The sequence below is a fragment of the Lissotriton vulgaris genome, chromosome 3_1, assembly GCF_964263255.1.
Source record: "Lissotriton vulgaris chromosome 3_1, aLisVul1.2, whole genome shotgun sequence".
Lineage (NCBI taxonomy): Eukaryota > Metazoa > Chordata > Amphibia > Caudata > Salamandridae > Lissotriton > Lissotriton vulgaris.
The window spans coordinates 1,100,387,120-1,100,459,208 of NC_141689.1; positions in this window are offsets into that span (position 1 = coordinate 1,100,387,120).

The window sequence follows — 72,089 nt, forward strand, 5'->3', positions numbered from 1 at the left end:
CAGTGTGCATGTGATATCAGTTTATGGGTCAATATATTAGGATTGTAATTTATCGACTACAAGTAACAAAATCATCTCTATGACAAAGGCAGTAACCCACTGATCCATCGACATAAAATACAGCTCTGTAATCTGCATGGTACATGTGTTTGCAGTAGGCACTTTAACCCTCTGTGCTACTCAATGATGAGTCAAAACTGCCACTAGACAAAACTCTGATATCTCTCCAGCAAGAACATTAATCACCACCATTATCTTGACATTTGTATTCTTACATGAAAACTGCCCAAGACATAATATTTATATTACTTGTAAACACAGTGACCCCCCCAGGTCAGCACCAATTAAGGCTGCACCGGCCCACCGCCCTTAAGCCGGCCCTACAAATTATCATATCTTCTTGAGAATATTCCACCTTTTTTTAAGGAATTTGGATTTTTAAGTATAAATTGAATAGCAGGCTGAGTTGTCTAAAGCTCCCCATGAGCTTCTGCTGGACTTCCCCCCGGCCAATGATGTTTGCTCAAACAGCCCGCAAGTTGCCACTGCAAAGGTTGTTGCTACTGTTTATGAAGTACAAAAAAGTGTTCTGAGTAATAAATGATTGCCAGATGCAATTCAAGGTTCAGTTCATGGAGCCATCCATCAATACAATCATTAAAAAAATGATGATTTGCAACTTCTATGTGTGCTGCACAATGCATCACATAGGAGTTACAAATCATCATTCTAGACACCTTCCTGCACATAAACAATCAACCCCCAACGCAGGCACCCTTGCACTATGGTGTAAGGGTGCCTGAGATGGTGCTAGGCAGCTTAATTTAGCGCCATCGCTAGGGGAAACTCATGGGTGCACCGTATCATTGTAAATACAGAGCATACCTGTGTTGTTTCACTGACAGAGCGCTGTTAGCTATTTTGGAGCTAAAACACGCTCCTCCAGTTCATTGTACCTATGCCCCCCTACGTTGGCTTTATGTTCCACTTTCACAAGTTCAATCTGTGGGCACATTTTCAGGAATCCTATGATTTGTGCCTTTCTTGTATATGATTTATTTCAAGACTCCCTTTCTATCTGTTTCCTAAGTCAACCGGAAATGCTTGTGCTGTTATTTACTGGGATACGTTAACTGTGTTTTGTTGCATTAGTGTTTAAGCACTTGTCCGAAAACTAAAGATGTGAATGCGATTCAAAGCCAGGTCTCATGTCTGCTTTTAGGTCTGAGGGTGCAGTGACCCAGAAAACATTTTGTTACATGCCAAATTGTTAGAAATGGGATCCCTGGCTGGCCAGGGCTTGCGCCAAAGTCAGTCAGACACCACCACTCCCAAGTCTGGGCAAGGGAGTTACACGCCAAGATAACCCCTGTTCACCCTCTAGGTAACATGGCGCGAGCAGCAAGGCTAAACTTGGAGGCGATATGAGTTAAGTATTTGCGCACGCACCCCAGCAACAACACCCAAGGCCCACTACAAAGGAAACTCCACACAAGGTTATATATAAAAATAGCCTTTGCATTACACCAAAACGTATTAGATAAAACACACACTTTACAATGTGTCAACAGGCACGGGCAGAATTTACAGGGGATATGTACAAGACAGGGCCACCTGGACCACTGTCAGGAATCAGCACTTTTTAGAATTTAGCACTAGGTAGAATTAGCACTTGTACATAGAATAATATTCACTTTAGCATTAAATAGAACATAAAGCACACAACCAGTAGTACCACCTACGCAATCCTAACCACCTTAGGAACAGGTCACGCAGGGAACTAGGACCTCACTAGCACCACCTGTACTAGCAAGAACACCACCTAAGTATCTCAATACCTGTAGGGGTATAAGCACATAACACATGATGCATAACATACATTCAGAGGTGTAGGAGAAAACACATGACGCCTAAACACATTCAGAGGTGTAGCAATCACAATTGCGCAGCAATCACATTGGCACATAAATCATAAATGCGCCAGACTCACATAAGTCACCACCTGTGACTTTCCATAGGCAGGAACACCTGAACTGTCCCAATGTCAGGGGCCTAAACGTGGCAGCTGCCCACGAAGTACTGAGCAGCTGTGACAATACTGGTGGGGGCAACGTTGGAGCCTCACAGGCTCTGGCGAAATGAGTGTCCCCTGAGCCCCTCTGGGCTCTACAAACCAGTGATGCCCCATAGAACCCTCTCAGGGCTCTACACAAGAACGGCCATCGTTGGACCCACGCCGGACTCGTAACAAAATGGGCCACGTTAAGCCTCTCAGGGTTCGAACATCAAGCAATGCCCCTGAAGCCCTTGTGGGCTTCACACCAACAATGCGCCCAAGAATCAGGAGGGGCGCGTGGTAGGAGGGGGCGGGCACCGGCAATGTGCCCCGACGCCCCCTCTAACAGTATTGGCCCCTTCGCTGGGATCCCCCATCTGGAGACTCACCAAACCACAACTGCTCCCCTCTCCCGAAGCAGCCCAGCACTCACCGGTCTGCTTCCTGAAGGCAGCTCTCTTCTCCGGCTGCGGGGCTCTCCCTTCGCTCTAGGAGCCTCGCGGTCAGACTTCTCCGGTGCAAAGCGGGCCACGCGCTGAGTCAGGTGGAGGCGAGGTGGGCTCTCGTCCTCCCCCTTGATGGCGATCCACCCTCGGCGGGGCTCTCCCAGGGCACGGGAGCCCCGCGAGACAAAAGCACTTCCGGGTCGTCCTGTTGTCCCTCTTCCTCCCTCACTGGAGCACGGGGTCAGCTCCCGCTGCTTCCGGCTTCTCCTGGGCAGTATGTGCGGCCGGCGCACCAGCCGCAATTAGGCTGCCATTTGCCCGACGTCCTCGAGGACGCTCCTTCCGTTGCCGGGCAACCCTCCGACCAGGCTAACTCTCGGTAGGCTGGCGGGACAGCCAATGGCAGCGCGGCCCTGCAGATGAGCCCCCAGGCTCCGGGTCACGCTGCTGAGGCCGGCTGGAACTTCTTCTTGCCGCAATCCGGGGTAGCCTCCCAATGATTTAAATAAATCAAACAAATATGCAGCGTGGGCAGCCGCTAGAGCAGCAAAATGCAGGGTGGGCACCTGCCTTACACAAGCGCTCCCAAGCACTCTAAAACGATGAACAGCGCTCCCAGGCGCTGCTGGACAATAGAGCGCTCCCAAGCGCTATAGGCACAGAATAAAGCGCTCTCAAGCGCTAGGGGTCAAAAAGCAGAGCTTCCAGGCGATGGAAGCCAGCAAAGTCCAGACAAAGTCCTTCAGCAAGGCAGGGGGGCAAGGCTGGGCCCAGAGCCAGCTCACTGGGTCTCCAGGCAGGGAGACAGTCCAAGTGGCGGTCCTCTGGCCCAGCAACAGCAGCAGCCCCCTCAGGCAAGATCCTGGAAGAGAACAACTTCTGTGGGGACACAGCTCCATTTTTATACACATAATTCCTTTGTCTGTAGGTGCAGGGTGGGGGGAAAACCAGTCGCAGCTGGTTTTGGAGTACCCATGATAGCTCAACCACCCATTTCATTCACTGGCAGGGCTAGGGTCATCAGTCGCACCACAGGGGGCGGAGCCAGCATTGTGTGGGGAAAGTCCAGGCCCATCAGGGACCAGGTGCAGCCCTCCCCAGCCATCAACATGCTAATCACACACTCACCACCGGGCAGACCCATCCAGCCTTCCTGGAGCCAGGCTCACCAGCCAGCTCCAGCCAATCACACGCCAGGCATATTTTACATTAATATGCCAAGTCCTAGAAGTGGCATTTGTACACAAGACATACTCATGCCACATACATCATTGCGAAGCATTCACTCTCACGAGTTCGCACATACCAAATTCGAACCTGTACACCCCACGCATCAGGAACTACCAGGGACACATACATTCCCTATGCATTCCTATGGGAGGGCAGGCCTATCTCATCACATGCACTCAGAGTGCGCACCCACTTTCCACTGGGACACAGTGAAAGTGTGCAGAACCCAAAAATCACCATCACCAGGTCACCATTACAAGCAAAAAGTCTAGGGGTGAACCTGCCAGAAGGGCCAAGTCCAACACAACCCCCTTCCAGCCAAAACGCAGGGGAGAACAATCACCACCGTGATGGACTTCCCTGCTTGGGACGATAGAACACAGACACGGGCCCGCAACTGCAGGGACACCCTCCTGTTCTACGCCACGGTGAACCCCTGGGGTTCCTTCTAAAACTACTGTAGGGACTAACTGGGCTACCCCACTGGTACTCTCCAACTGCCCTCTGCCAGGACCAGGCCCTAGGCCCTCTAGGCGCCACTGGTTCCTGCCTACTCACAGAGTGGGGGGTAGTAACCCCTGGCACATAGTTGCCACTCTCCACTCTTGCTGTCTGCAAGACAGGACTAGACTGCCACTGGTTCTCCAGCCTAGGGTCTACAACCTCAGGCGGACCAGGAGTCTCAGGGAAGGCTCTGCTCCCCCTACCTCTTCTCCTAGGGTTCCTCCTCCTCCGGCGAGGGGTACACCTAGCACGCCATTCCAACCCAGGGTTTAACCCCTCAGGCTGCACCGGGGTCAGAGGTGGGCTTTCCCACCCTATGCACCCCCTTCCAGAGGTCTGCCCTCTCCCAACTGGAGAGGTTCCTCTGGAAGAAGAACCGGTCAGGACACTGGTTACAGACGTCCTACCCTTCAGGTCAGGCTGAACCTGCACCTGGCCTCCCAACCTCCGGTCTAAAACCTTTGGTGGAATAATTGCCTGGCACTCCAGGACTTTTGGGGACTCACACTACATCCCCCTGAGGCTGACACATGACCCATGTGTCGTGTGACTGTCGGTCTGGCGCAGATATCCCAGAACAGAAGTGGCGCCACCCGGGTCCCCCCAAGAAGATCTAGCCCAACAGGCTAGTCCCTGGTCCACTGTTGCATCCACTGGGAAACTCATCCCCCAATCACTCCTCACTTCGGACTTCTGTGCCCTCCCTCCTGGAGTTGCACTGCCGGACAATGGAACCCCTGGAGCTCTAGTTACGGATGCTCCAGGTTCCCTAGACACTAGGAGATCCTCCTCAAGTGTACTAACAGGACAGCCTAGGTCCCCAACCTGGTGTTCCCTCAAGAAACCACCCAGGCTCTGAGATAGGGCTTCGGGCATATGAGGACTCTCAGCCTCCCACTGACTCCTGCTCCACTGAGCCAGGTAGTCAGCCTCTCCACCCTTCTCACTATACTGGGACGTAGCTGGGCTACTCTCACCCTCCTCCACCATGCTGGGCTGGAGGACACCTGACCCACTATTGTTGGAATCACTCACTAGTGACTCCAGAGAACCTCTTGCACTGTCCCAGCGCTCTGCTTCTTCTGCAAGGTCCCAAGGACTAAAACATTCTAACCTCAACAGGTGCTGGCGCAACTCTGGACAAACAACACTGAGCAACTGCTCTATGAGGAACATATTCACCACTCCGTCCACCTCATTGTCTGAGTTAGCCGTCAGCCAATCCCACATCGCATCAGAACAGTCATCCACAAAATACCCCCACTCCTGGTGAGGTGGTTTCCTGAGGTTCCTGAATTTCAACCGACACTCCTCTTCTCGGGGAACAGGTACCATACTCGGGGAACTGGGAGTGGAACTTCCTATACTGGAATCTAAATAGCTGGCACCACTGGACTCAACCCTCCCTGGGGGATCCAGAAAATTATGACTGCGGTCAGGGGATAACCTACCCTCTAGGGCTATCTTCTCCCTGGCCAAGGCCCTTTCAGCCTCTGCAATCCGCTCATGCACACCCAGCTGCGCCATCTCTCTGGCATGCTCTAACCTGAGCTTCTCCATAGCCAGCTGGTGCCCCCTCTCTTCTCTCCTATCCAACCACTCCTCTGGGGACAGGGAAAGGGATGGGGTGCGGCATCGGATACTGGACCCAGCAAGGGACTCCCTATCTATGGGGTCCTCGCTCTCTGCTGGCGCCGAGTCACTGTCAACCTCATCCTCCTCTTCAGACTCTCCACGGCTCCCCTCAGACCCACCACCCACATGGTGTGCGGCCCGGGCCCTCTCTTTCTCACTGTGCTCACGTTCCCAGTCATCCTTCTGCCATAGGATCAGGGTATCCCTAAGCTTGGACTGGGTGTCTGACTCATTCACTGCGATGTCTCTCTCCTCACAAAACTGCACCAACTCATGCATACTGTACCTAAACAGGCCACAGAGTTTAAAAGAAGATTCCATCTTGGCAGGATGCTCACAGACATGTGCAACACAGGGGACCTAACAGTCAGAGCTGAAGCAAGAGTACACAATTCAAAGTCTTCAGCAGCTCCCTATCAAAGAGAACTCACATTTATTTGTCCAGGGCAACACACCATTCATCCACACACAACACTCCCCATGGACTGGTAAGGCAGTTTCTACCACCCCTGATTTTCTCAACCTGACCACAAGTGACACAGGTACCAAACTCTGGGTGCAGGGTGGGGAATTAACGTACTGGACACCCTTTGAAAATGATACTCTTATGAAAAGAAATAACAGAACTTTGAAAACAATAATCCCCAAAATGTGGTCATCTAAAATGTAGAGTTTTGTAGTGCGGCCAGTTGCCTCTGTGGTACAACGCAAACACAAATCCTTATCCTCACTGCTTGCCGCCAATGTTAGAAATGGGATCCCTGGCTGGCCAGGGCTTGTGCCAAAGTCAGTCAGAGACCACCACTCCTAAGTCAGGGCAAGGGAGTTACACGCCAAGATAACCCCTGCTCACCCTCTAGGTAACGTGGCGCGAGCAGCAAAATGCAGGGTGGGCACCTGCCTTACACAAGCGCTCCCAAGCGCTCTAAAACGATGAACAGCGCTCCCAGGTGCTGCTGGACAATAAAGCGCTCCCAAGCGCTATAGGCACAGAATAAAGCGCTCTCAAGCACTAGGGGTCAAGAAGCAGCGCTTCCAGGCGATGGAAGCCAGGAAAGTCCAGGCAAAGTCCTTCAGCAAGGCAGGGGGGCAAGGCTGGGCCCAGAGCCAGCTCACTGGGTCTCCAGGCAGGGAGACAGTCCAAGTGGCGGTCCTCTGGCCCAGAAACAGCAGCAGCCCCCTCTGGGAAGATCCTGGAAGAGAACAACTTCTGTGGGGACACAGCCCCATTTTTATACACATAATTCCTTTGTCTGTAGGTGCAGGGTGGGGGGAAAACCAGTCACAGCTGGTTTTGGAGTACCCATGATAGCTCAACCACCCATTTCATTCACTGGCAGGGCTAGGGTCATCAGTCGCACCACAGGGGGCAGAGCCAGCATTATGTGGGGAAAGTCCAGGCCCATCAGGGACCAGGTGTAGCCCTCCCCAGCCATCAACATGCTAATCTCACACTCACTACCGGGCAGACCCATCCAGCCTTCCTGGAGCCAGGCTCACCAGCCAGCTCCAGCCAATCACACGCCGGGCATATTTTACATTAATATACCAAGTCCTAGAAGTGGCATTTGTACACAAGACATACTCATGCCACATACATCATTGCGAAGCATTCACTCTCACGAGTTCGCACATACCAAATTCGAACCTGTACACCTCACGCATCAGGAACTACCAGGGACACATACATTCCCCATGCATTCCTATGGGAGGGAAGGCCTATCTCATCACATGCACTCAGAGTGCGCACGCACTTTCCACTGGGACACAGTGAAAGTGCGCAGAACCCAAAAATCACCATCACCAGGTCACCATTACAAGCAAAAAGTCTAGGGGTGAACCTGCCAGAAGGGCCAAGTCCAACACAAATGTTGTATGCCCACTGCAAGGACATTGTTGCCTAGTTGAGAAGTAGTTGGGATCTATGATATGCCTGAACAGAACCTGGTGTGCCAAAAAATGCCCACAAGGCCTGCTTGGTTTTCTATCTTTAGGGGAGTGGTTGTAGCAAGCTTCTGGGGCAAATGTTCTGGATGAAGCCATTCACTTACGGAAAGCATGAGCCATGGAGAGTAGCAAAGATGTAGCACAGGGCAGTCTCTGTGGGGCACACCTCAGACCTGCCTCATAAGCAGTTGTGGCATAGTGCTCTTGTGGGGAATTTTAGATTCCAAATGAATTTTCCCGATTCATGCCCTTATATAGGTACAATTCACATTGCCCTTATATAAGCGTAGAAATCAAACCCTTATTTAGGCATAGCCCATGCTACCCAAATACAGGCATGGCTACTTCCATCCGTTCATCAACGTCACAACGATTTCTTGGAAAACCAGACTCTTAAGCAGAAGGGAATTCCGCTAGCCTGGATATTGATTTCTACAAGAAACTCATTATTATGCATGAACAACTATTCCTTAGGGGTTCATCCATGACGTTCATATGCCTGACTTTACGTCAAAGCTGGCATTCCTAAACACCTTCAAGGTATAAATATACCTGCACTTGCTATAGCAAAGCATGGTGTGGTTTGGTGCAGTTTGACTACCTACTTGCCCGATGCAGCTCGATAGTGCCGAAGGAAGCCGAGCCTCCAGCTAATGCACTGATCAGAAGGTGCCCTCCTCTGCCGAGAAATCCAGCTCCAGTGTTTCTGACTCCCCTTGTGGGGTGTTGGGAAATCGAGTCCGAGACAGCGATACCAACCTCCTTCATTCTAAGGTATAGAGCTGATTTGAACCTAGAGAAACCTTTGGCATTTCTTGGCAGAACTAAAACTTATGCTAAACAGCATTTACTTCTTCCCTGTTACCAGACCTAGGTTAGATACATTGGGGTAGGCGTATTATAGAAGCACCAGTTGAGTATTTTAGCCTGTGTTATTTATGTATGTAGTTTTACATGTCATAGCAACAGACAATGCTATTACAGTATTATTTAATATTACTATTCTCGCCGTACGCATTATACTTTGTATTCTGTCTAACGATTGTAGCAGTTCACCTCTCTTGCATGAGAAAGAAGACTGTTCAATAAATCCCTTTTATTGAAAACGCCTGTCTCACTATTTCTCTGCAACTCTGTGGAAACGAAGCAGGCACGATTGACTAAGTAAAATAGTTATCTATTGTTTCTATGACACTGAAGATATTTGTTCCAGTCCTAGGGAAACAAAGTTGTCATGTTTATGCAGTTGTCAGAAACTAATCCCTTCTTGTGTATTCGAGAAAGTTTCTAGTGACCTCTGAGCTAGCTGACACTCACAATTAAGTTTAGTATACTCGATAGAGACATACTAACCTCAGTCCTATGTCACATCTATAGGATATATTATTCCAATGCGCAGAGCCTATTGGGAATATGGGAACTACACTAAAGTGCAATGCTGTCACGTGGGGTGTGGGCGGCCTGGATGAGCCATCACTTGAGATGGGATGGGGTCTATAGAGATCCCTGGGTTGAACATGCCAGTATTGGGCTAAAATAAGTCACCATCAGGCAGATATTCTTAGGTATTCTTGTTCCCCAATTCTTTTTGACTGCAGTCAGAGTAAGACAGAAAGATGAGCTTTATGTACCTTATTTTATTAATTTATTAGTTTGGTGGACATCACAAAAGTGACAGAATTAGCAGAGTAAAATAAATAATGCTGTATAAAAAGCCTCAAAAATAGACCACTAAGATAGAAATTGCAGTAGAGAAAAGGAACTACTTTTGTTTTTATAAATAAGAAGGTTTTTCGATCTATCTCTAAAGCTAACAGAATTAAGCATGGGCGGAAAATCTGTTACGCTCGCGGATTTTGTGGATTTTCGGTAAATTCGCAATCCGCGAGATCCGCGAATTTCCCGCAAAATCCGCAAATTCGCACGCAGCGGATTTTTTGCTGCGTGCGGTGTAAGTTCGCAATTGCGAACTTACACAAAACCCTCGCGAACTGGCAGAAATCCTTGCGAACTGGCAGAAATCCTTGCGAACACAAAAAAAGCATTCAGCAGGTTCAAAAGTTCAAACTCATCATTAGTAACCATTCCCTGTAGTGCTTCCTGACAAGGGCCCCTCCAGAGTTCAGTTGCTAGTTGCAACAATTATATGACCCTGCTCTGACCCTCACAGCAGGCTCATAGAATAGCTACAAGTAGGCCACAAAGGTCCTGGAAAAAAAATTGCACTGCAACAGAAAGCAAATTACAGATAAGGAAGCAGGTGCCAGACTGGAATTTTAAAACAGTGACACATTAATAAATCAACCCCAAATTAATTCATGTCAGTTGAAGCAGGCAGGTGTGCTTGCTTTCCCCCCCATAATCTACAGTGATGATGAACCAGAGGGTGGCATTGATGCACCAGAGGATGGCATGGGTAAAACAGAGGGTGGCAGGGGTGAAACAGAGGGTTATGGGGACCTGTGATGATGAACCAGATGTAGAAACAACATAATCGTGACCGTTGCGAGCCGACATGTAAGTTCGCAATTGCGAACTGGTACAAAACCCTTGCGAACTGGCAGAAATCCTTGCGAACTGGCCGAAATCCTTGCGAACACAAAAAAAGCATTCAGCAGGTTCAAAAGTTCAAACTCATCATTAGTAACCATTCCCTGTAGTGCTTCCTGACAAGGGCCCCTCCAGAGTTCAGTTGCTAGTTGCAACAATTATATGACCCTGCTCTGACCCTCACAGCAGGCTCATAGAATAGCTACAAGTAGGCCACAAAGGTCCTGGAAAAAAAATTGCACTGCAACAGAAAGCAAATTACAGATAAGGAAGCAGGTGCCAGACTGGAATTTTAAAACAGTGACACATTAATAAATCAACCCCAAATTAATTCATGTCAGTTGAAGCAGGCAGGTGTGCTTGCTTTTCCCCCCCATAATCTACAGTGATGATGAACCAGAGGGTGGCATTGATGCACCAGAGGATGGCATGGGTAAAACAGAGGGTGGCAGGGGTGAAACAGAGGGTTCTGGGAACCTGTGATGATGAACCAGACGTAGAAACAACATAATCGTGACCGTTGCGAGCCGACATGTAAGTTCGCAATTGCGAACCGGTACAAAACCCTTGCGAACTGGCAGAAATCCTTGCGAACTGGCAGAAATCCTTGCGAACACAAAAAAAGCATTCAGCAGGTTCAAAAGTTCAAACTCATCATTAGTAACCATTCCCTGTAGTGCTTCCTGACAAGGGCCCCTCCAGAGTTCAGTTGCTAGTTGCAACAATTATATGACCCTGCTCTGACCCTCACAGCAGGCTCATAGAATAGCTACAAGTAGGCCACAAAGGTCCTCGAAAAAAAAATTGCACTGCAACAGAAAGCAAATTACAGATAAGGAAGCAGGTGCCAGACTGGAATTTTAAAACAGTGACACATTAATAAATCAACCCCAAATTAATTCATGTCAGTTGAAGCAGGCAGGTGTGCTTGCTTTTCCCCCCCATAATCTACAGTGATGATGAACCAGAGGGTGGCATTGATGCACCAGAGGATGGCATGGGTAAAACAGAGGGTGGCAGGGGTGAAACAGAGGGTTCTGGGAACCTGTGATGAGGAACCAGACGTAGAAACAACATAATCGTGACCGTTGCGAGCCGACATGTAAGTTTGCAATTGCGAACTGGTACAAAACCCTTGCGAACTGGCAGAAATCCTTGCGAACTGGCAGAAATCCTTGCGAACACAAAAAAAGCATTCAGCAGGTTCAAAAGTTCAAACTCATCATTAGTAACCATTCCCTGTAGAGCTTCCTGACAAGGGCCCCTCCAGAGTTCAGTTGCTAGTTGCAACAATTATATGACCCTGCTCTGACCCTCACAGCAGGCTCATAGAATAGCTACAAGTAGGCCACAAAGGTCCTGGAAAAAAAAATTGCACTGCAACAGAAAGCAAATTACAGATAAGGAAGCAGGTGCCAGACTGGAATTTTAAAACAGTGACACATTAATAAATCAACCCCAAATTAATTCATGTCAGTTGAAGCAGGCAGGTGTGTTTGCTTTCCCCCCCCATAATCTACAGTGATGATGAACCAGAGGGTGGCATTGATGCACCAGAGGATGGCATGGGTAAAACAGAGGGTGGCAGGGGTGAAACAGAGGGTTCTGGGAACCTGTGATGATGAACCAGACGTAGAAACAACATAATCGTGACCGTTGCGAGCCGACATGTAAGTTCGCAATTGCGAACTGGTACAAAACCCTTGCGAACTGGCAGAAATCCTTGCGAACTGGCAGAAATCCTTGCGAACACAAAAAAAAAATTCCGCAAATTCGCGAGAATTCGCAGATTTTGCGGATTGCGAGTTCGCAAATTCGCAAAATTCGCGAACGCCAGATTCGCAAAATTCGCCCATGCTTAAACAGAATATTCTTATCTTTGATTCCCGGCGGCAATGAGTTTGTGATCCTTCACCATTAAATTGTGAATCCCACTTCCATTGATGTTTGGTTCTTGGAACCTGTAACTGTATTTTTCAGCATTAGGCTTTTACAGGGCGCAAGAGAGGAAAAAACACAAAGCCACAAAGAGACAAGATGGAGGAAGGAAAAGGCGGAAAAAACATCACAAAGGGAGAAAGCAGGATCTTGAAAGAGCAAAATGAAAGGACATGGAGAGTCTGCTCGTGAATTAAAGAGGCATGAGCTACATTCAAGACTACGCAGCCTTGGTCTTCAGTGTGCAGCATTTAATAGCACTAGCCACAAGCTTGGCACAAGCAGTCAAGGCTTATCGAAGGAAATGTGTAAAGTATTTGTACCAACACTCACAGTAACACAGTGAAAACACCACAAACTGACTCCACAACAGTTTAGACAAATAAAGGTATTTTAATCTAAACTACACAACACCAAAACAGCAAATATCCAACATACATAGTTCAAGCATGTGGTTTCAAAAGAGTTCTTAAGGTTGCGTTATAATAATCCACAGTTGCGTCACGTTTTAGCCAACAGTACCTTTAGATGCGTCAAAAGTTCCAAGTGAAAGCTGAAGCATTGAAAAGCAAGCGATGCGTCACTCCTGAGACCCTGGGGAGGCGATGCGACAACCCAGCTGAACGTAGCGGGCGTGTTTCAATGACTCCAGTCTGTATGGGGAGGGATGCGATACCTTGCATGGATTCCGGTGCACAGGTTTCGGTGGAAGCGGCTCGCAAAAGGTACGATGCGACGATCTCCAGGGTGGCGACTATCTCAGGTGCGACGACGATGCACGGCTCAGCGGTGATTTTCCTCTCGCAGCTCCTCGATGCGATGGCTCTGCAATGACACTCGCAGCGACGTGATGCGGTTCGCAAACAAGCAGTGTGACGATCTCACCCGGTGACGACAGGCTCTGCGACAATAATCCCCGCGATGATAATCATCCCGCAAACGAAGGATGAGACGACTCTGGCAGCGGCAACAGCACTGCGATGATCTCGGCCTTCGTAGCGGCGGGAATTTCCTCGCACTGACGGGGATGCGCTCCGCAAGTGGGCGATACGACAAAACTTGCAGAAAGTCTTTAAAAGCTTGGATTCGAGCTTCCCAACACAGGTACAACTTCCAGAGGCACCACAACTGGCCCAATCACTCTAGGAAGGACAGAACTCTCTCAGCAGAGTTCAGGGAAGCTGGGGGTGAAGTCCTTTTGTTCCTGGGACTTCTTAAAAGGGAGCCAGCTCTTCTCAGGCCCTTGGAGATTCCTTCAAGCAAGAGGACACAGCACAAAGCAAAGTCTTTCCCCTCTCCTTGGCAGCAAAGCAACAGCAGGTCAGTCCAGCAGAGCAACAGCAGGACAGTGTTCCTTGTTCAGTTTCAGCTTTTTCCTTTGCAGAGGTTCCTTCTTGATTCGAGGAATATCTAATCTTCTGTAGTCAGGGGTCCTGTACTTATACCCCTAAAGGTCTTTGTTCCCTTTGTGCAGGAGGGCTCTGAGCCCGGTTTGAACCAGTTCTGGGTGTTACTTGAGCACTTTGTTTTCCTGGCATCTCCTTTCCTTTCAGGGAGAGGTGAAGGGTCGTCAGCCGCCCAGTAGGAGGTGGAGCCAGCATTGTTGAAGGCAGGCACAGCCCTATTCAGGCTCAGGTAATATCCCCTCCCACCACTCAAGATGCAGATGCAGTCATTCAGCCTTGGGCTGACCCAGCCAGCCTCCTGGGGCTCCCCAGCCCCTGTCACTCTCAAACCAAACAGTCAATTCACAAACAGGTCAAGGAACACAGAAAGGTCAGACAAGAGAACAGCAACTTTCTAAAAGTGGTGTTCTCAAACACAGGATTTAAAAACCACCTTTCCTAAAAGATGTGTTATTAATGGATACCAGACTTTTATGTCCTACCTTGCTCCTATGGGAAGATATGCTGGTAGCCACTGTAGCTAGCATTCCCCTTGATAGCCTATGGGCAAGGTAGCCTTACAATAGTGAAAAATGAAAATGGCTGTCATTCACTATCAGAGCATGTCACCTGCACAAGTACATGCTCTACCTTTCACATACACTGCACCCTGCCCAAGGTGGTACCTTGGGCCTTCCATAGTGGTGACCAATGTGTACAGAAAGGGAAGGGTTAGGCCTGGTCGGAGGGGACACTGGCCAGGAGGACATGGCAGTTCACAGACTGCACACAGGCACTGAGGTGGCAGCCCTGAGACACCATTTTAGGGCTAATCATGTGCGTGGCACAATCAGTGCTGCAGGCCCACTTGTAGCATTTGTTATCACCAGCCCTGGCACACTCAGTGCACTTTACTAGGGACTTCTTGGTGACACAAATATGCCAATCATGGACAACCAATCACAATACCAATGTACACAGGGAGCACTTGGACTTTGACACTGAACAGCAGTGGCAAAGTGCCCAAAGCATCTAAACCAGCAAAAATGAAATCCAGCACAGCATCAAAAATACAGGAGGTAGAGGTAAAAAGATAGGGGGAAACCACACCAAAGATGCCAGGTCTAACAGCCCGGATTTCCCATCACAGTTCAATGAAGATTTTATGGTGCCTTCTCTAAGGCGAAACAATAAACTGCTCTCCCAATCACTCGTATTACCAGTCAAATAATTTTGTGGTGTGCCAACTTGTCCCTAATTCCTAGTAAGGTAGTCCAATACTCTTGCTTTTGCTGTCTCCCTTTTTATTCTCTCTTCCTGCACATATTCCTACCAGCGTGCCTGCAGCTGTTTCTTAGTAACAAAGTGAGGGCCATCAGAATTTTCATATAGTTGGTTAAGGCCATTTTTGGGCAAACAAGATTCGATATATTTTAACCACAGGATTTCCCTACCCTTGTCACATGCTAGGCAATCTTTAATGATATCTTTTGTAAGTGCTCCCTCAGTGTTTTGTCAAATAGCCTGCCAAAAAAGCAAAGGGCGGGCACTGATGTAATCCTCAACAAAGGGGAGGCCTAGCTCGTTGTGACAAATAAAACTGGAGCTAGAGATCGGTGCTCTAAACACTTTTCTGCAGAATCTGTTTTCCGCTAACTGTTCTGAGGGACTACTCTCTAGCCCCCAGACCTCTGCCCCATAGGTCGCCGCCGGCAAACATTATAATCTATAAATCTGCAGAAGGGGGGTTAAAACATTCACCTTCCCAGGGCATGGCAGGCTAAGTAGCGAACCTGTGGCTCTGTACAGTTTATTTCAGCTGTTAGCTATATGTGTTTTCCAAGAGCCACAGTCATTAAAAATCAAGCCTAAGTAAGTGAAAGTGCTTACTAGTCTTTGTTTACCTGCCTTCAATGAGTGTGCTTTACATTTCTTCGGCAAAAACCACAGTTGATGGAAAAATATTTCTTCGGGCCACAAGACATAATAAAAGATTTGGCAAAAGTTGTCTGCAAATCAAATGATGCCATGAATTTATTGAAACCGTTCACCAAGAGAGAGAGGGCTGTTGCTGTGCGTGCCATCAACACAGCATCATCTGCATACAGCAGCATGGGTAGCGAAAGAGTTCTAATCAAGGGCACATCGATTGTAATAGTAGATAAATAATTGTGGCAGTCATTAATATATAAATGAATAAAAGGGGAGCTAAAACACAGCCTTGTCCCACGCCTCTCATTATACAAACATCTTTTGAAATCTCTCCATTGATATTAATCCTAACTCTGGCTTTCATCCCTCTGTGCAAATATGCTACAAAGTGAACTAGTGCTTCGTCTAATCCAAGAGAGATTAGGATGAACCATAGCTTGGAACGATTAACACTGTCAAAAGCTGTTGGAAAGTCCATATACGCTAGGTACATAGGGGAGAGAGCTCTTTGCCACTGTGTATTTGCCTATAATTAATTAGAGACAACGAGATGCCATGGCAGATGTGCACGACTCCCACACCACGCATTGTGCAAGGGCACTATCCGACTCATCCACACCCCACACATAGAAGCCCCTGCCTGAGGTACCCGCACATGGGATGGCTTTGACTGTCACGGAAAACGCAACCCATTCTGCCCAACTTTGAACACACATTCGAATCATTGCTCAGAGCTGTGGTATATCCTCCACACAACTGCCGCAGTCCAGAAGAGTGCCGGTTCCACGAGACGCCCCAAGGCAATGGCAGGCCATACTGGGCACATGCACAACCCCATCACGAGGAACACATATGCTAGATTTACTGGGCGCAGTGCCACTGGCAGCGCTGCTGATCAGTTACCGGCTCAGCTTCTGCATTGCCTACGTCACCTGCGTCCAGCCCTGGTTCCACTGCCGAACATGCACATTCGAGTGTCCCATGGATGTCTGCCTATTCAACACAACGGTAGCTGAACTGGATTAAGACTTGTGTGTGCGTCCCCTATTGGCTCACGAACAGGAGTGTAACCATGGCAGCCGTGCATGGGATGCCTTGACATATTGAGTATGTATTGGCATTTGTGTGGGAGATTGCACAATTCGTCATGTGCAGTGACCACCTCATTTGCCTAGAGTTGCTACCCTATTGGTCTGTCTTGCGGATTGGTGAAACGTTGTGGGCTGAGCACACCTGCCCGGACCAGTTAATGGATTGGCTCACCCTGGTGTTCCTTGAACACGACAACAACGTACTATTGGAACACATTGCATATGAAGCTGTGCAGGCATTCATGGACGAGTAACTACATTCCTACAGCCACATCCGATTGGTACCCACAACACAGGTCCAAACAACATTTTGCATTGTGGGGATGGCTCCCAATTCAACAGAGGACACGTCTGCCATTGTCCAGACTCTGGATGCATGTGTATGAAACAACACGTGTGTACACACACCCATGCAAGGTGAGGCAGGTCCATGGTCGCAGCAACACAGCATCTTTCTTCTTTTTTCCTTCTTTCATCTCGTTCTTTCATCCTTTTTCTCTTTCTTTATTTTCTTCTTTCTTGCTTCTATCTTTTCTTTTTTCCTGCTGTGTTTCCCCTTGCTTTCTTTCACTCATCTTTCTTTCACTCTTCTTTTTTTCTTTCTTAGCTTCTTTGTTTCATTCCTTCTTTGTCTGTTTATTCCTTTCCTCTTTCTTTCATTCATTCCTTTTTTCATTTTTTCCTTTTTCTTTTATGTGTGCCTTCTCTCTTTCTTTCTTTCTTTCTTTCTTTCTTTCTTTCTTTCTTTCTTTCTTTCTTTCTTTCTTTCTTTCTTCTTTATTTCTCACCTACCTTTTCCTTTTGCTTTCAATTTTTCTTCCTTTCCTTCTTCTTTCATTCTCTTCCTTTTTTCTTTCTTGCCTTCTTCATTCTTACTTTGTTTCTTTGCTTCCTTCTTTCCTGCAAGCCAGAGTTTGGCTGCCAATGCAAACCTATTGGCTTCTTAATGTCTGTCTTACCCCAGACCTTTTGATTTTACTAAAATGATGTATGTAACATAGTTCCTTATAGTGGTTTTCAGCCGGACCTCCTCCGTTAGTCTGTGGTTCTGTCAGTCACATTTTTCTTCCCTCATTTTCAGCATGCATCAAGGGACAATGGGGCATATTTACAGGCACCTATCACCACGGAAATGTCACTTTTTCTGATGTTCCTGTGCCTTATTTACAAGGCAGCATTAAGCCACTAAATGTGGCTTAACACTGCCTAGTAAATAAGGCCCACTTTCATGCTATACTTAGCGGGAAAGTGGGCCACAACACAGATTAATTGTGACGACGCTGCTCCCTATTTACACGGAGGCGTAAATAGGAGGTAGCACCAGAATTAAAACCAGGGAAAGACTGGTCTTACCCTAACTCAATGAGGAGAAATGTTTCATTTCTCCCCATTTTCGCTCTTTTCATGTATGCTACGTTGTGCAGCACACAAGAAAACAGCAACAGGCCAATGATTATTTATGTACATAAAGGTTCCCCAATCGTGCACATAAACAATAATTTTTTTAAATGCCGTTTTGCAACTTCTATGTGTGCTGTATTAAGCAGCACACATAGAAGTTACAAAACTGAATTTCAAGATTGTTTATGTGCAGGAAGGGGGACCTTCCTGTATAGACAAAAATCTTCCCCTGCACGCAGACACCCTTGCACTATGGTGAAGGCTGCCTGCATTGGCGCTAGGCTGCTAAGTGTAGCACCAGCGCAGAGGGAAAGGCAGGGCTGCACCATATTCTTGTATATATGGTACAGCCCTGCGTTTCTGAAGTGGCGGAGTGGGGAGTTAAGCCAGGAAGGCTAACGCCTAACTCAGCCATTTCCCTTGTAAATATGCCCCAATGTGTCAGCCAACTTCAGCTATTGGCTGACTTCACTATGAGTTATAGCTTGCTGCCCTTTCACAAGCAGAACATCAACACACAAAGAGGTTCCCCGGCACTGCCAGAGAGTACTATGCAATGGGTGCTTTTATTGAGACCAAAATAAAAATGTTGCCATTACGCAATTTTTTTATTTAGTTTGATGATGGCATCCCAGCTTCCCGAGCAATAACGTTTTGCTCCAATCATGGCAAAAGAGGAATTGTCAAAAGGCTGGCAGACTGCACTTTTTAAAAATGTTTGTGCCTTTAGCAGACACGCTGTATGTGCTGGCGTAACCATTTTGCTACCAGGGAGGTGGCAGCATTGTCATTTTTAGTGTGCAAACACCTTCCCTGAATGTCACTGATCAGTGGCAGATCGTCTAGGGTTACACCCTCTCAGTTAGGTAGAACTACATGCAGAAAGTACGCCAGGGCATGAGTAAACTTATGGGGATTGCATCCCCCTAGTACCAGATGGTGCACCATACGATGGACCTCCTTGCTTGCAAGCAGGACCTATGGTATCACAGCGGGCTGGAACTGGGGGTGCAGCTAAAAGTTCCAAGTGTATTGGCTTCACAAGTAATACACTTCTAGCACACCTTACTCGAAAGGGAATATTTGTGAATTTGAAAAGGCGAAAACGTGTTTGTTGAACAGCATCAAAGGACATAAGATAATAATAAAGGAGGGAGTTGTGGTAAGAATAGGATTAATAACCCAGCAGCATTACGATTTATATAACATCTTCCTACTACTCTCGGTAAGACAAATAAGCGGCATTTCTGTGCCTCCATAGGCTCATCCCAGTCTCCAGCCCTGGAGAGGAAGGAAGTGGAAGTCCCAGCTACTGGCCCAGGAGTCACAAACCAGCAGCTTCGCTGGGAGCCTCACGGTGATGGGGCTTGGGGTACATTTCACGGTGGATGCAGAAGCGGAGGTTGGAGCAGATTGTGCAGGAAAACTGCCTGGAGAGGAAGAAAGCGGTGAAAAACACCAGCTGACAGTCCGCGCAGATTACCTCTGCCATCCATTCTGCTACAGCAGCCTTACCGATAAATTATAGCCCCACCCAAAGGGACATTTCAAGGTTATGTATTTCTACTACATGTCTATCATGCAGGACCTAAAAAATTCCCCCCAAAATTGTGGTTGAAATAAGAGCACAAGGCTCACTGTTATTGAGAAAGGAATGGACTTGGTTGGCTTCTACTTCTAGGATTAGGGAGTGGAGATTTTGTGTGTAGTAGTAATGATTATGGTTGCCCTTAGGATGTAAGTGTGTGTTGATATTAGGATGGGGGTGTTTGTGTACTGCAGGGTTAAATGTTTGTCAGGGTAAGAGACGTGTGGATTTGTGGTGTGGGAGGGATCTGTTGTATTAGGGAGAGAGAGGGCGGAGATGTGACATTTAGGTTAGAGTTATGACAGGGAAATACTGTTAATTTTGTGAATAGAATTATTTAAAAAAAAGAACTATTACCCTTTTATTCTTAAAGTGATATGAGCTTAATAATCGTTACTTTTTGAAATCGTATACTAGTTACAACAATATGAGCAGTCAGGTACATCCTAAAAAAGTGATAAGTGAAATAGTAAACCAGTGTGCTAGTCAGGCAGAATGTCGACATTTCTCAATACATAAAGTTGGACGAAGTGAGCTACTTCTACCAGATACCTCTGACAGCTCCCTGTACAAAGCCAACATACCACGGGTAAGCCACCTGTTACACATGGAAATATCTCATGTAATATCCCACTTGCCCACTGTTACCAATTGGTTTAATGAAGTGCTACTACTTCACGCACAGCCAAATCGCTCTAGTTTGGTAGATCAGGCGAGTCACCACATTAGGATCAAGATTTACTAATATTTGATGCGAGCAGTGCAGCAACCAAACATGATGCGTTACCTTTGGTCACAGTGAGGGGAAAAAATGCACCATATCTATGACGATATGATGCATTTTACACTCCCCCAGTGCTGGTGCGCTTTTGGCTGCCATGCGCCAAAGCACACACCCTTGAAACATAGTGGCATATTATCAAGCCTGGGCGATAAAATTATATATATCCATGTTCTGATGTTAACATGGTCTTCTATGGTAATTAACAAGGGCGTATTATCAAGCCCATTATCGCCGCAGTTTCCTGACGATAAAACAGCGATAATTTTAACACCGGTCCTTGATAATATGCCCCGATATATTTTAATGGTTTCTCACTTTATATCTGTGTTGTACAATGCAGCACACATTCAAAATTGGTAAAATAAGGGGAAATGAAAATATTTCTTCTCATTATGCCTGCTTCAGGAAGTTTAAGGATTTTGGCACCCATCCTTGTCTATAAAGGTTTGTCGACAGGGCTTTGTGTAAATACCCAAGGGTGGTTACATAGCAACATTCATGTACCACCCAAGGAATACCCCATTAATGCAAAGCAGCCCAAATTAGCATGTAGTGTGTTATTCTGTGATACTTTCCAACACAAATCCTGGTTTGCTTTGGATTGTAAATGCAACCCAAACGCTCTGGTCAAACATGATCCAAACCCAGCGCAAAGCATTACTAAATCTTGGACAATCTTTTTTGGCACTGGAGGCACTTCATCTTTCAATGTAAAATAAGCTTAAAAGTTGACTGTCGCTGCCAATCGCACAGCTTTGTGTTCTGTAGCACCGGTGAAAGTCATGCAAGTGTCAGCACAAAATAGTAATTCTGGTCCTTGGTATATAGATGTGCAGACGCATCGCAGAAGATATACTGGTGCAGTTGTGCTTTCAAATACTCATGTTGAAAAAGAGTTAGTAAAATAAAAAAAATATTCACAACCCGAGAGGATTTGTAGACAATTCTTATATCAAAACTTGTCCAAAAACTGTTTTTTTCTCTTCACCATTCGTCCTCATCCATTATGCTGGTTTAGCCAGTGAGATAACTGACTTTTAGAATATTGTACATTTTTACTGGCAGGACTTTTCTGTCTTGTTCTACAAAATAATAATCTATCTGTACCATCATCACGATTGCAAAATCATCACTACACTGCAATAGGTAGTAACAGCAGCTTACTTTACCCTTTCTCCAAAAATTGTGAAACAGGCCCAGACTGATAGTATGGAGGATGTTGCCTCCTTAAAAGGACATTACGTCCTGCTGAACATCATGTGAGTGTGTGCAGCTTACCTCAGACCAGCTGCCAGAGCTCGGGTGTCATGAATGGAATTTGCTCTCTTTTAATCTTTTTATTGCTGTTCATTTTTTTTTACGTCAAAGCCTACCAGACAGCGCAGCTGTCTCGTTGCTGAAAATTTCTTGGGGACATTCTGAAAGTTGACCTAAGAATGTATTCTGCCCATTGCTTGCCACTGGCTTTGTGGTTTGTAACTCAAATTTGCTTTGTTTCTATTTGCCGACTTTATTTGTTTTAGGCTTTTCAGCATGCCTTTGTCCCTCCTGTGGAACATACCCTTTTTACTTTAGTCTTCCACAGCATTGTCTTTCTGTAAACAGGGCTTTACATTTTGGTCTTATCTTGTCACATTTGTTGTGCATTCAAAGACAGAGGTCCAATGTCAGGCGTGTTTCATTACACATTTACTCCACGAAGACAGAAGTAATCAATAAAAAGCACAAAAAAGTGGGAATGGTAGTATTATTTTATTGATTTCATCCTTGTTACTACCTCCCTTTTCTATCTAATATATGGTTTCTCAATTAAAGCAAGTATTTACAACATTCAGATGCTGCTGTGTCTTAAAGCCAGCTGGCCCTTACTAGGCCTGAAGAAGGGGAGGAGGCTCTTTGCAGTCTACAGATGGGGGCAGAAAGCTCAAATGGGCTCAGATTATTCACGATCCTTTTCACGAGACCCTTTCAGCCAAATGTTAAAATGACTTACAGATATGTCTGGGCGTGCATTCGTAGTCTGAAGAGATCACCGTCAACACATTTGTAGCCATTTCCCACTATATTGCTAACCTATTGATGGCTCCCGCTTCTAAAAGGAACCTACATAGGGCTCCAAGATGGTTCAATACCGCCTGTTCGCATGTGTCTAGGAAGCTTAAGGAAGCATTAGGTGCCACCCCTACAGATAGCTCCCAAGTAAGGACCTGTAGAAAGCAGTACAAAATATCCCTGGCCAGGCGAAAGGAGGCATTGAAGGCGTATACCTGGAGTAAGCTCATGGAAGCCAGTACAATTAAGAGTAGCACCAAGTACTGGAGCATGGTCAATAATCCCTTCCTGACAGTGGACACATCAAACACCCTTGATGGCCATATCACAGAGACCAAATGGGTTAGCCACTTTGAGCAAGTGTTTGGGGGTCCTCCGGCCCAGTGTGCATCTTGTGGAGCGGCAGCAGATGATAAATCAGCCCTGGCAGTCTCCGAGGGAGAAGTTAGGTTGGGAATAGTCAGGCTGAAACGTAACAGGGCTCCGAGTCAAGATGGAATCCTCCTGACCTTTATATCTCCTCCGTGGAGTTGTGGGCCCAGTGCTTACCTCTATTATTAATGCAGCTGTTGGGTCTGGTCCCCGGGCATCATGGGCCATTTCCACCATTGTCCGAGTTTTTAAAAAAGGGAACAGAGATAGCACTCACTGCTATAGGCCCATCTCCCTGCTGGACTCTGTGGTCCAAGTGGTTAGGCAGATTTTATAGGATAGGCTATCGAATTGGGCCCTAGAGAATAATATGGTGTCAGAAGCTCCAATAGGGCTTCCGCCAGGTCACTGTACTCTAGACCCGTGTCTAAATTTATTCATGATCTTGAATAAGTACACAGTTGCCCACACTGGTACCATCTACCTTGCCTTTATGGACTTTTCCATCATATAGATTCATCAAAGTCCCCTTTTACGAGTCTGTATTAGCGATTATTAAGGAATCGCAATTACAGACTCGCAAAACGGGATTCATGTAGAAATCGCAATAATTATTGCGATTCCAACAGCTTCCTTATTTGCGATTAGCTAAATGTTAATCGCAAATAAGGGATAACTCCCCATTCATCCCTATGGGCCTAAAGCCCATAGGAATGAATGGGCTATTAGCGATTCGCATGTTGAGTGTACGATTTCAAAGGTGCAGGGGTGTCCAAAGGACACCCTGTGGCACCCCTGAAATGATATTGGATGCTGGTGTTACGCACACACATGTCCCAAGGACATGTGTGTGTGTAACATACAACTTAGAAAAATGCACTTAAGTGCATTTTTCTAAGTTTCCGCTATTTACCACGAGGTTTGACTTCTCGGTAAATAGCGGCCCCAGATTGCGAATTCGCAATTGTTGAATGGTTCATGAATTGCATTTAAGGAATCGCAAATTGCGATTCCCTAAATGCTATTGCAATTTGAGAAATCGCAATTATTTGCGATTTTTCAAATTGCGAGTTCATGAACCATTGATGAATCTCAAATGCCATTTTTGCGATCACAAACGGCGGAATTTTGCAATTCGCACCGTTTGCGCTCGCAAAAATGCTCGATGAATCTACCTGATAGTCTTCTTTTACAAGATCTCCATCGAGACACAAAGGTGGCCATTAGATACCTGGGTGATCTTAAGATTGTGCACTTATTCCCTATCCAGAGAGAGGCCCATCAGGGTTGTATCTTGGCCCCTTTCTTATTTAATGTATATATAAACAACTTGAAAAAGGTGCTTTTGGAGACCAAGGTATATTACCCCTAGGTGGGACAGTGTGGCCTTTCAGTCCTGCTATATTCAGACGAAGTGTCTTGATAGCTAGGACTGAGTGGGGTCTGCAAAAGCCAGTAAATTCTTTTGTACAACTTATGGGAGACCAGGACCTGTTGGTCAACAACTCAAAGTCCTATGACATGCAAGTAGGTGCCCGCTCTAGTAGGCCTTACCTGGGTAGGGTCTACCCAGGTTACAAGGACAAATGTTTTCTCATACCTGGGGGTCCTGTTGGACACCAGAATGAAATGGGGGCCTCTAAACATTTGCAAGAAGAATGACCTTACCTGGGAGATTGCAGCTATTTTTATCTTTGCCAACAGAGTGGGAAAAACCCGGTGGGGGCTATATTACAGCTTTATAGGACCAAGTGCATCTCAGGAGCACTCTAAGGCAGTGACATCTGGGGCTACACTATCCCTGATGCTCTCCAAATTGCTGAAAACAACTTCTTGATACAGCTTTTATCCATTTCCCAGGCTACCCCCACTTTCATCATTCATTAGGAGCTTGGTTTGACCTATATCACTGACCTGATAGCCTTCTGCCTGGTGTCATTATGGCTAAAAATCTGGCTGGGTAAGGGGACGACATTAAAGAAAGTGATTTTAAGGGGCTGTTTCATTCTCGAATATAGCTCCCGAGTTCCGTGGCTCAAATATATCTAGGAGGGCCTTATGAGCATGGGGAGATGAGATCTTTTACTAACCCTGAACAGACTAACACGACGGACTTGGTTAACATTTGGGTGTTGTTTTTTAAACAACAGTCAATTGCCAGGGAAGATAAGGAGCTACTGCAGCCCAGTGTATGTCTTTCAACAAGTTAAGAACCACGCAGATGGTGGGACCGTACCTATTAAGGTTTGTAAATTCTTATGACCGATTTTTACTGATTAGGTTTCAGTTTGACCTCTTCCACCTCCTTCTCACCCACCGAAGGGGGCAGTGTAAGTGCCAGAGTCTGCCACCCAGTGGTTGCAATGGAAAATCCCCACAGGAAATGCTTAATTGTTTAATGTTTTGTGGTTTTTAGGATTTACCTAGAAAGACCTTTTTAGTCCCGATTTTGAAAAAGGCAAATTTTAGGCTTGCGCGTCCACTTTTATCTTTTTACAAATGCTCACGGGCAGCACTGCTTTTCACGTGCTTAGTTTTTTTTAATCTGCTGTCATGCTTAGATCTAGTTGTGACTAATTACTTTGTTTCTTACATATTACTTATGGCACCATGCACTTTGTAAGGTTTCGCTCACTTTTCTGCCTATTAAATGTTTTTTATCAGATAAGACTAACTGTTGTCAACTAGAGCAATCCTTTTTTCCCAGTACTGTCTGTAGGATTTTGGTGTCACTTGTACTTTGTTTTTTTCAACCAGCTCAAGTCTTAGGTTTACTACTTTTAATGTGGGCTTTTATGGTTTTATCTCTAGAAACCAAATAAGGATTATTTTGATTTGATTTGATTTGACAAAGACAATAGTTTCTTGTATTGTAGAGAAATGTTTTTGTCAAAATTAGCTAACACACCGTGCAGACACTGCACAGGCACCATCAGTGCATGATACGAACACACACGCAGACACACACACCTGACCAAACACACAAGCATCATAGGAACCAGCACTGGAAGAAACATACACACCCAAATACATGCCTGCATGCAGACAAACACATTCACAGGTTCAAACACACAAAGTACAGCACAGGCATCAGCAGTGCAAGACACACACACACACACATGTTAGCAGCAACTTTCACCTGCATGCAGGACAGGTAACAAGTGTGGAGAACCAGTGTAAGGTTTTTCTCCAACATTAGACAAGTAAATCACATGCAACAACACCTATACAAACTCCCCTCACAAGCACACATACGTGCATCCATAAAATGGTTACAGCATGGGTGAAAACACTGAATACACCACCATGGACACCAAAAAGGTTCTATATGGACGGCATTAGTGGAAGGGTACTCTCACATGCAGAAAGCTACAGCATGGACAGCAATATCCTTCCCTTTGTATACTGGATGGATGGTCTCATAGTTGGTAAACTATATGAAAAGACTGCAGGGGGTGTGTATTGAATGTTATGGTGCATAAAGGAAAAGGGAAAGTGCAGAAACGAGAAGTTGCATTACAAATGTACAAGGCATAATCTGAAGCATTTTGCCCAGTTGTCAGGAATTCTCCTGGGACTTTGCCTATCCACAGATCATGGCAGAGGTGAACTGAGCGAGCTCGGGAGCCCGAGCACATTAACCCTGTGCTATCCCAGAGTCAGCGCCCTGCCACGCGGTGCCAAGTGAACAGGGTGCTATGTACGATGAGCACTTCACATCTGTGTTCCTTGGTTACGCCGACTACCAACGATTACTGACACTGAAGCTGAGGCTTCAAAGGCTCTGACATAGTACAATGGGTATATCCCACAAGACAACTTGATCCTTTATCTAGAATTAGTATGCTACAATTAGGTACTAATGCATACCCTGGTCAACTATACATTTGTGACGTGGAACGTCTGTGGATTGGGCTCGGTACACAAACGGCATAGGATACACGCACACTTGCTGCGCAGTGGGGCGCACATGGTATTTCTCCAGGAATCACACCTGACGGAGTTTGAAGCCGCCAAAATGCGAAAGAAGTAGAGGGAGTAAATAATCTCCACAAATTACTCTGCTTTTGCCAGAGGGGTGACGATTTGGATTTGTCATACTGGAAAAAAGGGTGAACACACAGGGTAGATACATATTCTTGAAAGGTACGTTGGTTGGTGTACCGATCATCCTGGGGAATGTTTATGCTCCAAATTTTGACCAACACAAATATTTTACAGGTTTGAACTCGATTCTGGCAGTGTGGGAGGCCTACCCATGGATAGTAGGGGGTGACTGCAAAGCGGTCATGTATATTACACTGGATCGATTGCATCCCCCTCTGATCGGCACAGTGGCCAGTAAACAGGCAGAAGCCCTATGTGACTGGGTGAAAGGTTGGTCCCTGTGTGACACGTGGAGACTTTGAAACCCGGTACACAGGGAGTACTCCTTCGTCTCCCTGGTGCATCAACTTCATACCAGAATAGACAGGATCTTGTGCTCCAATTCCATAGCAGATCAAGTCATAGGCACCATTTATCTAGTGAAGTCATTCTCTGACCATAACCCCCTGGAGACTATTTTTAGTTGGGGCAGAGTGCCAACCCCAGTTCCTGCATGGTGGTTATGGCCCCAATTACTGGTAGATACAGTAATTTGCAGCACACTTTCCGCAGCATTCCAGAATTATTTTACAGAAAACAGAAACACTGCCTCCACGGTGTTAGTTGAGTGGGACACGGTGAAGGCAGTTATACAGGAACAGCGTTTAGTGCCACAGTGGGAGCCAGGCAAGAGACACACAAGAAGCTGACTGATACCGAAAATAAATAGGCCACGCTTGAGCAGGAGGCAGTACACGATCCCTCGAAGCAGACATTACTACAGGAAGTGCGTATTCAACATGCAGAGTTACAAGAAACTCTTAGGCTAATAAACTATAGATCCTACACTCAACTGAGGCACTCTGACTTGGACAAATCGGGCACCCTATTAACAAAATTAATTAGGAATGATCCCCCACCACCGTCATTAGTCGTATTGATCTCCCTGGGGAGGCACTGCGACTACCCAATATGACATTAATGTAGCCTTTAGAGAATACTACGAACAGCTGTATAGTAATCCGCCATCCTTGGACGGGTCCCATATATTCACGAGTTCCTCAGAAATTTACCATACCTACAAGTCCCCGGCGGAATGCAGGACACCCTGATATGATCAATCACCAGGGCTGAAATTAAAGCGGCAATCGGTGGGCTCTCATGCAACAAAACACCGGCACTAGACGGACTGCCAGTAGGATTTTTCCCTATATACTCAGAAATACTAGTACCACAATTGGAAGAGGTATATAATAAGTTGCTCGACCTGGGACATCTCCCATGCACCAATGCCCAAGCTTTGGTGGTGTCATTGCCCAAACCAGGAAGGGATCTATCAGATATGTCAGGTTATCACCCTTTGTCACTCTTATCCACAGAATTCAAAATCCTAAGCAAGATCTTGGCAAATAGAATCCAACCATACCTCAACAAACTGATCCACATCGATCAATGCGGATTGATACCAGCTAGGAATACATCACTAAATATAAGTAGTTAACACCAGATTATGTCCACGTATCTCACACAACACCAACAGGCCGGCTGTATCTCATTAGAAATGAGGCAGGCATTTGACACCCCGGCTTGGGAATACATTTTTAAAGCTGTTGGATGTTTTGGTTTACCCCCTGAATATATCAAGTGGATAAGGCTACTCTATGCCGCTCCAACCGCAAGGGTAAGATCTGGAAAACTTATTTCCAGAGAATATGATATTAGCAGGGGAATGCATCAGGGTTGTCCCCTATCCCCAATATTGTTTGTCTTCTCCCTGGAGCCACTGGCACTCTGTCTGCGATTGGAGGCTGTACAATGTGGTATATCCATGGGTGCATCAACATATCTGGTGTCGGCTTACGCCTATGATTTAATTATATATGTGTCGGACATGGTGAAGGGACTGGACCCAATCCCTCCTTATTTTTGTTGACTTTGAAGTGATATCAGGCTTAGCGAATAACAAAACCAAATCAAATGCCTTCTTCTTTCACAAAATCGTGCACCTGGACAGTATTACTTTTGGGAGACTCACACTATCAACTGCCCCACACTCCTTTAAATATTTGGGCATATCGCTCGCCAATGGATATGTTGGAGGGTAACCTCGGTAAGGCTATTGGAGGTATATGATCTCAGGTGGCTTTCTGGATCACGCTTCCCTTAATGGCTATCGGGCATGTGGCGTTATCTAAAATGGTAGTGCTACCTCATCTTTTATATTACTTTACAAACCTGCCTTTGCTGGTGCCACCAACCATTTTTAACATGCTGGATACTGTTCTGCTAGAACTCATCTCGGGTACGGGTTGTCGTAGAATCAGTCTTCAGAAACTTCAACTAGGCACACGGGGCAGTCTAGGAGCACCACACTTCAGGGCATATTACTATGCATGCCAGTTGCAATGGGTATCCTATTAGACGGCAGGCCGCAACTTGCAGGAGATTGGCTATACTATCAGACATGTAGAACAAAGAACACTCCACACCCTGCTTTTACAACACAGTAAACCCCCGTCATTGCCGCCCCTATTACACACTGCACTGCAATGTTGGAAAAATGCCCTGAAATATACTTCCGGCGGGGGACTATATGCAGGTAATATCCCATTAGTGGGAATACCACTGGCGAGTGGTAGATTGACGCAACAGACAGTTGGACCCTGGTTAGATGCGGGAGTAGAGACTGTGGAGGCACTATTTGGTAGTGGGACACTTATAGACCACAATGCCTTTCTGAGACACACAGGGGCGCCTAACACGCCATACATGACACATGCAGCGTTACTATATTTATATTAAAAGATAGTGGTCCACACAATGGGAGGAAGCCCAAGCAAATGAGTTGGTTAAGTCTCTATATTATATGGAACACGGTAACCACCTTATTAAGTGGTTATATATTAGCGCCCTTGCACATGCGGGAAGGCCCTTAGACACTATCCGAGTGCATCGGACTACAGAAATGGGATGAGATTTTACAGACATGGAATGGAAAGATATATTGGACTACCCACGGAAAATACCTCGCAATGCCAAGTTGAGGTTTATTCAGTGCATGATTTTGCATAGAGCTTACCTGGCCCCAGATACGCTACAGAGAATGTACCCGTCCACCGTCCACCAATGCCCGCGGTGCAAGTTCTAGCAGCGAATTTACTGCATATGCTGTGGGCATGAACACGCCTTACTGATTTTTGGAGGGAGGTTATAAGATTGATATAGAGGACTACTCACTCCATTGGGGTTGCAGCGCTGGAGTGCCTATTAGGCATTCGTCAAAGTAAAAAGACACACAAGGTTCAGTTACGCTTTTTGGACTTGGCGCTCATAGTCGCTAAAAGGTCTATCACTATGCACTGGAAATCACCCAAGGCCTCTATGCTGCACAAGTCAAGTCAAGTCAAGTCATAGGATGTGTATAGCGCACTACATACCCAGAGGGTTTCAAGGCGCTTAGGAGGGGGAGGATGATTACTTGTCAAATATCCACGTTTTAAGTTGCTTTCTGAACGCTAGGTGGTTCTGGGTAAGGCGAAGGTAAGCGGGGAGTGAGTTCCATGTTTTAGCAGCCAGGTATGAAAAGGATCTGCCTCCCATGGTGGTCTTGTTGATGTGGGGTACAATGGCGAGGGCTTGGTTGGAGGAACGTAGTTGGCGGGAGGGGGTGTAGAAGGACAGTCGTGAGTTGAGGCAGTCTGGTCCGATGTCTTAGAGTGATTTGTGTGCGTGGGTAAGCAGTCGGAAGGTGATCCTCTTATTGACGGGTAGCCAGTGGAGGTCGTTAAGGTGACCAGAGATGTGTTCGTTGCGTGGGAGGTCTAGTATGAGCCTGGCTGAGGCATTTTGGATTCGTTGGAGTTTCTTCTGGAGTTTTGCGGTAGTACCCGCGTAGAGGGTGTTTCCGTAGTCCAGTCGGCTCGTGACCAGAGCGTGGGTGACTGTTTTCCTTGTATCGGAGGGGATCCAGCGAAATGTTTTTCTGAGCATGCGAAGAATGTTGAAGCAGGAAGAGGATACGGCGTTGACTTGTCTGTTCATTGAGAGTGAAGAATCCAGGATGACGCCTAGGTTCCGTGCGTGGTCTGTCGGGATGGGTGCTTTTCCGAGGGCTTCCGGCCACCAGGAGTCGTCCCATGCAGAAGGGGATGTACCTAAGATGAGGACTTCAGTTTTGTCGGAGTTCAGTTTCAGACGGCTTTGTTTCATCCATTCGGCAACTTCTTTCATTCCTTCGTGTAGGTTAGTTTTGGCGGTGCTGGGGTCATTGGTGAGAGAGAGGATCAGTTGAGTGTCGTCCGCGTAAGAGATGATGTTGAGTCAAGTGGCATAGCGAATTGTCCAGGTGGACAAGAGCTGAAAGTGCAGTACTGCGTAGGTAGGAGGCCCGCAGTCTGCGGAAAACCCAGATTTCCCTGGACTGCTACACAATGGTAGAAGCCCATAAGAGTGCCAACCCTGATGATACTCCTGGCTTTCCAAATACACAATGATAGGTACAGCATAGGGTTTCTATGTAGTCACTCAGTGTTGGTTATGAATGGAATACTGCGACAAGCTAATGCAATCAAAGACACTTAATTGGAAAGGGTTGACTCAGGATTTGGTGATATACAGTCAGCGCTTGGGGAGCTAGGGAGGGCTGTAGACTGAGAGGAGGGGGGTGTTAATGGGTTATAGTTAAACACTGTTATATATACACATAGTTTGTGACCCTACATATGGTGTGTGGACTGTGCAAACTTCCCTTTTTTTCTTTTTTTGCTGATTATGTACATCCATGGACATAATGCTCCCTGTGTGGAGATTGTACAAGAGGGGGGAATGTATATCTTGTATATTTAATGCATACACTGTGTTTAAAAGATGGAAAACGGATGAGAAACCCAATAAAGTTTGTTTAAAATAAAATCTGTGGGCTATCTCTTGCTATTGCTACCACCAATGCATGCCAAATCTGGCCTGTTGCGCCTGGTCTGAAGCTCTGGTCTTTAGTGTTGTATCTAGTTCTGGAGACATCACATGGATGGTTTTGTGCTGATTTGGACAATCCTTTTGGAGTGCAGTGTTGAGTTCTGAAGGCTACCTCTGAGATAATATATTCAGTTCTAGAGAAGTCTTTGGAGTAGTGTTGGATACAAAATAATTCCAGTCTCAAACATTATAGAGTCTGGGTGCCTCACCAGGTTTACAGCTACTACCTTTAGAGGTCCCATCCGACATTTTCAGTCTAGTTCTAGTTCTTGGTGTCATGCATGCAACTGATGGATTCATCTAGCATATTACGCCCAGTTCTGAAGGCGCCACCATGTGCCTTGTGCCAAGAGGCAAAAATTATATCTGGAATATTGGTTCTCAGTGTCTCACCAGGAGCATTGCTACAACCTTTAGGGGCCACATCTATCGCACTGTGCTTCCATTTCTTGAGTCTGCACATGGGGTGTTGTGTCCAGTTTTGGAATCCATCTGTTGAACAGTTTTCCACTAATATAGGCCTCGTTTGGGACATTGTGTCCAGTTCTAGAGGGCTCATTTGACATATAGTCTGCAGGTTTATATGCACAAGGCCTCCTTGGTCATACTGTGTGAGTTTGCAGGTCACCACAGGTGCATTGTGCAGACCACCTCTATCATACTGAGCCCAGATCTGGAGGTCAACTCCCGCACCACATGTACTTTCTATTAGGAACCTCTAACAAGATTTATCCAATTTTGTAACCTACTTTTAACATTCTATATCCTATTGGGGAGCCACTTTAAGCATATTTTTCCAGTTCTGGGTGTCACCTATTGTGTCCAGATCTGAAGATTAGAATAAAAAATTGTGCTTGAATTATTTGTGCTTTTATTAGTGGGAGAGTTTGTGTGAAAGTGTAAGAGGGTGTAGAGATAGGTAAGTGAGTGTATGAATATGAGGTGAATGGAAGAGCAAGTGAATGGGTGAATAGATGAATGGACAGAGGAGTTGAATGAGCGGGTACATGAACAGATGAGATGATAAAAAGGCCCATAAACAGACTCACACAATGATCTAACTAACTACCCCAATTATACCCTCTTAATGGCATATTCCACCCCTAAATGTTTCAACCTTATGAAATTCCAAATTCTGATTTGACAAGCTGAGCGGATGATCATCACACCATGCTAAGTTTAATACTTTCTAAACAGCTTTTTGTTTTAAGTTACCACCCATTCATTTGTTCTCCCAAGCTTTATTTCCCACCCATATTTGAAAACTTTATTTAACAACAATGTATATGATTTCACAGTTGTTCATTAAATCTTCAGGATGTTCAGCTGGTTCTCATGGTACGTCTACTAGATGTCCTTGGATGAGTCCCAAGACTTGAGCTCATTGCTCCGGAGCGGTCTCTCTTATGCATGCTCCGCCATTCACGTGGTTATCAAACCGTAGCATTATAGGAGGCCCAAATACGAACTAATAGAAAGGTCAAAAAGACAAAGTATTAGATTTGAACAAAATGATTTCACTCTATACCACCTATCTCTACTCTAATCCCAATTACTAATACAGACAATTTATGTATTAGCATTTAGTATATAGCACAAATTAGTTTCAGCAAAGCAGATGCTTAGCACTTGAATTCTCAAGCGGTTATTTTAAATGCTATTGTGTAGAAGCAGACTTTTCCCTCCAAGCGTTAAGACGCCATGCAGCTGATGCATGCGCAGTTCATTTTCCCGCTTTAGCAGGCATCTTTAGTTGCACTCGGGATACTTATTAGTAAAACATATAGGCAAACTTCCCCCTTTTCTAGAAATATGAAATGTTGTGTAAAGTTAGTATTACAGACATTATTAATACTTCATTACGGGATTATATGAGAGGATTACATCCGAGCAAGTCTCTTATTTACGAGTCCTTGCTCCATCAGTAGTCAGTGGGAAAAGTGCTGTACGATGAATGGCTTAAGTGTTATGTTAAGGTGTGATTTAATAGGTGATTGAAATTTGTGTCAAAGGGGATATGAGGCTTTTAACCCAGACAAGTTGATAGAAAACAATAGGTAGCTCAGGTAAGTAGAAGAAGGTAAACTCTTTATTATTGGGGAAACTAATATGAAAACTGAAATATACTCTTATAATATTGCACAAACTCTTACTAATGCAGAAATTGGCCCATTCTATTGTCAGATCATGCCCCTGTCTCAGGAGATGGCGCTTTATTAACACTCTTCTTTTAGATCCCAAGTTTACTACTTCCTTTACCTGTTTCTTTGATGAGTTCTTTGAGATAAATAAAACTTACTCCATGCCCTCCTCCACCTTATGGGATGCTTTTAAAGATGCAGCAAGAGACTTCATAAATGGTTTTGTTGTAAAACAACGAAAAATTGCTCGTAAATCCACTGGAGATCTCCTTCAGAAGATTAAGAGGTTGGAGCACTCTTACTATACCTTACATTCCAAAGATTGTCTAAGCCCTTATTGATGCCAAAATGCAATTCAACAACAAACCTACAGAAGATGCTTCTTTATTTTTGTTAAAATCTAGTGCAAAATTTTATGGGGGTAAAAATGTGGCTAATTATTTAAAAGTTCGGCATAATAAGCTAAATCTTGAGTCTATTTATGATGCCAATTCTGATTCAAAATATAAAGATGCTGATATTTTAAATACATTTTCTCTATTTTACAAAACACTATCGCCCACATGCATCAATGTTAGTTTTTGCGAGAAATAGGGAATCGCAAATACCTAATCGCAAAAAGGTATGCATCAAGTTTTTCGCATTTTTCTTGCGAATCAGTAACAATCGCATTTTTTACCGATTCGCAGGAAAAAGCGAATTCTTAATTGCGAATTCGCACATTGCGAATTCGCAAATTGCGAAGTAACGCATATGATGCATCTCATTCCAATCACAGCCTGCAAGCTCTGCAACCATTTAGACCAACCTGAGGCCCAATTTGAACTGATTTTGTCAGTTTGAACTCAGTCTGCTGGAGCAGTAAAGGCTCTCTTTGTGTTTTGTGCATTTTGAAATGGCAGAAAATCTTCCAGAGGAGCCACATGGCAGGAAAAGGAAAGACAAATTTATTGAGCAGGAGCTAGAGATTCTGATTGAAGAGGTGACTGCACACAATGATCAGCTTTTTGGAAAGCTGTCCCTGAAGGTTCCTGAAGGGGTAAAAAGGAAAATTTGGCTTGGAATACAATCCAAAGTTAATGCAGTTGGTGTTGCGCACAGAGACATCAACAACCTTCAAAAGAGATGGTATGACCTGCGTAGTCGTGCCAAAGAGAAAATTGCGACACGCACCAAGTCTGCAAACAAAACTGGCGGAGGGACTCCCAGGGACAGACCAAACACCCCTCTGGAGGACCTGGTAGAAGGAACCCTTTCCACTGAAGCGGTCATTGGAGTTATAGACATTGATACTTCAGATCAACCAGGACTATCTCAAGGTAAGAAATTGCCAATTTTTTTAAAGTGTATTTGTTGTTAGTATGATACACATGTTCAGGTCTGTTACACTGTGCTGCAGTTGTGCTTTTTACAGGATGTCTGTTAATTTAATGTTTTCCTCAGTGGGAAAAGCAGTGCATCATGGGAGTTGTAGTTTTCTTAACAGTAAGCAGACAGAAATGTTTTTTTCTGAAATTTAAAAAACATTAGCCATACATGATTTATTTGTAGAAAATAACTAGGCTTGACACAAGAGTATGTTTGTGAAAGGTTTTTATTTCAAATGACAACACTTGTGGTACACTTTAGAAATGTAAAAAAAATTACACTCTTTTCAATCTTAGATGCTGAAGTGGACACTGATTTCATTGACTATGCTGAGTCATTTACTGAGAATCTACTGAACTCTGCTGGAATGAATTCAGGATCAGCTTCACCCACAGTGCAGCCTACAACTTCACAGCGCAGAGTGCGTCATATTCAAGAGTCAGATAGTGATGAGGATACTAATGTCACAGTTGAAGTTCATAACTTGTCAGAAACACCAGCTCCTGTACAAAGTCAACTAGGCAGGCGACAGAGGATCCAGCCATTTGTGAGGCGGAGGACACATCCTTCAATGCGCAGAACAGCCACAGATGGAGACACAAGTGCCAGTACAGTTGAGCTGAAGCTGCTCAAAGTTCAACGTCTGCAGGGAAAAGACTTAAGGGTGATAAAGGGTAAATTTAATCAGGTCACTCAGGAAATCAGTGCCATTAGCAGTTCTCTCACTCACATGACCAAGGTATTTGAAAAAGCACATTCTGTGTCATCAGACAAACTGGACCGCATGGCACTTGCCATGGAAGCTATGTGCAGCACAATGCAGAGTCAGCAAATTGCAAATACCAAAAGATATATTAGGTCAATGTTAAGTAATCAGGCTTGTTGTAGGTCAATGAATATGATGTGCCGCACCAATGCTCAGCTCATTAAAGCAATCCTGGACATGCAGAAGGATGTCTCAAAGTGCTGTGGGAACATATCCAGAGGAATAAATGCACTTGAAACCATTGCAAATGACATGCAAATTAGTACTTCAAAAAGACTGTGCAAGGAAGGGTCTCTAATTGACGTTACTGCAAGCAATATTGCTAAAGGAAGTACCAGTAAAGTTCGGGAACGCCGTAGCAAAAGAAAATGTGACTCAGCAATTGGTGAAGACATTGGCACAGCTACTGCATCAGCTAAGGCTTTAGGGGTGCGTGGTAGAAAAAAATGAAATGTTTGACCTCTCCAGTTAATTCAATTACTTATTGAGAAGTAAAGATTTCCTGACAATTTAAAAACTAATGCTTTATAATTTGGTTTGTGGAGAAACAAATTAAATGTCATAATTTTTCAAAGTACACTTGTGTTTATGAACTTAATAAACAAAACATGTTAGCACACTATAAACATTTCCTGCGTCATACATCTGCTAAAAGTAATGTTGAGTGATCTCTGCCCTCCTCCTCCTACCCTCTGCTGCGTCTGGTCCATGTGCTCTTGCTAGAGGTTGCTGAGGTTGATTGTCAATGTTGGAAAAATCTTCCTCTATATCAAGTTCCAGGCCTCTCTTGGTGGCTACATTGTGAAGCATGGCACAAGTTGCAACAATTTTACAACATACATCTGGTCTATATTGCAATGCTCCTCCTGTTTTATGCAGAATTCGAAATCTGGATTTCATGACACCAAAAGCCCTCTCTATGACATTACGAGTGGCAATATGGGCATGGTTATACTGCTGCTCTTAGCGGGTAGATGGATTTAGAAAGGGTGTAAGTATGAATGATCTCACTCCATGTGCACTGTCACCTTTGGGTTTAAGCAAAAGGAAACAAAATGCATGATTATGACCCTATAGTAGCATGCTTTGTTCTTAATTTACACAAATTTTAAATTACTTACCAAGCAAATAACCATCATGAAACTCTCCAGCAAGCAGTCGCCTATGGATGGCACTATGTCTGAAAATATAAGAGTCATGGGCACTACCAGGGTAGCTAGCCACTATATCTGTGAATATTGTTTTGGCATTACACACTGCTTGTATGTTCATGGAATGGTAGCATTTCCTGTTGCGAAATATATACTCATTTTCAGAGGGTGGGCATATGGGGATATGTGTGCCATCTATACAGCCAATTACATGAGGGAAGTTAGCAATATTGTAGAAGTCTAACTTAGTTTGCAGTAATTCATGTTGTGTATTTGGAAAAGAGATGTAATGTCTAATCCTATGTAGCATGGCATTAAAAAGTTACAGAAAAATCTAGATAGGGCACTCTGCGACACTCCACCAGCAATAGCAATGACACCCTGAAAAGACCCTGAGGCAAGAAGGTGAAGGGAACACAGTACTTGGACATGAGTGGGAATGGCTTGGGTTCTAAGGGTTTGCCTTTGCAGAAAAGGGTCCAAATCTGCTATTAGCTCTAAAATAGAATCCCATTAAGCCTGTATTTGTCATAAATTTCTGCCTCAGTCTGCCCAAACAAAGTAATGTGCACTCTAAAAATCCTGCCATTGATCATCCTTCTCCCCCTTGCAGCAGCTCTCAACCTCCTCCGACGTGCAAATGCAATGACAGTAGCCATTGTGGAAAAGTGTAAACTGCATTATCACACACCTTTTATACACTAGAAATGAGTTTCACCTGATTTCCAACTTGTAAAAAAATATACCACCTGGTCGGAGGGCTTCTAAATATAAGAAATGCAATTTGCGATTTCTTAAGGATTCACAAATTGCGATTTTTGATGCATGCAGTTTTGCACCTTCAAAATGCGATTCCTTAAAATATGCGAATATTTAAGGAATTCGCAACACATATCTGTGATTCCTAAAATTGCGAAATAACTAATAAAATGATGCATCCCAAAACATGATTTTGCATTCGCAAACGGACGAATTTAGCGTTTCGCACCGTTTGCGAATGCAAATATCGTTGATGCATGTGGCAGATACCTCGGAAACTCAACCCACTACCCACTCCTTATCGCATTTTTCCTCTAGCAAACCCCAACATTTTCCTCCTAATCTCACTTCTTTAGAATTAGATCTAACAAAGCAGGAATTATTCAAAGCCCTCCAACACCTTAAAAAAGACAAAGCACCAGTACCTGTCAGCTTCACGGTAAAATTTTACCTCCATTTTCCAAATTGGTATTACCCAAGTTGTTTTCCCTTATAGATTCTTTCACCGCATTAGGTAGTTCCTCTGGCTCCTTTTTCTGAAGCACACATATGCCTTATACCCAAATAAGGAAAGCACTCTAAACATTGCAAAAATTATAGACACATCTCCTTGGTTAACATTGATCACAACATTTTTGGCAAAGCATTAGCGATATGATTAGATTCCCATTTACCAGACTTGTTAGCATTGGCGGCTGGTGGAATTCGAACCTGGTGAGGCGTATGAAGTAGGCATCAACGAACAGGAGCAAGCGAGCGAAGCGAGCGCGCCCGACGGCAATACGGGGGTTCGGGGGGGTTCTCCCCCTGTGAAGAAATTTTTTACAAATTGGCATTTTTTGGTGCAATTTTCCGCACTATTTCTGTGATAAATGGACTGAAAAATCAGTTCTTCTAGGCTTTCATAAAAGAAAACTCATACATTATTTCAGAGAATTTCTGTGTTGCCAAGCAAGACTGACTTCTGAAGAGGGCCAGGGTACTAAGCCAGGTTGCACATCCACAAAGAAACACACTTGTAATTTTGTTCCTACCAAAAATGACGGCTGGCCATTTCCTTTTCTGCATCAGCTATTCAACGTTGATTGCCTAGTAATCTTTATGACATATTAAATAGCTACATGTATAAGAAATATCAATTCGAAACAAACATTTAATTTTTAGGAAGTCAGCAAAAGCTTTGCATTTTTGCGCAAGGCAATTTTGCAAAATAATTAAGTAAATATTGTATTTAAAATAGTTCATATAGCGCTCTGAAGCCCTTGGGTCTATCAGTATTTCAGAAAACCACTAAATAAAAATAAGTTAGGAAATAAGTGTAATATGCATTGCTTATAATATAAGAAATATTCATTAAAAATCTTTCATTTATTTAAGAAAGAAAGAACACAAATGTTATTTGCATAAGCAGGCTAGGTAAAAATGTTTTACTTTATTTTTAAATACTTTGCATGCCACTCTCAGGCCCTTGTGGCAGTCAGTATAGTAGAAAATGGCTACATAAAAATAAAATATGAAAATAAATAAATGTATATTTTAAGAAATATCCCTTCAAAACCAATTTGATATTTGGAAACACAAACAAAATTATTTTAAATAATACTATGTAAATTGTTTGAATGCCACTCTCAGGTCCTTGTGCCCTTCAGCCAGCACAGCAGAAAAAGTTAAACAGAAAGAAATTATGGAAATAAATAAATGTAGATTTTAAGAACTTTCAAAACCAATATATTTTTAAACACAATTGACAAAATAAAAATATTATTTAAATACTTTGCATGTCAATCTTAGGTAGAAGGGTTCCTGTCCTTGTCAGTACAGTAGAAAATGATTAAATAAAAATAAATTAGGAAAATAACTAAATGTTGTACATATAAAGACATATACCCTCAAAACACTAACAACAAAAATATTTTAAATAATATTAAAATATGAAAACAAATATATCTAAATTCACAGATACATAAGCACACATATATAAAAACATATCAACTGTACAGGAGTAGTATGAATATTAAATGGAATGAGAACATTTCCAAAAGTACTTCCTAATGTTATCAAACAAAACAAACTGAGCTGTAAACACCTGAAACTATGATCACACATCAGATTCATATTTTCTATTTATATAGAAAGTTTGCTCATCGATCTTCAATATGAACAAACTTTTCGATTGTTCTTTTGTTGAATTCTGGTATTTCCTTTATTAGCTCTTTTTCCATTGACAGCATAGCCAAAGCATTAAGTCTAGCTTGAGTCATAGTGTTTCGCAAAAACATTTTTACCCTCTTTAGTGTGGAAAAACATCGCTCAGATTCTGCTGCTGTCATCGGTGTAGTAATGACAACTCTTAAGAGCTTTATAGTCTCAGAAAAGGATTTCTCTAAGTTGTTTTCACACAAAAAGCTAAATAAAGCCATGGCACCGCCAGTAATTTGACGGAAGTCTCGTCTTCCATACAGGACCGAAAGTTCTGTACCCAATCTGGCTTTGTCTAACTTAGGATAGGCTTCTACCGTTTCTGCGAGTGCCTCAACTGGAAAAGATTTGTCATGGCTTTCAAAAAGGTCACTTCGCAATAGTGTTGCACTTACAAGATGCTTTGTGAAAGCAAAGCGCTCTCTGGCATGGACCACAATAATGTCACAGACCGCTTTTGCTTCTTGGGTTAAAGTATTAATTTGCAGTCTCCGGTTTACAAATGTACATTCTTGTGGCAGTGTACAATCCAAACTGTCAATGGATTCTCGTACTTTGGTGATGCTTGTCACAAAGTCTGTAGTAGCTTTCTGGACAGACACAGTGTCAAAGTCTCGCTTTTGTAATTGATTATATAAAATGTCTACCTGGGGCATTATTTGGAAAAAAAGAAACAGAAAGAATATAAACTCTCTATCATCTAATGTTCTACTAATTCCCTTAGCTTCACATATAGTATTCGATTCAAAATAACCACTGTTTGCAATGGTTGATATGCATTCAAGAAGATCTTCTCTGAATTTATAAATTATCAATATTGCTCGAATATTGAAGTTCCAGCAGTTGCAGACCCTCTTGAAAGTCTTCTTGAAACTATTTGTTTAAGAATTTCCGTCCTTTTCGGGGAACGTGCAAAAAATGCAGTTATACCACCAATCTCTGAAAAGAAAATTTTAACTCTAGATATTTTGGAGGAAGCCTGTTCCATAATTAGGTTAAGTTGGTGGGCATAGCAGTGAATATAATGGGCATTTGGGTAAACATCCCTGATTTTCTTTTGCACCCCACCTGTTGCACCACGCATGACGCTGGCACCATCGTAGCTTTGAGCAATTACTTTTCCTTTAGCACATTGCTCAGGGAAAACAATGTTTAATTCATTAAGAATGGCTGAGGCAATTGTTTCTGTAGATGAGTCTTTTAGATGTGTGAAACAATAAAATCTTTCAGCTACCTTGCAATTTCCATCAATGTAGCGGAAGACCAGAACTGACTGTGTCTTAGTAGAGACATCAGTTGTATCATCAGCCTGGATAGCTACATAATCAGTGGTTCTCAACTGCTGTATAATATAGTCTCTTATTACTTCCAGCATACAGTCCAGCAATTCATTTTGAATAGTTTTAGAAGTGCCTTTAAACACGGTGGCTGATTTTAAATGTGTTTCCATAGCACTGTCAATGCTGGAGACAAAATCAGCAAGGTCCCTGAACACGCCAGGATTTAGAGACTCTTCAGTTTCATCTTGGCCTCGTAATGCCAATTCAAAGGCACCACAAAATCAAATACAGTCAATCAATTTTGATAAAATGTATCGGTTTTTATCCACTTCTGCATTATGTTTTCTTACTCCCACACAGTATGCTTCGTTTAATTGCTGTACAATGTCCGATTTTCCAAAAAGAGATAATTTCAACATATTTGTCAAATGGGATTTACAGGAATCATATTTTATTATTTTTTCAGCCAGATGCTTTAGGTCAGTAACTCCTGTTTTTGTCCAGGTAACTTCACCTCCAAAGAGTAAGCATGGGAAACAGAATAAAGCATTTTTAGAAGCGCTACCACTAAGCCATTCAATCCTATCATACCATGTACTGGTAAAGCGAAGTGTGTACCCCTTTTCCCTATCTTTTGTAGACTGCTCAATTTTAATTTGAGGTTTATGAGCTCCTAATGTTTTCACTTGCAGTTTATCTGCATGTGTCAAACCCAAAAATTGGTTTATGAGTAAACTGTCAACTGTGTTCATTGTGTCCAGCAATATAACAGATTGGAAATAGAAAACCTAGCCTGTTTTTTAAAATTCCCTTGGTTGAAGACACAAAAACGATATTACGCAAAATACTAAATAAACACTAATATAAATTGTCATGCACACACAAGTAACAGCAATTATTCATCCACATCCATCTTCAGTCTGACAGGAAGGCAACTGCAGCAGCACGTACAGCTGTTCCCCAAGCGGTATAGCCTTGTAAATATTTGCAGAATTTCTCCTGGGATCCTGTTAATAGTTAAAATATGTGTGAGCTTCGAGGCTAGGTGCCATAGCATGCACAACACCAGTGGTGATTGAAAAGCTTGAGCATGTCAATTCAGTGATCTGCCTAGAATTTAAAGGGTGTACCTATACATTTTGACTTGACTTTAGATGGCAAATAATACAAAACATATTGAAAAATGTCTTCAAAAGAATGAGAGACTAATTGAGCAATACCCTTTAAAGGGGTCCTAGGCAGATCTCTGATATATCCAGTACTCATCTGAACCCAACACAGCAAAATAAATGCATATTTTTTTCAATTAAGAGTTTAACATTGCAGTTAGACCATTTTGATATTCTACACATTTATGAAATGACCTATTGTACACACAAGACAGACTAAAATTACAGCCTATAGACAGTGCTAGTCCTATCAGTGATCCTATTACTAAATGGACAACAGTCACAACTGTCACAACACATTAGATCGATTTTATATATCCAACTCACTGTACATACTCTGTGTGCATTAAAAATATTGTGTGCAAAAAAATAGGCTGAAAAACATTGCTGTAAAAAATATTGTCGACTGAAAAAACTAGAATGAAAATAAACAGTGGCCTAAAACATGGTAAAATGCCATGTATTATAGAGCAAAGATGAGTGTACTGGGATCAGGGGTAAGAGGCAACCTCCTAAAGTAGACAGGAGCATTTAAACTGAGGTGGGGTAAAGGGGCCGGAGACTAGCAATGCATTTTAATAATTCAAGTATAGTTAGCTTTAAGGGATAGTTAGGAGATTTTAGGGTAGCACTAAGTAGTAGTAGAGGGCTATAATGAATTAGAATAGTACTTTTTTAAGCAGGAAGAAAGGATAAAATATATGGGCAGTTTGGGGTTTAAAGGCTTTAAGGGTGAAAATCATTAAGGGATAGTAAGGGATTATCAGGCCACAGTTAAATAAATGAAAGTGTATAAAAAAATAAAAGATTTCAAAATCAACATTTTGGGAATTTTCATAGTTCATGATGAAAAACAAAAAATTATTCCCTTGAACTTTCAACTCGCTACAAGCTCACACTCTCTGAACTGTTCTGCTAGGATAAGCCAACAGGCAGTCCTCCATACCTAAAGACCACACAGTTGGCATCCATATACAGCTGAATGTGGACCTTTGGCGTAAATAGAGAACCATGTCCTACCTTGTGGCCTGAGATTAAGGACCACGAAGCTGAGTTTTGATCAATGTCCTGTTACAGCAGAGTCAGAACTACCACTTGTCCTCTTTCTATATCTCTCACTACTGATCTTGAATGTGATTATATCACGACCAGTTTTAACTCCAATTTTTCATGTGCTAAAAGAATTAAAACAATAATTATTACCAGCAATTACATTGCATTCATGTAATGTTTCAAGCCAATGTGCTTCCTGTACAATAATGTTTTACACAAAACAAATAAAAATAATAAATTCAGGTGTTTTTTAATGGAATGTGCATGAGTGCAAGTGAGCTCCTGGGCCCTGCAAACATGGTGATGTGTGAAATTTTGTGTAGAATTGAATATTTCTGCAAAGAAGTGCATGCCCATGTTTAAACACAAATCTATGTGAACGACTGTGTGTGTATGTTTGAGTATGTGTGCATTGCAGTGAACACCTGTGCCGCTGGCCCGAACTCTAGAATCCTGTTGAAGTAGTGAGCAGAGGTATGGGAACACCTCATGTGACTAGAGGAGGGATGGTGAGTTAAGGTTTTACACCGGCTACATTCAGGAGGCTAGAGAGTCAGAGGACAGATAAGCCAGTGATCATTTCCAGCAACCAGACCCCAAGGTTGAAAACTTTCAGCACCAAGGCCACTGCCACCTCTAAGTAGCCTATAGTCCATCACCTTTCTGGAAAACAACAGTTGGCATAGGGCGACTCCTTGGTTCTACGTGGAGCACTCTCTGCCAGCCGGGTCAGGAATTTTTTTTGTTTATCACTTGAGCTAACTGAACAAAGTGTTTTACACTGTGGGAAAGCAGGCAGTTTGGCAAGAGATTGGTGATTATTTTTTCCAGGCAGTGCTGAAATGTGATTTTGCCAAGAAAATAAGTGGGACAGACTGCATGCTTTTCACGACCGCAATGCACTTACTGCCAGCGTGCTTGCTGCCTAAATGCAGCTACTCAGAAAGCATGCAAGGTGGTTAGGGCCCAGGTGTGCTATAGCTTGAATGAATAAAGCATTCTAGTGTGGTGATGCGGACACCAGCACTAGTCTGACCACTAATGAGTGGTACTTAACAGGACTACAAATGTGAAAGTGAACGCTCTTCAAAATTTCAAAAAGTGTATCTTTTTAACATTTGAAAGCTTTGACATTATCAAGTCAAATTATAGCACTGCACTAAGACTTCATTAAACATAGAAGGAGGGACGGGCTAACACCTCCACCTGAATAGGGCTATACCTATTCCAACACAAATAGCTATATAACCGCCTGTAGTGTGCCTGGAGCCAGAGAAGAAAGGGCAGGGGCCTTTTGAGGATCAAAGACAGCAGTCTTTTGTTGTCTCCCCCACTTCAAAGACACATTTTGGTATTAGTACTGGACCTCGCTATTTGCTCTGGAAAGGAGGCTACTATTGGAGAGAATTAAATAATTTTGCAGGTGAATTTTGATACCCGCTCTTTTTCAGGCTTCTTTGGGTTATAAGGTTGTTCTGGACTTTTAGTATCGGTGTATCACCCTTTGGTCTTTTGTTGGTGATATTTTCACTCTTATGCTTCTCCGGCTTTATGCCTACATTTATGTTGCACATAACGGATGTATATATGTGGTGGAGGGGACTATGTCTACTTCTCCTAACAACCGTTTGATCTGTTTGGTTACATTATAATATGGGGCTTTGTATCTCCTTGTTTTAGCCCTGATGAAGTCAATGTGTGGAATTTGCGCACGACGAAACACGTGTTGGCACCAATATTGACAACAGTAACGACCTCGCAGAATTGATGTATTGAAGGAACTGTGGAATTTTGGATATTACATGGAACTTTGACAATAAACCCTGAGAGGATTGAGAGACACTAATTCATTGGACTTTAATTGGAATTGCTGATAGTTGTGGTCTGTTGGAATATTTGTATGTTTATGGACTGATCTGTACAAATTGAAAAATTACTCTAATTGTGTGCTCAGAGGCCTACTGGACTGTTCATTTCTGTGGGTACAGAAAACTAGGGGTTAGGATACTTGCCCCTCCTCTAGATGCACCACAAATACCTCTTTAGTTACTTATCCCTGATATATATTTTTTAGGAGCGCCCTGAAATTGTTAGTATCCCATTTTGTAAGTTTACTTTACTATGCATTGGAGAAATACTTTACACATTGCCTCTTTGATAAGCCTCCTCTGCGCCAAGCTACCAGACGAGGAGCACAGGTAATCTTGCATCTGAATTAACCTGAGTTGTGGTGGGTACTGCTTGGCTTAGGTGTATACCTTAGCCAAACAAAAACTCCATTTGTAACTGACACATTCAGTAGCGCCTGCTGCTGCACGTTTCCTGCTATCATTCCGAGCTGCAATGTGCAAGTGGAGGGGGGCAGCAGCTTATCAGATTTCACCTGGGCCTATAACAAAGGCCGAAGTTAAAGGGCCTGCAGGCCTCCTTCTGTTCCAAGGAGGTATCTGGAGACTCAAACCTAAAAGCAAATGCCTCGACCAATGGGAAACAGCTTCCCTCTTCCTGCTGGACCTCTCAGCTGCCTTCAACACCGTTTCCCACCACACCCTCTGCACAAGATTCCACGATGCCAGCATCCGGAACAAAGCCCTGGATGGATCTGCTCCTTCCTCACCGGCCGAACACAGAGAGAAAGACTTCCACCATTCCACTGAAAACCCACAGAGATCAGCTGCAAAGGGTCTCAAGGCTCCTCCCTGAGCCCCAAGCTCTTCAGGCCCCATTTGCAGCCATCATCAAGGACCACAGACTCAACGTTGTTAACATCCAGCTCATTCTCTACCTCACAGAAGAACCCACAGCTGCCAAGAGCGATTTCCACACCAGGATAAATGCAGTCACCACCAGGATGAAAGACAGCTGCCTCAAGCTTAACTAACTCAAACAAGACCTAAGTCCTCAACCTGGGATTCACCCCCAAGTGTTGCCACCCCCTCTGCCTTGGTTGACTCTTGGTGGCCCAGGCAGAAGGGGTCTGCAGCACTTGGAACCCCCCCCCCCCCCCACACACCCACTGACTACGTGCGAAACCTTGGCAACCTCCTGGACTTCTCTCTCTCAATAAACCACCAAATCAACGTTGTTTATTCCTCCTATTTCCACATGCTCCATCTACTTCATGAAATCTTCCAGTGTGTCCCCAGTGAGTACAGGAAAACTGTCACCCATGAGCTTGTCAGCACTCTATCCAGCACCACCCAGAAACTCCAAAAGAAACTGCAGAACATCAAGAACACCTCCGCCAAACTCATACTGAACATCCCACGCCGCAGGCACATCACCGGCCACCTGAGAAGGGAAATATCTATTACAACGAATCCAATACAGCGCATGCCATAACAACGCATGCCAACACAACACAAGTACCATTACTTCGCAATGCTATTACAATGCATAGCACTACAATGTAAAGCATTATAATGCATATACTTTTACCACCCATGCCTTTACATGAATTTCTCTAAATAGGCAAGCATGGTAAAAGCATATGTGTTTTACATGTAAGTATAAGGTAAGTATAGGGTTTAGAGTGGGTTTGGGTTTTCAGGTGTAGGGGTATAGGTTTGGGTTGCCAAGATTCATTTTAGGGTTCAGGATGGGTAGATGTTGTGGGGTGCCAAGGTTAATGTTAGGATTCGGGGTGGGTTTGGATTTTAGGGTGCCCAGGATAATTTTAGGGCTCAGACAAATTTGGGTTTTGTGGTGCCAAGGGTAATTTAAAGTTTTAGGGTTTGGGGTTGTAAGCGTAATTTTAGGGTTCAGGGTTGGTTTGGGTTTTGGGGTGGTAAGGGTAATTTTAGGGTTTAGGGGGTATGGGTATTAGGGTGGTAAGGGTAATTTTAGAATTTTAAGGGGGTAGGGCTATTGGCACTGGTACAAAGGGTAATTTTGGGGTTGCCTGGGGGTATTAATATATATATATATATATATATATATATATATATATATATATATATATATACACACACACACAAACAGAGACACACAATTACTTACCTTAACCGCTTTTACCAAGTATATGCCTTTACCACGCATGTCTTTGCCTTGTAATGGCATGCGTGGTAAAGGCATATGCATGGTAAAAGTGTGCTTTGCCATGGTAATGCGTTGTAACAGCACTTGTGTTGTTACAACGCGTTATAATGGCATTCTTTGTGTTGGCATGCGATATAACGTCATATATTCCCTGAGAGACCTTCACTTGCTATCTTTCAACATAAGAATTACATTAGCTCAAGTGCCTCACACATGCCAACAAATCCCTCCACAATGCCGGACATATAATGCTCAACCACCACTTCTGCTTCTACACTCCCCCCTGACATCTCCACTCCGCCCAAATGGCGCAGGCCACCATCACACATCTGTAGACCAGTGCTGGAGAAAGATCCTTGTCTAAACTTCTGGAACGTCCTGCCTCTGCACCTCAGGCAATCACCATCACGTCCGCAATTAAGGAAGGACCTTAAGACTTGGCTCGTCAAATCATTCGCAGATTCCCTCCCCTCAACCCCCCACACACAGCGCCTTGAGACCCTACGGGTGAGTAGTCTTGCTTTAAATAGTAATTGATTTGAAGCAATGGAGCAGAAAGAAAGGCTTAAAGCTTATCACATCATAAGACGCTTGCTTTTGAATTTGTATTTGCAAACATTTTAAATTTAAATACCACTATTTTGTTTTTATTTCTTTTTATAGTGCTACTCATCCACATGTAGGGTGTCAAAACGCTTTAGATCACATGTACACATATATTGACAATAAATGAAGAGTGTAAATCAATGTACAGGTTGTGTTACAAAAATAAGTGAGGGTCACAAGGTTGAAGAGTTGCATGCTGTTTATAGCTCACTGTGCTATATGGGAAGGATTAAAATGTATGGACTGTACATAACCAAATGAGCTCTGTATTAAAAGCAGTAACCCACTTATCTAGTTTCATAAAATAAAAATCTGTCATCTGCATATTACATAGCATTTTGCATGAAGTGCACTGCATGAGACACATTAACTCTTGCAAGTTTATTTAAATGCACTCATGAGTCATCATGATACTAGACTAGAGTGTGCTATATGTTAAAATCATTACAAAGTAGTATATTTAAATAATGGAAATATTGCAAAAATAATTTAAAAGAACAATAAGTAATACTTCACACTTACCCCAGTTATCAGGCAGCTTCTGTCTTGGTCAGTCAGCCGGTTGATGCTAGTTGCTGGCTGGCTGTGCTTCTCCTTTTGTTGTCCAGCAACTACTGGTTCAGAGAGAGCTGAAACAGTAAAGCTTTCACTTTCAGGATGAAAGTGAAAGCTCTACTCTGTGCAGCATGTGACACCATGTCACAGGGTCATGAGTTAAGTCTCATGTCTCTGTGACATAAATAAAATGCTTACAGCGTTTTTTTTTTTTTAAATAAAGTTAAAAGCTTATATACAATAATCATTCAGTGTAATGATTATTGTAATTTAAAAAATGACCTTTCCCAAATGAGTCATTTTTGAGAGATCGCTGGGGTCAGTTATGCATGACCCCACCCCTTCCAATGACGACTGATCAAAGGGTGTGGTGAGGGTGTACTCGTCATCATGCCCCAGCCTTCATGTACACTAGACTTCAATGCAGCCTCGGGCTTACACTGTACCCGCCCGAGGCTGCTGTAAATTGATGATGCTGCCTTGCGTCATTTCTGGGCGGGCCCCAAAAGGGCCATTCTTTATATTCCCGGGCTGGCACATAATGCGCCCGGTGTTTACACACTCCGCCGGCAGTCTTTAGCCTTAAATTGTGACACATGCGCAAAGCGCATGTGTCACAAATCACCCCACACGCTCCCTCCATTTCCTGCCTGGCCTGCCTGCTGCTGCAGTGATGCTCGCTTGAGTGCGTCCTAAACTGATGGCAGGCAGGCAGGCAGCAGGATGTCAGACGGCCCGGGTCTTTGATCGGCAGTGGGGTTCGGGATTTAAAATGGTAAGTAACATTGCTGTTACTTAGCATTTTAAATCCCTGGCTTGCTCTATGCCGGCCGAGTCGATAGGGAGGGCGGAGCCTCGCCGCCCTTGAAAGAAAACCGCCGCTGCTTGTTAGGTAAGCAACAATCCGGTTTTGTTAAAGGGCATTTTATAACTGATAATACAAGACTCCTTTTAAATATTTTATCCAAATCCTCACATTTAATCTTCCAGCAAATGCAATGGATGCTGAAAAGGCGTTTGATAGAGTTGACTGGACTTATTTGTTTTATGCCCTCAAATGGTTTGGTTTTGGCCCTAAATTTATTTCTTTGATTTCCCTTCTTTACTCCAACCCCTGTGCTGTGCTAATGGCTAAGTATCTCCATTTTTTGATCTGGGAAGAGTTGTACACCAAGGATGTCCTCTATCCTCTTTCCTTTTTAACCTGGCCTTGGAAACCTTTTCTTTCTAAATTACGTCAGAACCCTAATTTGCCTGGCTATCAAACATTGCACTCCCATATCAAACTTGCGGCATACGCTGATGACATTTTGTTATTCTTGTCTAAACCAAATAATTCAATCCCAAACCATTCTAGCAGTGGTATGTGAATATTCCAAAATTTCTGGGTACAAATTGAATAACAACAAATGTGAGATTCTACCTTTAACAAAATACACCTTTAAATCTGATTTTAGTGCATCTCACTTTACCTGGAGCCCTACTCATATTAAATATTTGGGTTTACACGTTATTTCATCAATTTCAGATACGGTATCGCTTTGTATGAATAAATGTATTCAAAAGATATCGCATTTGACTGCCAGATGGCATCCTCTTTATTTATCCTTGACACCATAAAGATGATGGTGTCACCTATAATTATATATGCTATCTCTAACATCCCGATTCCTATTCCCACTATTTTTTTAAGAAGATTAATTCCATTCTCTCTTCCTTTCTGTGGAACAAGAAAAAATCTCGAATGTCTCTCCTCAGGTTAATACGTCCCAAATCGGAAGGTGGAGTTAATTTCCTGGATTTTCCGGCTTATCAGAAGGCATTTCTTCTACGACAAGCTTCCCTTTGGTTACAGGATCCCTCAGACCATTGGCCTTTATGGACTACAATTGAACTTCTCTTCCTCTCCCCTTTTACCTTTGCCGAATACCTTTTCTTCACACGCAAACCACAGGCATTATCCACTCCCATAATCAAATTCACATTAAAATTACTTTTATCTTTTTCCTCTTTTCCTCCTAGTACGGTAGATTATTTTCTTAACTTCACTATCTGGCACAATAAAATTTACTCATTAAGAACAAACCTTTCTACTGGAGGACTTGGCATCAAAAGGGGTTAATTTGGGTTCATCAACTATACTCTCAGTCCAATTTCATACCATTCTCATCACTCAGTCAATCATTCAAATTACCTGCTTCATTCATTCACAAATACCTTTTGCTTAAGGAAGTAGTGATTGTTACCTATACTCGGCTGTCCAATACACAAACCTCTCATGTCACTTCCAACTCTACCTCACAACTCCATGACTTTTTAAAAACCACTTCCAAGGCTTCCATTATATACAGGTATCTCCACAGTACTGCCATTATAAGGTCAAAATCCAAAGTGGAAGAGTTGTGGGAGTGTGATTTTGCCACATCTTGGCCATTGTCAATAAGGAATAATATATGGGTCAAAATTTGCAAATCATCTAGAGCAGCTAGTATAACAAAGACATTGTTTTTTTTATATATAACAGACTTGTCATTACACCGCATGACTTAAATAAAAAATTTGCTACGACGCCAGATGTCTGTTGGACATGTTCCTCCCTGATTGCAAATTTGTTTCACATGTTATTTTCTTGTCAGATTGTACATAATTTCTGGAAAAAAGTTTGGTCCCAAATTAACTTAATTTTCAAGACTTCCATTCCTTTTTCTTTTGTTCATGTTTTTCTGAGAAGCCTTTCTTCTTGTTGGGAAATGCTACACTTAATGGTAAAATCATTGATTTGTTGTTAGCAGTTGCGTTCTAGCAAATTACAGCTAATTGGAAAGACTTTTCAAAAATTTCTTTCAAAGCATGGTGGTACAATGTCTGTTATAATCATAGACTAGATACTTCTTTTGTTTATCCTATACACATGGCAGCGAAACGTCTAGATTTATGATCCCCTGCTACGATGTATCTTGATGCTTGTGCCAGTCATTCTTTTCGGATGCAGCCCAGTCAACAAGAAGTTTTAAAACCTCCTTGATTACCCTAAACGTTCTTGAATTCTTTAATATTTTACCATTTTTTCATGATTGCGGTATGTCATTTCACTTGTATTGCCTCCATGCCCGTTCCATATAATAAGGTTGAAAGAAATGTCATGATTCATTTTTTCTGTACGATATCTATTAATGTATTGTATTTTGTATTGACACCCCTGTTTCTATCAATAAAATTTCTTTGATCTAAAAAAAAAAAATAGACACCAGGTTGTGGGAGCACACCGCTTACCTCTCAGGCAAGGTTCGCCCATGGCATTCAGGTAAATGCAGTCTCTTGTAGCTCGCTAATAATACATAATGGCTTAGATCTATTGTTGCATTTGATATTCAATGCAACAGTTTCTTTAAAAAAGTTGTCGGTGTACACTACGGCAGCGACTTCCGAAGATTCATATTCCGAAGATTCAGAGTCACTTTCAGTTATACATGCTACTTGTTTTTTTCCCCTTTCTTTCTGTAGACTTTTGTGAAATGCCCCATAATTTGTCATTCTAGACATTTAGCTGACTTAGCTGGGCACTTATCTGAACTTGCATTGTGTGTTACGTTACCACAACAGTAACATGTAAACGAAGATGGTCTCCCTTGATTGACATAGTAATCTTTGAATGAACTTTTGTAGCCTCAAGATTTGTCACATTTATACTTTATAGCCTTTCCTTTTTTCCATCAGAAATGTTATTCACTGAAGATGTGCTAGCTGGGGTAAAATTACTGTGGCACACCCACTGATATCCTTCAAGTATGATTCTCCTTCAATCCATAGTTTATCTTGAAACCTTCTATTCTTTGTGCACATGACAATTTGATCATGAATCAAATTTACATTGTGCAGCCAGTGCTTTCAAATTGGATACATAATCATCTATTGGTTCGTCTGGAGTTGTTTCCTTTTGAGGAATGTGCGTCTAGTTATAGCTACACATACAACAGTAGTGATCATCTAGATCTAAAAGTGCACATTTAAAAACATCAATATCAACACCTCTTTCAGGTTTATGATTTTGATTATAAACTCTATGACCTTCTGGTCCAAAACAATGCATTACAATTCTCACCTTTCTTTCCGGTGATAGATCAGTTCCATTAACTTCAAGAGTTGCAATATAGTTTAGGAAACAATCATTCCATTCATCTCATTTGACTAAAGGCTCACCAGGGTTAGTTAAAATTATTATACTAACCTTACTTGAGCTGGAAGCATTAGATTCTGACATTGTACTTCACTGTAATAGTAATACCAGGACTGTCCTGAAGTCGCAAAGAACCATACACTGCTTAAATAAATATACAAATACAAACACATAATGGAAATACATTAGCAGTAGAGGTAAAATGTAAATAAGTTACCCAACAAAATATGAAGAATTCATGCAGGTATGTAGAAGTTCTTGGAAATAGCTGTTGATAGTGTATTTGAAAACAAAGATCATGGCACGTAAGTTCACTCACTCTGTCCCCTGAATCCCACAATCTTGTGCAATACGTTCCCTAGATGCCTTGCATGAAGTCATGTGGAGCGGGAAACAAAGAAAGGCTGAGGGCAATGGTCGGCCGGTAGGGCATTGAACGCACGCACTTTAACAAATTGTGGAGGTAGCGTTTATAAATAAACATTCATCAGTAGATCATGGAGAAGTGTGGGAATATTAGTAAAACCCATGAACCAACCTCGCACTCCTCAAGTCAATGTACATGGAGTCCGTAATTGAACTCAGGGTCGCTCTACATGCACCACTAAACCCACTTCTTGACACACGGGTTCAATAAATTCCAGTGCAGGTTCTACAACAACTCATCGCCAAATTTGTGTTGGATAATCTGATACAAATAAATGGACTCATAACAAGTGCAATGTATATTTATTGTCTTCTTGAAAATACAAATAATCCTTTGGCTTCAGTATGGCAAGCATGCTGCTGTCTTGTCCCGATCCGCGCATACGATGCCTTGCTCGAGAACCCCCAGACAAGTCATCATTCCATTAGGGAATGAAGTAACGTGCAAATGCCACAAACATATTTACAAGAAAATACTGACCTTCAAACCTATCACTACACACCCTATGCAAATCAGCCTTTATCCTTCTTCTATGGAAAGAATCGCACCCAGAGTTTCCAGTATGTCCCTTCTCAAAAGGACAAGAAAAATACCCAAAAAGTTGTGGCCTTTTTCAGCCCTGTCACGTTTCCAGGTCAATGCATGACTATGTGCTGCAGTCCAGATTTTTTATTCGAATACTCAGATGTGAAGACTGGCTTATCAAATTATAAAACCATGACTCCAAATTCATGAATGCAAATACAAAATCTTAGCTACAGTAGCTAATCATGCATTTGATTTGGGTAACTTGTAACTGTGCTTTTTGGTCAACTTGAGTCCTATTCCTCTTCAAGTATGCCCATTGCACTATGGGCATCTTAGTGAGAAAATGAAAAGGCACTGGTAGAGCCTTAGGCCTGTCCTTTAGTGAGGGGAAGGGTTTTGTAATAGTTATGCAAAATGTTTCATGCTGATCTTTAGCAACACCGCCACCCCTTGGAATGACTCCTGGTGGCCCTTGGACCTAGGAAGATCACCCAAACTGACCACTCATGCCAGAAACCTCAGCATAATTCTGGACAGCAAACTTAACATGAACTCCCAGATCAATGCAGTGGCCTCTGCCTACTTTCACACACTACGCATATTACGTAAAGTCTTCAAATAGCTTCACCTTAACACAAGGGGTACCAACACACAGGCCCTAATCACCAGCCAATTATACTACAGCAAAGCACTCTAAGCTTGGATCACAGCACACCTTCTGCAGAGACTCCAGACCATACATAACTGCTACCAGACTAATTCGCGACATCTCCAGATAGACCCATATCTCCCCCACCTCAGAAAACTCCACTGGTTCCCCATGCAGAATAGATGCAAGTACAGGGTTAAGTTCAAGTTCAAGTTCAAGAATTTATATAGCGCACTATTCACCCAGAGGGTCTCAAGGCGCTTGGGGAGGGGGTTCATTATTTATCGAATAGCCAGGTTTTAAGTTCTTTTCTGAAGGAGATGTGGTTCTGTGTAAGGCGGAGTTTAGTGGGGAGTGAGTTCCAGGTCTTGGCCGCCAAGTAGGAGAAGGATCAACCTCCCATGGTGGATCTTTGGATACGCGGAACTGCGGCGAGGGCTTGATTGGAGGATCTTAGTTGGCGGGTGGGTGTGTAGAAGGATAGTCGAGTGTTGAGGCATTCGGGACCTTGTTTGTAGAGGGCCTTGTGTGCGTGGGTGAGGAGACGGAACATTATTCTCTTGTTGACGGGAAGCCAGTGGAGGTCTTTCAGGTGGCCGGTAATGAGATCTTGGCGAGGGATGTCCAAAATGAGTCTCGCTGATGCGTTTTGGATGCGTTGGAGTATTTCTGTAATTTGGCTGTAATTCCGGCGTAGAGGGTGTTTCCATAGTCTAGTCGACTCGTAACCAGTGCGTGGGTGACAGTCTGTCTTGTGTCGGCAGGGATCCAGTGGAAGATTTTTTTGAGCATACGAAGTACGTTGAAGCAGGAGGATGAGACGGCATTGACTTGTCTGGTCATCGAGAGTAAGGAGTCTAGGATGAAGCCAAGGTTACGTGCGTGGTCTGTGGGTATGGGTGCTGATCCCAGATCCGAAGGCCACCATGAGTCGTCCCAGGCAGAGGGGGATGATCCTAGGATGAACACTTCCATTTTGTCTGAGTTAAGTTTTAGGCGGCTATTTTTCATCCATGCGGCTACTTCTTTCATGCCTTTGTGAAGATTGGTTTTGGCTGTGTTGATGATACATGTCTACAAAGCCCTGCACAACCAAGTACCAGCCTTCATCAACCATCACCTGCATTTCCACCACCCTACTTGACAACTATGATCCACCTCACTCTCAATCGCGCACATTCCCTGCATCCACTTCAGCAACGTGGGGGATGCTCCTTTTCCCTTCTTTCAGTGATAACCTGGAATTACCTCCCTCTGCAGCTAAGGACCTCCACCACTCTACTGGAATTCCAGGAATGCACTCAAGAACTGGCTGTCTGACTGAGTCACCTGAAACATTGTGACCCTCAAGAGCCTATATACCCTCTCAGGTAGTTGGTCTCACTTTATAAATCCACTTGAATGATTGACTTTGTATGTGATGCCCCTAGCTTCATTGGAAAGCAAAACCCCCCAAGGAAGCAACATCTTGAGGTGCAAACAATATGGCAACTGGCAAAAAGGATGCTTCGCTGAACAGACTGCATTAGCAAACGTATGCTTTACCCTTAAAGAAGAGTGTGAGGAAGTTTGTGCAGTAAGTGGTGACATTAAAAGGTATACATAATGAAATATTGCATAGCTGATACTTTGAGAAAGGTCTTGTAATTGTGTTTCAGTTTTCGGAAAGCTAATGTGTGTGCACATCTTCACATATGTGAACAAAAAAAGGTGAAACTAAGTTATGATGACAGGAGATTAAAACAAATGGATGCTTAACAGTGATTAGTGAATAGTACCAAAATGTTATGGCTGCAAAGTAAATACATTAAAGAACATACACCAACCTTTAATCACAAGCTTCACATCAAATCTCATTGTCAGTCTAACAAAAGAACTGTTTGGCATCTCATCACCAAAACCTAATGGGAACTCAATTCAGACAATGTAGACATCTACACATTTCTGTGAGTAGCTCCTTCAAGCAACGTCAACATTTAAAAATGAAAAAAAGCTAAAGGCTTAAGAGGGTTAAAACAAATAAATAAAAGGCTTAAGAAAGTTGATCTCAAAGCCCATTTTCCTTTTCTCTACTACTTAGTTTTGTACTTTTTGAAGAGTTGATAACACAAGGACTTCCAGACTGCTGAAGCAGTCTGTAGCCAACCTAAAAAATGTTGAAAGTTTGCATTAATCTCAGCGTCTTTAGTTATTCTCAGCCACATTCTAACCCAAGATGTTTGTGACCCCTATATACTGACACCCACAGCTGCAATAAATAGGTCAGGGAGAGGGCAATATTTCTCCATTAATGAACATCTAGAAGTAGCAGCTAGGGGGGAGGACAGACATTTTCAAGATAGGAAGAACTGGGTACCTCCATTAGATGTCTGGAAGCCTTTGGCTGAAACTGAGATGTAAGGTGTCTCGTGTCTCCTGTGCATTGTCATCCTGCTTTCCAGGGTGGCAACATGCGTAAAGATAGCAGACTTTTACTAGACCTGAAATCAAAATATCGGTAAATGAGATCAACTCGCATTTGAGTGATTAAATTAGTAAATGGATGATTGTTAACAAGAATATTAACCCCAGAGCACACTATCTTTAAATATTTTATGTTTCATGGCTGTGGAACCTTGCTTCAGTGCTTCACAGCAATACAACTGAACTGAACATCCCTTACACTCTCAAAGCACCTTCTACAAAAATGACCTTTTACCCTTATTCATCATGAAACCTCAAAAGAGGTTAGGTACTCCCCTGCGAAAAAATCTAAACGTAACCTAAACAACCCTTTCAACTAGAGCTTTAATGCCCCCTTTTACCATTCACTATGAAAGCAGGCCAAGCCCAACAACATGAGTAGGTCAATGAGAGCAATATTTCATAGATCTACTAATCTAGTTTCAGATCGTGCTGCATCACATAGATAGCTATTCTTCAAGTATTCCAGAACACCCTCCTCATCAACAACAAGAACAATCTTTGCCTACCTATACTGCTGTACATTACTGCCAATAACTCAGTTGACCATACTGTGGCAGCATGCATGCCTTTTAGGGCACCATCATGAAATGGTTCACTTCTTGGCTCATTGTCTAGCACTACTTGTGTAGATGATATTCTCAAGTTTCTAGAAAGTCTCCTCTACACAGCACTCCATTGCCCATTGAAGATCATCTTCAATCTCTACAAGGAATACCTTTGGTCCAAACTCATAGACAGCCACCTAAATACGGTGGCAATGCATAACTCTATGTAAATGTCCCATCTAACAACATCCAGGTACTCAAAAGCAACTTTCAGCTAGCAGAGGACTGGTTGCTAAGTTAAACACCTACTTAAAGCTCAGTCCACCACCTTGAAGTGCTCCTGCTCCAAACAGCACTAAACTACAGCAGATTCAGGCATTGTTATCCAACATGAGCCAATCCCATTGTGTGTCACCCCAGCCGAGAGACCATGCAAATCAGATGTATTCAGTGACTACACAGACCTGTCTTTTAAAGTACATTTCAAAATGAAAACGCAGAGTGCTTACTACCAGCCCTCTCATATTGAAAAAAAGTTTAACTCTTCGTGTCAGAAGACGACTTCAAACCAATAGCAATTGTGTATGCCCTGGTCGTCTCTCACCTGGATGGAGGCAATGCTCTGCTTTATAACTTCCCCAACACCTTCTTGGCAACCTGATTGGCATTTTTCACACTGTGACAACTTCACCAAGTGCCTGAAGAGGCTTCACCATATCAACCCAATGCTGAAGGAACTACATTTGCTTCCTGTCCTGTTCCACACCACTTCAAAACCGCCTGCATCATCTAAAGGGCTTTGAAAAACAATGCCTCCTCATATTTGACTTTGAAACTAAGTACAATAGGTGGGCAATGCCCCAGCAAAAGGACATACATAGTCAGAAATTAGAGAAAGACATGCAAGAAGGAAAAAAAAGGTAAGAGAGAACCTCTTCATCTACACGCACAGAATCTGGAGCAACTAACTCTCCCACTTCAGAACTGTTATGAACCTTGAGCAACATAGACCTGCAAATTGCTGGGAAGATGGCGGCTGAGTAGGAAGCTCAGTCGGAGAGCTCCCGGAGCACCCGTGATTCTGGGGTAATGTAACTATTGGAAAAGCATCTACAGATGAAAAAAATGAACGGAGCACCACGAGGGTGAGAATCAGAGGCAGTAGATCCTCCTACCTTGAGCGAAGAGCTTTTTCTGGGATGGTGTGTTCCCTTGGTCCTTTCTCTCCCCCGTCTGGCTGTGGGACAGCGAGGGAAGTCCTGTGCCTGCCGCGTGGTGGTTTGGAGGAAGCCGCGACTGTCCTGCATGGAAAACGCCGTCTGAAGCTCAGGGAGACATCCGTTGGCACAGGTGAGAGCAGCGGACCTGGCGAACTTGAGCGGGGGTCGGAGAGCTGCGTTGGGGCGGGAGAGCAGCTGCTTCGGTGGAACGCTGCCCCGGAGGCAAAGTCGCGCTCCTGCCGTGCCTCCGGAAGACTGAGCTTTCAGTTCCGGGGCACGAGCGGCAGAGTCAGAGCAGACCTCTCTCAGTACTCTGAGGTTGTCAGTGGCGCGGAGACAGCCTCAGACAGAGCGAGCGCAGAGAGCGCAGAGAACACAACACGGCACAGGCACAGGCAGACAAACGATAAGACAAGAGGGTGCTGGAATATTAAAAGATTTGCAACTGCAACCCTCCACAGAAGTGATAAAAAGGAATTAGACAAAATTAGTCTAACAGAGAGGGCTTGGACACCGGAGAAGGTATTCAGTACAACGTTACAAAGCAGTATATGCAATAACTTTAACAGCCGGTACACTGCTCAATCCTGCCATACTGCGACCTTGAAACACAAGACACTTGTAAACTACCAGCTTATGAGTAAATCTATAAAACCAGCACAGGAGGACAAAGAGGAGGCATATCAAAATTTAGAGGAGAGCCTTGCAAAAAAAGACCGAGTGGGAACTAAAGAACCATTAGAACCTCAGCAATCAAAAAGTAAGGATAAACAAGTAATATCTTTCTACAGCCTGCGCAACAGAAATTTCTTGAGCCAAGAGCAATTCCCTAAAGGTATTTCACCGAGAGTGAGTAGAAAAAGGCAAAAAACCCTAGCAAAAGATCACCTCAAGATCATCTCAGAGAAAGATAAATTGGCCTCCTCACAGAGATCTAAAATAAAAGTGACTCCCTCCTTAAGAACCTACTTTAAAATTCAACAGCAGGGGCTGAAGCCAGAGCTTCAAGCTCCCGTGCAAGCACAGTCCTCTCCAGAATTCCTGAGGGGAGAAAAAGAGGTGGTTATCAAATCTACAGACATTCTTTCTTTGCAAAAAGTGAACCCGCGGACGCCCCCCCAAGTTGAAAAAATAGGCTCAGGCAGCGTAAAGAAAAGGAGGAAAGCCAAAAACAAGAAAAGGAACTTATCAGAAACAAAGAGCTTGGAGGTAATTTGGAAGACTAACAAGGGAAGCGGAGCAGCAGAAGGTGCCGAAGCCCAGGAAACACACATGGCGGAGGGAGGTACTGAGCCCTCTGTCGCAGTAGTACATATAACTGCAGAAGACGAGGACAAAGAAGAGGATGATGCAAGTTCATTAGGGTGTCATAAAGAAACCTCAAAAAACCACACAGACGAACTCCTTGAGAAGATATGGGCAGAAATGAAAGAGAAATTCTCCATCTCAGAAGCGAAGCAAAACAAAATTCAGCAAGTATGCGAAAAACTAGACAACAAGTTAAACGCTCTAGGAAACAGAGTCACGGCAGTGGAGAGTGAAGTCGTTGCCCTAGACAAAAGGGTTGAAAAGAATAGGAAGGAAATAAACTCCCTAAGGTTAGAAAACAAAATCATGAACGAAAAGATGGAGTCCTTGGAAAACCAGGCGAGGAAAAACAACATCAGGGTTTTAAATGTGCCGGAGAACCAAGAGGGCAAGGACATTAAAACATTTGTAGTGGCACTATTGGCAGAATATTTCCCATGGGCGGATAAAGCAATACTGGAAGAAGATATACAGAGAGTACATAGAGACCCCTTTGGAAAAAGCAAAGAAAGGAAAACCCTAGGAAGATCTTAGTCAACTTCAAAACGTACATGCTGAAAGACAGGATTCTGGGAGAGGCTTTGAAAAAGGGAACTTACAACAAGGATAGTTGGACTTTTAAAATAAGGTCTGACATGTCAAAGGCCTCCCAGACCAGGCAGTGGGAACTGGGAAACTTAATGTCAGAACTGCAACAACTTGGTGCCACGGTGCAGATGAAATTTCCACCATCGCTACGCATCATGTGGCGGAATAAAATGCGAAACATGAGAGAGCCAGAAGAGGTGAAAGCCCTGATAGAGCAAATAAAAGATCAAATGCGTTCAGAGGAACCCTTGAGCTAAGGGAACCCATGTAAAGAAATAGATCACAAAATAAACCCTCATGGAAAAAAAACATATGTAAGTCAAACACAATCAAGTGCAAAGTATAAAACAAAACATGAAGGTGCTTACAACCAATATATTCTTTTAATTGTACATAGGCAAGAATCACGGGAACGGGAAGCTAAAAGGGTTACGAAGATAACCGAAGGAAAAGAAGATGGAGGCTTCCCCGGGGAGGGTAACTTTAAAACACAAACAAGAAAGCATAAAAATCACACGATAAAGGGTGGGGAGCAAAATAGGGAAAAAAACAAAAAAATTCCTCATTTGCGAAAACTTTAAAAAAAAACAAATTGGAGTTATATCTCGCAAAAAATCGCAACCCATGAACAAAATCAATGGGGAGCACGAGTAGAGACGTTAAAATTTTATCATGGAACGTAAATGGCCTGAGGACAAAGAGTAGGAGGAACAGAATCTTGGAATATATTAGAACTGCACAAAGTGAAATAATAATACTGCAAGAGACTCATCTCTTAAAAGAAGAATGGGACCAAATAATCAAGAACTTATGGTGGGTAGATTCCCATGTATGCACAACACAACAATGCAACATCAAGGGAATTGTGATAATTTTTAAAAAATCACTAAAAGCGATTGTAACCTCCTCAGAAGTAGATAGTAAAGGCAGATGGGCCATAGCCAGCATTAAAATAGGCAACTCTCCCCTTACCATCGCGGGTTACTATGGGCCCAACCTCGACGATGCTGATCCCTTGCGAAACCTATACTCGCAGTTACTATTAGCCACCTCTCCCATAATATTGGGAGGTGACTTCAATCTAGTGATGGACCTAAAATTAGATAGATCACCACCAGGAAGACAGATTAATTTGAAAAAAATGAGAGAATGGATTGGGATATACAAAAGAGATATTGACCTAGTAGACATTTGGAGAAAAAAAGGAGAAAAAATGCACCCTTTCACCCTGCATAACAAAAAGCTGGGGCATAAATCAAGGATTGACTACTTTTTGGTCAGCAGTGAATTAACAGAGAACGTGGAAAAAGTATCTCACTTACCAGCTCATTTGTCAGACCACTCAGCTGTACAACTAGTACTACAGGTCACCGTAAAAGTAATGGAAAGAAGATTCACAGTCGAGAGAGCCTTGCTACAAGACGAACAGTTAATAAGGGAACTGGAAATTGAAACAAAAAACTTCTTTGAATTAAACGCCTCAGGTACCACAGAACAAATAACTTGGGACATTTTTAAAGCTGTTATAAGGGGCAAACTCCTGAGTCTAGGGGCTCGTAAAAATAAGCAATTAAAACAAGAGATCTCAGATTTGGAAAATAACATTCATTCCTTAGACATCGCTATCTCTATGGAACAAGAAGAGGTAAGGAAACAAGAACTTCTTAAAAAAAAACAGCAGCAGAAAGAGAAAATTGATTACATCTTGGAAGAAAGACTGAGAAAAAAATGGGACTCTAGTTAACTAGCAAAGCATGAATATGGCGAAGGCTGTGGAAAGTGGCTGGCATGGAAACTTAAAACTGATTTGGCCAGAAACAAAGTGAGAAGTATAATTCAGGATGATCAAACTGGGCAAAATTCGGACGAAAATATCATCAGGCAAGAATTCTGGAAATTCTTCAAAGAGCTTTATACGGAAGATACAAATCCACAAGACAAGCTGATCAATTCCTACTTGGAAGATGTTTCGCTTCTAAAACTAACGGAGGATGAAAGAGAAGTTCTGAACAAAGAAGTCCTTGAAGGCGAAGTGGCTGACGCCATTAAGAGCTTGAAGAAAGGAAAGGCAGCGGGGCCCAACGCTCTACCGAACGAACTCTACATGATATTAAAAGATTCTATACTTCCTCACATTACCAAATTAATTAATATAATTCTTAAACAGCATGAAGCCATACCAGATTCCTGGAATGATGCCATAATTACAATCATCCTGAAACCCGGAAAGAACCCTGCCAGATGCGACTCGTACCGTCCGATATCACTGCTGAACGCAGACTATAAAATCTTTACTAAAATAATGACAGCACGGTTAGGGAAAGTATTGCCGAAATTGCTGCATCAGGATCAAAAAGGGTTCATCAAAGGGAGGCAATTACATGAAGTCACACAAGAATTATTAACTGCAATAGACATTTCAACACACAAGAAAACTCCTCTCACCATACTCACCGTCGACGCCGCAAAGGCTTTCGATAGGGTCAATTGGGTTTTCCTAGAGAAAGTAATGGTTAAAAACAACATAGGATCAAACTTTATACATATGGTAAAGCAAATATACAAGGATCCAAGATTCAAGGTTCTAATAAATGGAAGTCTCACGGAAAACATAAAGATAAGCAGAGGAACGAGGCAGGGTTGTCCCCTTTCTCCTTTGCTTTTTAACTTATACATTGAACCGCTAGCGAACAAGTTAAGAAACAGTAAAAAAATTACTCCAGTTAAACACCATACATGGGAGAAGAAAATCGCATAAATGCGGACGACTTAATGATCTTCACGGACGACTACCTAAGAGCCAAGGATACAATCGAAGAAACTATAGGAGCTTTTGGGAAAGTTTCAGGGTACCTGGTAAATCAAACAAAAACAGAGATCATGACATGGAATACTTGCTTTCAAAGTCACAATATAAAAAATGAAATCAGATACCTAGGAATCCTAGTGAATCACGACATAGGAAAGATTCCACAACGCAACCTGACCTAGGTAGCCGGAGATGTAAGGAAACTGCTCGAGGCTTGGGCCTCCTTACCACTCAGTTTGATTGGGAGATCAAACATAGTCAAGATGACCATCATACCAACGTTCACTTTCCTATTTAACGCAATACCATTGGAGTTTGGAAAAACGGTGCTAACACAGGCACAGAGAGACATCACAAGTTTCATATGGGCAGCAAAAAGCACGAGGATTGCCTGGAAAAAAATAAGGAGGGGGAAGAAAGACGGAGGACTAGCTAGCCCGGACCTGGTGGAGTACTACAGAGCTTTCCAACTTAAGAACATTAGAGTGCTACTAAAAAGTCACGAAAATTACCCGAACTACTTACAAGCAATCACAAAATCAGATGACCATGTACTGTTTCAGTTTGGACACCCCAAGTACTTCAAAAAAATAAAACTTAAGATACTAAGCGATGCAGCAAAGATGTGGGCACAAATCAGAGGAATCCTGAAAATATCGTATTACAGCAAATGGGCTCCCATTTGGAACTCGCCAGGAACCCCAGAATGTTTCAAAGACATACTTGCTCTCCCGTTAAAAAGAGCTAATGTAAAGTATTGGGGGCAAATACTAAACGGACCGAACCTGAAAGTATGGTCAGAGCTTCAAGAGTTGACAAACAACACATTATCTAAATTTAAATACTACCAAATTCTAAGCTGGTCTAAGACTTTACCCGGTGTTAACAACGGTAACGAAAAAGTGGAAAAGGAAATGGTTAAAACAACACCAATACCAAAAGAAGTAGCTAAATGGTATTGGGCCCTGATAAAGGCCAACAACACAAACCCCAACATAGAAACACAAATTTGGGGAAAAGACATACTAACAGCGGACCTAGATTTAATTTGGGAAAAATCCGTGGGGAAATGCTGGTCCACTCTGAAATCCGCGCCCTTGAAAAGGAACCATCTGTACACCATTCACCGGGCATACTGGACACCAAGAAAGCTCTCCAAGTTTAAGAACGCAGGAATAAAGAAATGCCCAAAATGTGGAGAAGAAAGAGCAGACGACATCCACATGTTCAAAAACTGCCCCCAGTTGAAAGAATTTTGGGACGAAGTTGGTAAGACCCTGAGCACTATCCTGACCAAGCAACTAACTGTAAGTACAACCTTTACCCTTTTTGGGATTGAAGACTCAGGAAATGAAGGGGGGCTCACTAAAGGGCAAGAAAATCTCCTTTTTGTATTGATAGTTCTTGCAAGGAGGGAAATTTGTATTAAATGGATAGGGTCTTCTAGCCCAACCCATGCAGACTGGTTGAACTCGGCCATAAGAATTAACAAACTTGGCAGGATAGGAAACGCAAGTAAGAGATTTAAGTTCTGGGAAAGTTTCGAAAGTTTCTTAAACCCCAAATAAGATCTAAATACAAGTCCTATGATTAACGCGATACATCTTCTGGTGGACAAGTATGGTACTTGTTGAGTAGTCAAGTTGACTAGCTCTCCTCGCTCCAAAATCAGAGGCAATGGTATGTAACGGGTAAAGGAAACTCCTCAAAAATCATCAAGAGGATGATAAAAACTCCCCAGATAAGAGAGACCGTGGGGCAGTGTCGGAAAGAAACTAGAGGCAGATACCTGATACTCCGTATTCATACAGTTATCGCAATATGAGGACACAAAAAAAAAAGTTATGAACCTTGATTCAAAAGCCTCTATCTCACTACACAATAGGAACTGTCCTACTGCACTTGTGAAGGATGTGTAATCAACCTCTGAGCAAATGTCCACTGTTCACCACTCTCACAATATAAGAAATTAAAAAAGGGTTAAAAGTAACATTAGGCTTATAAAATTTCTAGTTGAAGGCTAAAACTAGCTTACTGGTAATTTCCGGAAGTACAGAAGAAATCTCGGTTAAAGAAATCTTAACCGTTTCAGACCACTACCAGTAATGTTAACATGAGGCGCATAATATGGAACAAGAATGTCAATACCATCAATCAATCAATATGAAATTTATTCGGATAAAGACAACATATCCATAAAAGTACAAACTAGAAAAATAGTTAAAAACATTCATTAGGGTTAATGTAGGCCTCCATTAATACAGTACATAATTTATAGTTGGACTATCAATAAAAACATTCAGCTCAAAAACATAAAATAAAGTGCATGTGATTTAGTAGGGGTGCATGGAGTTACGGGTATGTACCGCCGCTTTAAAAAAAGAACCAATCCGAAAGGTTAGTTCATCATCATTCAGAGCTAGCACCATCCCGTAAGCTGCCTTATAGTCAATTGCACGTAAGACATTAAAATAAGGATTCAAGAATCTTTTGGTGAGAAGTAAATAATAAGAACAAAAGAATAGAAAGTGCAACATTGATTGTTTGTGTTGATTATTGCAGGGGTGGGGTAGGAGATCAAGGTTGGTAATAAAACCCACAGGAAATGATAACATATATTTCATAGTGTCAGTCCTTAGCCGAAAAAGTAAGCATCTTTCCCAGCGGCCAATTGGTTTTAACAAATATCTAGAAAAACCGGGAGTGACATTCTCAATTAGTATGGATCTGGCCACTGAAGTTTTTTTACATTCTGTAGCTAGTCTTGCATTTTTATACAATGCATAAAGGGTCTTTTGGAGGGATTTACTGCTGATAAAGCTAAGGTCTGAAGGATTTAAAAATACACGTTCCAGGTTCACGCTAGCTAAACTTTTGTGAACCGCGGTCAACCATGGTATGTCCATCCCCTTGTCGCATTTCAAACAGTCTAAAATTATCTCTCTTGTCAACAATGCTGCAGGATTTTTCCAAACTCTCATACAAAATAGGGTTGGGCGAGCCTTAACGTAATCTGCTATATATGGGAGGTTAAGTTCACAATGACTACCATACTTGGATGAGGAGATGGGTGCGCCTAGGATTTTACGACAAAATCTGTTCTCTATTTACCCTGGATGCAAAAACTGTTCGTGTACCCCCAGACTTCTGCGCCATAGGTTACGACTGGTATAGATTGAAGTCTGTTGATCATAACAGTGGGGGACACCACCTCTGTGCATTCCTTGGCTGAGGAAGCCCAAGTATGGTATTAATAGAGTTTGTAAACTTCCTCCTGCAATAGGCCACATGGTCAGTCCACATCCCACTGGATGCGAATACCAAACCAAGGTATGGGAAAGTGCGAGTGCTCAGTAATCGGTTTCAATTTAAGACTATCGATGAATTAAAATACTTCTTAGACCCACACACGATTAAAAAAGATTTTTTTAAATTGGTGCATAAGTCTTCGGCAGCCATGAACTCTACAAAGCCATGAACCAGAATGCGTAGAGCTTTTAGAGTGCGCCCCATCAATTCTGCATCGTCAGCATATACCAATGCCGGGATTTAATTGCCATTAATAAGTGGAACATCCTGGGTTAGAGTCTCTAAAGACTTATTTAGATCATTAATGTATAAAATGAATAGGAGGGGGGCCAGGACACAACCTTGCCTGACCTCCCTACCGATTTCAATGGCTTTGGAGACCTCGCCATCCCTGCTAATGCGCACCCGGGCGTGTAGATCTTTATGCAAATAGGCTAAAAAAGAGACCAGTGACTCCTCCAGTCCATAATTTAAAAGAGTTGACCACAGCTGGGATCTATTGACAAAGTCGAAGGCCGACGTAAGATCCAAAAATGCCAGATGTACAGGTGTTTTCTTGGCTATGTTATATTTGCGAATAATCAGATTGAGGTTAAGGCATTGTTCCACAGTGCCGACTTTACTCCTAAACCCCAGCTGACATGGGTGTAAAACCAGGCATTCTTCAGCCCACGACTTAATCCTGTTATATAGTACCCTCCCTAAAATTTTCAAGGTATTGTCGATCAGAGAGATCGGCCTGTACCAACTTGGATTCGACCAATCCTCCTTCTTAAAAATTGGTACTATGATACTGGAGGACCAAGTATGAGGTATAGGGGAGTTAGTTAGGTTTTTAAAAACATTTAAAAGTAGTGGCGCCCCAGAAGTCGGGGTAACTTTTAATAGGGTCAATAGGGAGGCCATCGAGCCTGGAGGCTTTACATCCCAGACTCTGAGTAATTGCCTCCTCGACCTCAGATAGTTCAATCCGGATCCCGGTGGTTGGAGTATTCTCCTCAATGGCGAAACAGGGGTCTGGGGCAGCATAGATCTTACTAAAGTGAGCCTCCCATGACTCACTAGAGATATTACAACTAATTGACAACATTGAGTTTCCCAGAGATCTCATGCCTTTACCGGCTTGCCAAAAGTCCTTGCCATTTTTTAAGGTATTTGCCCGAACAAGATTGTCCCAGTGGTAATAATCTCTCTTTTCTAGCTGTGATAACTCTCTTATAACAAATCCTAAGCGATGTAACAAGGGAGCTATCTCTAGGTTTGCTTGCAAGTGTCCCCCGGAGGGCTCCATTAGCTGCAGAGCAATCAGAATTAAACAAACTTGGGTCTAAGTTAGTTTTCTTGTTGGGCTTAGACAATAAAGATTTAATGCCGATGCAAAGCTCTGAGAAGGCACCAACTACCTCCAGGTTGCACTCTCTAAATGTCAGACAAGTATTGATCAAATCAGGGTAAGATCTTGCTATGCTTTCAAATACTACTTTATTATCTACACCGCGCCACACCAGTCGAAGGTTATCAGTAGTTGGTGTTAAGTCACTAGCACCATGCACATGGTCATAAATTGGTCTGTGTGTACAGCTCAGGGTCAAGTTAATCGGGTTATGGTCCCCCTGAACTGTTAGGATTACCTCTGCCTTTAACACATAATTTTCCAAACAGGCAGTGATAAAAATATAGTCAATAGTAGAGGCTGAACCCCTTCCTCTATAGGTGGGTTCTATGCGACCATCCCTAGAGGGCACAGCTGCGATCTCCATAGCGTCTAAGAAGTTATTGGAGCTTAGAAGATTCACTAGCTGGTCTCCTCAATGACACAACAGACCTGTATTAGCAGATTGGATGGCTGAGTAGATACCCTTTGGGATTTTAACATTGAAGTCACCGCCTAAACATATGCCCCTTGGCGTCACAATTAATAATTTGTAATTTAGAAATACATTTTAAAAACTCGATAAAGTTCATTTTAGGGACAGTTTTAAAATCATCATTATAAAAATTAATCAAATAAAGTGAGATCCCCATGTATAAATGGTAACCTGAAATTTATCGCTATTAGTACAAATGGCTCTAGCACGACCACCTGCCCTAATAGTAATCCATGTTGAGGGGCAGCCAGCAGGCCTGCCTGATTCAGGGATGAGGATAGGATATTAAAACATTCAAACCCCTCCATAAACAACTCCCGGGTTGCCCAAGTCTCTTGGAGCCTTACAATATCTTGGTTATTGATTAACTCCTGCCAGTCTGGTAAATTTATATAGATGCCAAACCTGCGACATTCCAGCTCAATATTTTAAGTGACAAATGTACATTCATTGTAGTCGGAATGTCGGGTTTAAGGGGCTGGGAGCAAGTTCGGTGGGATACTGGTTCGGCTACCTCAGTTGGTACTTGATTTGTTGGGGGAATGGGCAGACCATCCTTACAATCCAAACCTGATAGGGGCATAAATCTATTGAGGGTTGGGAGAGGATAATGGCGTGTTAGAGCGAGGTGCCTCTAGTGTGGGCTTATAAAAGTAGCCAAATGGCAAGGCCCAAATACTAGTGGTAAGCAATGTTCCCTAGAACGTGCGCGGGTGAGCGCGCGCGCACTGAAGTCACCCCGAGCGCGCAGTGTCTCAATTGCAGCGCACACACACAACACAGCTCTTAAGACCATTCGCACCGCATTAGGAAAGTGTCTCCCTCATGTCTTGAATGGTTAGGGAGGGCTCAAGTACACGAGCAAGTGGCGCCGGCACTTGCTGCGTTGTTATCTTAATAGCGCACAGCTGGGGGCAGATTGTGGGCCTTTGTGAAAGTATTCATGTGAATCGCAGCCCCATCATGCACTGCAATTAAACATGAATACTCTTACAAAGGCACAGAATCTTTGAGGTGAGGTGCTAATGAATTTCCGGATGTACTTGGGTTACCTTGAAAAGAAAATCCTCTAGACACGTATTAGAGTACTATTTAACCTGGGGAGTACTGATTGCTGTCGATTTAAACGTGTGTGAGATGTTGATGTATAATTTTGGCTAACAAATATACCCGTGCTCAAGACTCTCACACGTCTGCCTGTGTTATGCATAGTCATCTTAGAACTTTGTAATACTGCATTCCTCAAAAGCCTGAGACCGCCATTATTAGCTTCCTCAGCAACACACTTTTTTTGCTGGTATAATGCCCCCTCCTATGGACAGGCAGTGTAATGCGCATTCTTAGAGGCTGTTCCATTAAGTGCTCCTGTTTGAGCAAATATCGAATCTTTTTGTATAATGTGTTTTTCTATAAGTTGTACCAGTCAAACTCGGGTGGAATCCTCAGACGGGTGCTGTGGTTGATTTCATAATGTAATTCCCATACTTTGTTCTTGTGCTACCCCAGACATCAAATGCCATCTCTGTGCATTCATTCATATGGTTTGCCCATCTCATTGTTAAGAGAACAACTCCACCCATACACCACTCTGTTGCACCCGGCCCCTGCGTAGCGGACTCCAAAGAGTATATATAATTTATGGCTGGTTGCAAAACACCACACCTATTGCACCGCTGTCTGGATTAAAAAAACTTAAACTGTAGGCAACAGAAGATTGCACCTCTCAGGCGTTTCACCCTTCACAACTGCCCTCTTCCCATGCTCCATATTTATTGTGGCTTAAACTATGTTGCAGACCACTGTAGAAATAGTAGGTATTCCTTTATAAACAATAAAATATTACCTTCTGCTTGTTCCAATGCGCCTCCCTGTCACACATGTCAGATTGTCTCGCACTGTTTGTGATTGTACGGCATTACGGGCCCTCTTGCTGATAGCTGCAAAACGGAGGTTTTGTTCTTCCTCTCTTCTAGTGCATCAGTCTGTTTTATTCCTTCAACTACATTCAGCTCCAGGATACTCTCAGGGGTGACGAGAAGTGCTCTACAAATATACTCGTTTGATTGACATCCTGGTCCCTGACCCCTCCCTTCCACTCTAACTCAGACTTGTTTTCTCTTTCGTTCTTCCATGCAGATAGTCCTTCATCGCTCCCCCTGCAGCTCAGAATGCCTTTTTTAATATGAAAAATCAACTTATGTTATATTTGCGTAACTTGCAACTCGCTGTTTCTTATGTAAAGCGCCCTGATACCTCTGGGTCTAGCCACCGCTGTATAAAACTCATCAAATAAATAAATAATAATAAAAAAAAACAATCTGCTCCGCAGCTGTGCACTATTAGGAAAACTGATGTGACAATCTCAAGCGCGACATATTCTTTCAGATGATTCTGAAAGAACATGTTGTGTTTGACTCTGCATTCCTTTGCAAATAGTGGGCATCTGCGGTCCCCCACCTGGGTTAGGACAGAGAGCCGAAAGAGGGGGCTAGCGGCAGAAACAAAGTTGTGTGAGGCCTGCAGCAAGGCACTAGTGTCGAGGCCCCTGAGGAAAAGACTCTGAAGTGGAGGCTGTGTGTTGGAGGGCTGACCCAGTGGACGGCGGTATCTTTTTGCCGGCGTGCCCTGGGGGCCTGAAGAGCCACTGGCCAAAACCGGATGCGTTGCAGTCAATACAGGCAATCGGTCATAACACGGGGCCTGCCTGGATCACCCGAGGGGTTCTGGTAATTGCCAGCTGAGGGACTTGTTTGCAATGAGGTGGCATTGGGGGCAGCCAAAAAACAGCCAGACAGCAGCATAAGAAGAGAGGGTGCTTGGTGGTGTTCTGCTGGCGCCACAGGTGGAGAAAGTGGGCTGTGGCAAGCAAGATTTGAGATATAGAAAGACAATACAATATTCACCACTGCAGGAATAATGTTAAATACTGTTAAATGTTGTCTCTGCTTTAGGTATAGAAATGTTACTGCAAAAGGTTAAAGGGAGCACCCCTCACATGTTAAAGTCTTTGTTTGCTCTCCAGGGGAGGGGACACAGAGTCAGTGACTTGCTGCCCTGTCCTCTGGCTCTGCTGGGGTACAACTGGGGCACTGATCGCCCCACTAAAGAGATAGATGGATCAACAAAAATCATACAATAG